This window comes from Halichoerus grypus, chromosome 5, assembly GCF_964656455.1.
Source record: "Halichoerus grypus chromosome 5, mHalGry1.hap1.1, whole genome shotgun sequence".
NCBI classification, from domain to species: domain Eukaryota; kingdom Metazoa; phylum Chordata; class Mammalia; order Carnivora; family Phocidae; genus Halichoerus; species Halichoerus grypus.
Window position 1 is genome coordinate 160,567,294 of NC_135716.1, and position 61,886 is coordinate 160,629,179.

General features: G+C 42.6%; 1 protein-coding gene and 1 pseudogene across 1 annotated transcript; one reads left to right on the forward strand and one right to left on the reverse strand.

Annotated features, from left to right (window-relative positions):
- Positions 1 to 19,473: 19,473 nt before the first annotated feature.
- Positions 19,474 to 52,313, forward strand: CLSPN (claspin). Its single transcript, XM_078073422.1, has 25 exons — positions 19,474 to 19,612; positions 22,526 to 22,634; positions 23,142 to 23,590; positions 24,195 to 24,365; positions 25,868 to 25,945; positions 26,277 to 26,349; positions 27,837 to 27,945; positions 28,130 to 28,707; positions 33,233 to 33,424; positions 35,856 to 36,106; positions 37,297 to 37,475; positions 37,803 to 37,867; positions 38,462 to 38,661; positions 38,992 to 39,146; positions 40,008 to 40,234; positions 40,768 to 40,879; positions 45,667 to 45,742; positions 45,957 to 46,060; positions 48,333 to 48,497; positions 48,590 to 48,711; positions 48,957 to 49,084; positions 49,411 to 49,513; positions 50,092 to 50,174; positions 50,438 to 50,599; positions 50,905 to 52,313. The coding sequence occupies exons 1-25, from the start codon at positions 19,589 to 19,591 to the stop codon at positions 51,013 to 51,015; spliced, it is 4,026 nt and encodes a 1,341-aa protein (XP_077929548.1). The 5' UTR covers positions 19,474 to 19,588; the 3' UTR covers positions 51,016 to 52,313.
- On the reverse strand, positions 44,828 to 45,411 carry LOC118545720 (transcription factor BTF3 pseudogene; annotated as a pseudogene).
- Positions 52,314 to 61,886: the final 9,573 nt, after the last annotated feature.

A 61,886-nucleotide genomic window follows, 5' to 3' on the forward strand; every position in this document is an offset into this window, starting at 1 on the left:
AAAGGGAAGTCAGCTGCAGAATATCTTTCATGATGTCTTGCTGTCTGTTGAATGAAGCAACTCTAAGTCAACAATTTGTTTAGATAATGCATTCATGCTTCTGATAATTGAGAATCTACCCACCAAATTACCTGTTAAAATAAAAATGGCAAACCCCACTAAGTTAAAGTACAAGAAAAGCATGTCAATGATCATCTGTACTAGTCAACAATGCATTGGAGTACTTAACTACTGCTGAGAGACAAGAAAAGATAAGGTATAAATATTGGGAAAAAAGACACAATAAAAGCATTATTTGAAGAAGAAAGATAGTGCCTACAAAATCTAAGTGAACCAACTGAAAAATTATTAGAATGAATGTTAATAAAATAGTTATATATAAAAGTATCATATATAAATCAATAGCTTTCCTATAGACCAGCAATAACTTATTAGAATATGTCACAGAAAAGAATCAATTCACAATTGCTGCAATGTCTATAAAGAACCAAGAAATAAACTTAGTGAGAAATGTGAATGTCCTATATGAATAAAATTATGAAGTTTTACTCTAAGATATAAAAGAATATCCAAATAAATAAAGACATATGGGAGACCACTTATTTTAAAGATGCTATTGCTACTCAAATTGATCTTTTTAAAAATGAAATTTGGCAGGTTGACAAAAAAATGTTAGAATAGCCAAAAATGTTGACCAAATGGGAGGAAGGACTTACCCTATCAGATATCAAAATGTGCTATGAGGCTATAATTATTCAAATATAATATTATTAGCGCAAGAATAGATGAACATAAAAAGAATAAAGTGTCCAAGACCAGATTTTCTTCCCCATCTATCTATCTATTGGAATTTGGTATGAAAAAGATGGCATTTCAAATTAGAGGGGAAAATATTGTCTGTAACAAATGTTGTTGGGACAACTGGCTATTCATTTGGGAAAAATAATATGCTCCAACCATTGCTCACACCATACACAAAAATAAATTCCAGGTTGATTAAAATAGATAAACTTCAAACACAAAGTAATACTAGAAACTATAGAATATTTCCAAATTTGGGGGCGCCTAGGCGTCAGACTCTTGGTTTCAGCTCGGATCATGATCTCAGGGTCTTGGGATCGAGCTCCACGTCAGGCTCCATGCTCGGCACAGAGTCTACTTCTCTTCCTCTCCCTCTGCCCCTTTCCCACTCTCTTTCTTTCTAAAATAAATAAATAAACCTTTAAAAGAAAAGTATTTCCAAATTTTGAGGGGGTAGGAAAGGCATTCTTAAACAAAATACAAAATTTGGAAAACATAAGGAAAAAGACCAACAGATTTAATAACATGAAAAATTAAAACTTCTCACAAAAAACACCCTAAAATTAACTATAAAGGTCTCCTACAAAACAGTCAGTTTAAGACTAACAATACAGGGCGCCTGGGTGGCTCAGTTGGTTAAGCAAATGCCTTCGGCTCAGGTCATGATCCTGGAGTCCCGGGATCGAGTCCCGCATCGGGCTCCCTGCTCAGCAGGGAGTCTGCTTCTCCCTCTGACCCTCCCCCCTCTCATGCTCTCTCTATCTCATTCTCTCTCTCAAATAAATAAATAAAATCTTTAAAAAAAAAAAAGACTAACAATACAGCAGAAAAATTAGCAACTCACAGAAGAAATACAAATGCTAACAAATATGAAAATGTGTGCAATCATTAGCAATCAGAAAAGCAAAGTACAAAAATGAGATATTCTAAAAATTCCTAGCTTCAGGCGTGCCTGGGTGGCTCAGTCAATTAAACGTCTGCCTTTGGCTCAGGTCATGATCTTGGAGTGCCGGGATCCAGCCCCGCATTGGGCTCCCTGCTCAGTGGGCAGTCTGCTTCTCCCTCTCCCTCTACTCCTTCCCCACTTGTGCTCTCTCTCTCGCTCACTCTCTTTCTCAAATAAATAAATAAGTTTTTTAATAAATAAAATAAAATAAATTCCTAGCTTGAAAAATATCTTAAAAATTTATTACAACCAGTTGGTAAGAGTGAGTGAAACTACTATTCTTGAACAATGTGGGTGGGGTTGTAAATTGGGACAGCATTTTTGGAAGGTAGTCAGTCAGTGTCTATTAAAAACTTAATTGTGCCTTCCCTCAAACACTTAATTCCATTCTTGGTCTTTGTTTTGAGAAACTTGAACTTTTGTACACACATACAAGGATGTTTGTTCATTACAGCATTGATTGCAATAGGAAAAAATAGAAACAACCTTAACATTCACCAAAGGGAATTGTTAAAAAGTGGGTTACATTTCTATTATAGAATAATAAGTAACAATTAAAATGTATGAGATACATCCATATGTATTGGCATGGAAGGATCTCTAAAATATATTCTTTTTTTAAAGATTTTATTTATTTATTTGATAGAGAGAGACAGCGAGAGAGGGAACACAAGCAAGGGGAGTGGGAGAGGGAGAAGTAGGCCTCCCACCTAGCAGGGAGCCCGATGCGGGGTTCGACCCCAGGACCCTTATCATGACCTGAGCCGAAGGCAGGTGCTTAACGACTGAGCCACCCAGGCGCCCCTAAAATATGTTCTTAAGGTGAAAAAATACAGTTGCAGGATAAGATATACAATACGATCTTGTTAATATAAAATATAATATGTACTTGTATATGCAAAACTACAAATGCACAGAAAAATGTCAGGGATTATATGTACACATAAAATATTAATAGTGGTTACCTCAATGAGGGAATTAGGAGGCAGCTAAAGAGGACTATACACTTTATTCTTTTTTTTAATTTTTAAAAAAGATTTCATTGATTTATTTGAGAGGAAGAGAGCACAAGCGAGAGAGAGCATGAGCAGGGGGAGGGGTGGAGGGAGAAGGAGAAGCAGACTCCCCACTGAGCAGGGAGCCCAACACAGGACTTGATCCCAGGACTCCATAACCATGACCTGAGCTGAAAGCAGACGCTTAACTGACTGAGCCACCCAGGCGCCCCTATACATTTTATTCTACTCATTTTCATAGAATGTTTAAAATAAAGGTAATGTATTCATATAGTATTTGCATAACACTAAAATAAAGAGTAATAAAATGAAAGATAATTATAGAAAGTTTGGAACATAAATAGAAACAGCCATCCCATCTAAAATCAGAATGGAAATTTTATTCATGTAGTACATGACCATTGTTTAGATTTCCATACCGCTACATCTCAAGAGTCTTGCTTCCCAAAGGCAACCATTTTCAATTCTTTTGGGTGTTTCTTTGGATATTTACTGCCATATTTCTAGGTAATGTGCTTATAATAGTGTTCAATTAATCACTAAAACTATCTAATGACTATTGTGGAAGATGTGAATTTAATACTGTTATTGACACCCCCTTCTCTCCTTCCATTTTCCCAATAGAGTTATATTACATTTTTTGTTTAAATTTTGCCTTATTTTTTACTACAGAATAAAGCATCCAAGACCATTCTCTCTCCCTCTCTCCTATCTATCTATGTATCTATCTATCTATCTATTGAAATTTAGTACATGAAAAAGATGGCATTTTAAACTAGACGGGCTGAGGGGTGAGGGAAATAAGGAGAGGTTGGTAAACGTCCAGCCATGAGATGAATAGGTCTAATGTACTAATATAAAACATGGTGATTAAAGTTGATAACACTGTTATATAATTAAAATTTTCTAATGGAGTGCCTGGGTGGCTCAGTAGGTTGAGCGTCTGACTCTTGATTTCAGCTCAGGTCATGATCTCAAGGTCGTGGGATCAAGCCCCAGGTTGGGCTCTGTGCTGGGCCTGGGCATGGAGCCTGCTTGGGATTCTCTCTCTCCCTCTGCCCCTCCCCACCCCCTCTAAAAAAATAAAATAAAATTTGCTAAGAGAGTAGATCTTAAATGTTCTCTCACACACATGCAAATAAATATGTGAAGTGATGTATCTGTTAATTAACTAGATGGTGGAAATCCTTTCACAGTGTATATGTATATCAAATTACCATGATGTATGCTTTAAATATCTTACAACTGGGATGCCTGGGTGGCTCAGTCAGTTAAGCGTCTGCCTTTGGCTCAGGTCATGATCCTGGGGTCCTGAGATCAAGTCCAGCCTCAGGCTCCTTGCTCAGCGGGGAGCCTGCTTCTCCCTCTGCCTGCCACTCCCCCTGCTTGTGCTCTCTTTCTCTCTGACAAATAAATAAATAAAATCTTTAAAAATAAATAAATATCTTACAATTGTGTCAATTATATTTCAAGAAAGCTAGAGGAGGGGAAGAGAATCACATTAAGAACTATTTAAAATGAAAAACAAGGCAATTATTAACTCTAACAAGAACAAAAAAGTTAAACAGGAAAGGAAGTATAATCATAGTGGGTGATAGCTGTGGATTCTGGATATGTTTTGAAGACAAAATTTACTGATCAACTGGATATAGGGTATAAAAGAAGGAGAAGCATTAAGTATAATTCCAAGGTTTCAGTGCTGTTAGTACCCCCAGATGTCTGCATCTCTGTGCCTGAGGCCTTTCCCAGAAGTGCAAAGGAAAAGCCAGTCTTAACAATTCCTACCTTAGATTGGAAGTGCTGAGAAATTAACCCTGACCATGGAAAGCTAGGTCAACCAGTGATTCTCAGGAATTGGTGTATAAATACCCCAGCTCCTTAGTCCGTCAGATGGGATAATTCTGACACATGTGTTTTATATCAGTTCCCACAAGATTAAGCTCCAGCCAATCAGTGGTAGCTGGCTGAACAACACATCTTCATTGGCCACCTTCTCTTCCATATATCACTTCCCCACTCTCCTCCTAGTGAATCCTGCTTCTGTAATATATAAACTATTTGTACTTGAATCCTTATCTCAGAGTCGGCTTTTGGGGAAACTCAAACTAACACACAAGGTTTTCAGCTTGAGCAGCTGGGAAAGACATTTATTAATGTTTATCTATTAATAAATTGACATTTATTAAGATGAGGAAGACTTTGGTGGGTGCAGATTCTTGGGGGGAAGACCAGTAGTACATTTTGAACACATTAGTTTTGAGGTGCCTATTAGAGCACCAAGTGGAGAGGTTTAGTAGACACAGAGATACACAATCTGGAGTCAGGGAAGAGATTGGTCTAAAGATATATATTTGGGAGTCAACAGTATTTGGATATTATTTAAAGCCAGGAGGCTGGATAATATCACTAAGGGAGTGAGTGTAGATGGAGAAGAAAAGAGATTCTGGGATTGATAGGGCCCTGGGCACTGTAACATTTAAAGATCAAAGAAATGAGGAAGATCCAGCAAAGGAGATTGAGAAGAAATGGCCAAAGAAGTAGGAGGAAAAGAAGGGTGTGTGAAATCCCAGAAATGAAGGGAGGCAAGTGTTATATTAGTCCCTTTTTAAAAATATTAGTCTCTTATTTTTTGTTTGTTTGGGTCTCCTTCATTTATTTGGGGGGCTTTCATCAAATGTTTGCTGATCTTTTTGTCCACTCACGTTGAAGAGTCAGGTATTAAAAGGTTGATTTGAATTCTGTATCTATGTGTGGAGTTTCAGTGGCTTTTATAATAGCAGCTACAACTTGTTCAGTCTCTCCAGAGAAAGTGTCCCCATTTTCATACCTAGGAAGGGATTAACCTAGCTACCAAATAAAGAGACTGCGGTGAGAGTGGACAGAGAAGTGTGTTTTCTCTTTTGCGGTATATAGACTTCCAATGAGTTTCCTTTTTTCTAGTGAGGCACCTCTCCGGTTCAATTGCTCTACAGACTAACCCTCGAGACTCCTGCCGGGCAGGGGCAGGCATCTCACAGGTGCAAGATTGTAGATGGACCTGAAGGGCTAATGGATCATAGAGACTTTCATCCAATCCTTTGTCTTTAATCCATTCTTCTCCCTGGGTCTTTCTTCCTGGGTTTCTGGGTCCTCTCTAGTACGTGAGCTTAGCTGGAGTTCTGTGGCAGGAAATGCCATGCTTCTCATTAGCACCACCTCTGCAGACACTTGGTATGCAGCTTTCTCAGCCCTGCTAATTTTTCCACTTGGCTTTCCATCTTCTTATCCTCTGATGCCTCCTCTCCCACTCTCTTTATCCTTGTGGGTTTATTCTGGTTTTATTCACTTGCTGTCATTTTTGTGGGGCTCCAAGAAGGAGAAGAGATAAACATATGTGTTCAAACTACCAGTTCTCCTTCTCAACAACAGTATTTTGAGATCATCAAATGTATAGCAATGTCCTAGGTTCTGGGACCAGAATTTTAGAAGAGATGGGAGTTCTTCCCTAGAGAAGCCACATTCCTTAGAGTTCTTGGTGCCTCTGGTCTTCCAGAGTATCTCTTGTTTTCTTTTTCCCAGAGGCTAGAACTGGACCAGAAGTATTTCTGCCTGGTCCATCCATCTATTTTCCAACTACCTGACTGTGGAGGCATTTCCTACTTGCCAAGGGGCCAACTCAGGTTGACTCCTCCATGTTGTCAAGCCTTCTATGTCCATAATAGCCACATGAGAGGAATATGCCCAACTGTATTAAATCCTAAAAGTGATGGTAGTCATAAAAAGGATTCTCCGAGTTATATAGGGAAAATATTTGGGAACTTTGGGCAGAGAGTATGTATATGGAGTAGGTAGGGGTGATTTGGACCACAAATTTATATTATTGCCCACATAATATGGGCTTAGGCTTAGACTAGTCTTTCTATATCCATTACATCATTCCATTTTGTTTAATGGTGGTGGAAGGAATTAGCATTTATTTAGTGCCTACTGCATACCAGCGAGTTAGGGGTCTGAGCACATACCACTTCATATAATCATTATTTCTTTTGGGGGAAATTGAATCTGAGAAAAGGGAAGTAACTTTCCTGCAGTCACACAGCTGATAAATGGGAGGGCCAGTACTGGAATGAGGATCTCTCTGATGCCAGGGCCCAGGCTTGTTTCCTCTGACTCTTGCCTCACCTGGACTATAGCAACAACCTCCTCATTGCTATTCCTATCTCCAGCATTTCTCTTCTCAGCCCATTCTCTAGGCTATAGCAAGCTGAACTTCCTGAAACACATGTCTACCTTGACTTAACATTGGCTGACTTCTCTTTGGTAATGTGGGTCCAAATTGTTTGGTATTTAATGGTGGTAAGAATCAGTTTGTTATGTGATTTTAGGCAAATCATCTTCTGTTGCATACTGACCCAAGCCAATTTGTTCATTTATTAATTATATTCTGTTAATAAACTATTAACTACTGAGTGGGGTTTTTTTGGGGGGGTTGTTTTTATTGCAAGGGTGAGGGGCAGCTATCAGTAGCCTTCAACAGGAAGAGATGGGTCACATGTTCCTTCCTCAAACCTTACCACCAAGTGGTGTGCTACAGTGAAAGCAATTCTCAGACTGAAATCTGCCACATGCTCAAATATTTATTAACAAGCAGGCAAAACCAGTCATACAACTTGTTAGCTCAATGAAGTCTTAGCTCCCGATCTTTTGAGACACTTTGCCAAGCCCTTGGCATGGAAGGTTTACTTTAGGTAAATAAGAAAATATTCTAGCAGCAGGATTTATCTGACATGCTAGTCAGAATCAGGTAACACAATCCTCCACTAAATGGGAAGAAAAAAACTGAATAGGTCCTAGCCCATAACATCTCTCTAAAGGAACCTTGTTGTTGGGCACACTAGATTCTTATATCTTGGTTAGGCAAGGGTGGGGATGCTTGTACAATATAATACTTCTACCCGAATCACATATCTTGACACCACTCATTTCACCCATGAGAAACTGTATCTAACATCTAACTGTATTTAACGGTTTCTAATGCTGATTGGAGACGGAGATAGTGGAAGTTCTTATAACTGCTACTGGAATGTAGATGATTGACTAGCATTCTCAGATACTAACTAACCACTCCTAAAGTATATTTCTTATTAGGGTACTTCAATGTTAACTAATAGCTTTACACTTTAATAGGTTTACACTAAAGCTAGTTAATATACATGTATATCAAACTTTCTAGTCTGAAATATTTTAACACTTATTAACATATAATATATCATATTCTATATTCTATATTATTGTATTTAATATAAGTAAATTACAACATAAAACCTCCTCTAGGGCTCATTTATTTACATGAGGAGATAGGATGAACTGACTTCTAAAGTTTCTTCCATGATTCTTTTTTTTTTTTTAAAGATTTTATTTATTTATTTGACAGAGAGAGAGATCACAAGTAGGCAGACAGGCAGGCGGAGGGAGAGGGAGAAGCAGGCTCTCTGCTGAGCATGGAGCCCAATGCAGGGCTCGATCCCAGGATGCTGGGATCATGACCTGAGCCGAAGGCAGACACCCAACCGACTGAGCCACCCAGGTGCCCTTTCCATGATTCTTTTTTTTTTTTTTAAAGATTTTATTTATTTATTTGAGAGAGAGAGAGCAGCGAGAGCGGGAACACAAGCAGGGGGAGTGGGAGAGGGAGAAGCAGGCTTCCCGCTGAGCAGGGAGCCTGATGTGGGGCTCAATCCCAGGACCCTGGGACCATGACCCGAGCCTAAGGCAGACGCTTAACGACTGAGCCACCCAGGTGTCCCCCCTTCCATGATTCTATAAATGGAATTTAATGCAGTTGTAAGGATCTGGGTTAGGATCATGAAAAGATTTTACTGATAGTTGGTAGAGGGTCATCAGCATGAAAACCTTTTCTAGAACACTCTCAGATTTTCTTCAAAGGATTTATTTTTCTGGGGTGCCTGGGTGGCTCAGTCGGTTAAGCACCTGACTCTTGATTTCAGCTCAGTTCATGATCTCAGGGTTGGGAGATCAAGCCCCGAATCATCCATGCCCAGTGTGGAGCCTGCTTAAGATTCTCTCTCTCCCTGTTCCTCTGTCCCTCTCCCTCCTTCACCCTCTCCCTCTTTCTCAAAAAAAAAAAAAAAGAGAGAGAGAGAAAGAAATAAAGAAAGAAAACAACCCCCCCCAAAAGAAAACAACCCCCCCAACCAAAAGATTTATTTTTCTAAAATAGCAGCTCTTCTCCTTATCCCCCAACCACACCTGTCATCCTTTAACCCTCCCTTTTTAATAAACTTTTAAAAACTGAGTTTTAACTGACATATAACATTATATTTGTTTCAGGTGTACAGTGTTATGATTTAATATTTGTATACAGTTGACCCTTGAACAACATGAGTTTAACTGTGTGGGCCCACCTATATGTGCATTTTTTACAGTAGAGTGCTGTAAATGTATTATCTCTTATGATTTTCTTAATAACATTTTCTTTTCTTTAGCTTTATTGTAAGAATAGAGTACCTACATAGGCTCTGCACTCAGCGCAGAGTCTGCTTGAGATTCTCTCCCTCTGCTCCTCCCCCTGCTTGAGCTCTCTCTCTCTCAAATAAATAAATAAATAAAATCTTAAAAAAAAGAATACAACACATTATACATACAACATACAAAATATGTGTTAATGTACTGTTTATGTTATTGGTAAGGCTTCTGGTCAACAGTTAAGTTTTTGGGGCGCCTGGGTAGCTCAGTCGTTAAGCATCTGCCTTCAGCTCAGGTCATGATTTCAGGGTCCTGGGATGGAGCCCTGCATTGGGCTCCCTGCTCCGCGAGAAGCCTACTTCTCCCTCTCCCACTCTCCCTGCTTGTATTTCTGCTCTCGCTATCTCTCTGTCAAATAAATAAATAAAATCTTAAAAAAAAACAGTTAAGTTTTTGGGGAGTCAGAAGTCATATGTGGATTTTCAAATGCATGGGGAGGTCAGCACCCCTAACCCCCCACATTATTCAGTGGGCAATTGTATATTTTGAACTGATCACCACAATCTGTCACCATGCATAGTTACAATTTTTTTTCTTGTGATGAGAGCTTTTAAGATCTACTCTCAGCAACTTTCAATTATGCAATATAGTATTATTAACTACACTCACTGTGATGCACGTTATATCCCCAAGACTTATTTATTTTATAACTGGAAGTTTGTACCTTTTTAAAAAAGATTTTATTTATTTATTTGTGAGAGAGAGAGAGCGCACGAGCAGGGGGAACAGCAGGCAGAGGGAGAAGCAGACTCCCAGCCGAGCAGGGAGCCCGAAGTGGGACTCAATCCCAGGACCCTGGGATCATGACCTGAGTTGAAGGCAAACGCTTAACTGACTGAGCCACCCAGGCATCCCATGAAGTTTCTACTTTTTGACTCCCTTCACCCATTTCACACACTCTCCACTCCCCCGCCCCCACCTTGGACAAACACCAATCTGTTCCCTGTATCCATGAGATCTATGAATTTGTTTTTTAGATGCCACATAAAAGTGAGATCATATGGTATTTGTTCTTCTCTGACTTTTTTCACTTAGCATAATGCCCCGAAGATCCACCCATGTTGTTGCAAATGGCAACATTTCATTCTTTTTTATGGCCAAATAATGTTCCTGTGTGTGTGTGTGTGTATCACATTTTTAAAAATCCATTCATCCATCAATGGAAAGTTAGTCTGTTTCTATGTCTTGGCTATTCTTTTTTTTTAAGATTTTTTTTTTTTATTTATTTGACAGAGAGAGACACACAACGAGAGAGGGAACACAAGCAGGGGGAGTGGGAAAGGGAGAAGCAGGCCTCCTGCGGAGCAGGGAGCCCGATGTGGGGCTCGATCCCAGGGTCCTGGGATCATGACCTGAGCCAAAGGCAGACGCTTAACGACTGAGCCACCCAGGCGCCCCTGTCTTGGCTATTCTAAATAATGCTACAATGAACATGGGGGTGCATATATCTTTTCAAGTTAGTGTTTTCATTTTCTTCAAATAAATACCCAGAAGTGGAATTGCTGGATCATATGCTAGTTCTATTTTTAATTTTTTGAGGAAGTGGCTGCACCAACAGTGTACAATTTCCCTTTCCTCCACATCCTCACAAACACTTGTTATTTCTTGTCTTTCTGGTGATAGCCATTTTAACAGGTGTGAGGTGATATCTCATCGTGGTTTTGATTTGCATTTCCCTGATGATGAGTGATGTTGAGCACCTTTTCATGGACCTGTTGGCCCTCTGTATGTCTTCTTCGGAAGAATGTCAACTCAGATTGTCTGCTCATTTTTTTAAATTTTAATTTATTTTTTAAGTAGTCTCTATACCCAGTGTGGGGCTCAAACTCACAACCCATAGATCAAAAGTCTAATGCTCCAATGACTGAGCCACCCAGGTGCCCCCTACTCATTTTTTAATTGGATTTTTTGTTCTGTTTTTATATCAAGTTGTATGAGTTATTTATACATTTTGGATAGTAACCCCTTCTAGATGTATGATTTGCAAATATTTTCTCCCATTCGGTAGGTTGCCTTTTCATTTTGTTGATGATTACCGTTGCTGTGTTTTTAGTTTGATATAGTCCCACTTCTTTATTTTTTCTTTCGTTTCCTTTGGTTTTGTGTCAGATCCAAAAAATAATCAAGAACAATGTCAAGGAGCTCACCACCTATGTTTTCTTTTAGGAGTTTTATGGTTTCTTACATTCTAGTCTTTGATCCATTTTGAGTTCATTTTTTTTGTGTACAATGTAAGAATGTGGTCTAGTTTCATTCTTTTGCATGTGGCTGTCCAGTTTCCCTAACACCATTTATTAAAGAGACTGTCCTTTCCTGTTGTTGTATTCCTGGCTCCTTTGTTGTAAATTAATTGGTCATATATTCACAGGTCTCTCTCTACCTCTCCATCCCCCCACCCCCTTTAATGTAAGCTCTACACCCAACACGGGGCTTGAACTTATGACCCCAAGATCAAGAGTCACATGTTCTACCAAGTGAGCTAGCCAGGCACCCCATTCATAGGTTTATTTCTGAGCTCTCTACTTTGTTCCATTCATCTATGTGTCTGTTTTTATGCTAATACCATGCTGTTTTGATTATAATAGTTTTGTAATACAGTTTTCTTTCTCAAGATTGCTTTGGCTACTTGGGGTCTACTCTCTAATCCTTTATCATCCTTTATTTTTCTTCAAAACATTTATGACTACCTGACATTATATTTGCTTATTTGTTTATTATCTATCTTCTGCTACAAGAATATAATCTCCATAAGAGCAGAAACATTGTTTAAATACATATCTTCTATGCCTGACCCATGGTAGGGGCTTGTTTCAATTATCTATTACTGCATAACAAACCATACTAAAATGTAGTGGCTCATTTATTTGCCCATGATTCTGTCATTTGGCTAGGCTTAGTTGATCAGTTCTGTTCTTGGTCTCATCTTTGGTAACTCACATGGCTGCATTCATCTAGAGGCTCAATAGGGCTGGATAGTCCAAGATGGTCAAGTCTAGCAGGTAGCTGTTGGCTGAAGTGCCTTTATTCTCCTCTATGAGGCCCATACAGTAAGATACCTGAGGTTTCTTAAATGGTAGCCACAGTGTTCTAAGATAATGAAAATAAAACCTGCAAAGTTCCTTAAAGCTTAGTCTCAGAAGCTCTATATACAATGATACTCTCCCTATATTTTGTTCATCACTGCAAGTAACAAGGACAGGCAGATTTAAGAGACTGAGAATTAGATGGGAGGCATAGCAAAATCACATTGAGGAAGGGAGAGGACACAAAGAGCTGTGATTATTCTAGCAATCCATCACAATGTTCAGTAAAGGTTTGTGGAGTGAATGAATGACTGTCTGAAGTTCCATGCTTCATATTCAAGTTCTGCTGTGATCACACTTCCCAGAGCACAGATTTCATATCTTTCCCATAACACTCATCACAATCTGCTCTGTGTTTTTTATCCTCAAAGGAAGTTACCTTGTCTCATTCTCTCCATATATTCTGTGTATCCAACAGATATTCAGTCTCCAAAAAGACACTCTATAGATCCTTAAGTTGAATTTAATTCAACAATCTTGACATCCTATCCCCTACCTTCCATTCCATCATCATGAAGTCACTGATTGAACAAGTCCCTGAAAATCTTATCATCATTCCTGTCTCGGTGCCCTTACCCGTTCCCATCTTCCCTGCCGAAAATACTCTCCTTTGGGGCCCCTGGCTGGCTCAGTTGGTAGAGCATGAGATTCTTGATCTCGGGGTTGTAAGTTTGAGCCCCATGTTGGGTGTAGAGATTATTTTAAAATAAAATCTTTAAAAAAAATACTCTTCCTCTATGCTTATTTCACTTAGCCACCTTCGCCCTACCCTCTAAATTCCAGGGGGGCATTATAACAACTGTGATAAATCCCCTGGTTGAATACCACTAATAAAACCATCCTTTGGGCTTATAGTGGGAAAAATGTTGTTTTGTCTGTCCAGTACCATCTCCTGTCTTAGGAAGTGTTTCTTCCCCAACTATACTGTGCTTGAAGGAGTTACTATATTACTATAAGATTCTGTCCTTCTAGGTACAGTCCAATTATCTGACATGTCTCAAGTAGGCATTAGCCTACCCAAAAGCAGGTGCTGAAATTTAATAGAAAGCAGGAGTGGAGCAGATCACCTTTGTCCTTCTGTGATGGAATCCCCTTCCCTAGACACACATATATGCGTAGAGTCTCCCTAGACTGGTTGAGAAATATGTGATTGAAGTATAATTGACCAAGTGCTGAGGATGCTGATGTCTAAATAAACACTCTTCGCACCACCAAGCAATTAAATGTCTCTAGGGCTTTAGGGGAGGGTTGGGTCATGAAAATACTTGGGTTTTTACAAAAACTGAAGCCAAAAGCCTGAGGAAAAAAAGACAATAAAGCAGGGCAGAGGAATTGTTCTTACACATTTCCCCCCCCTTGGGTACGTAGCCAGAAAGGAAAAGAAAATTAAGGAGAAATTATACTAACAGGAAACAAAAAGCTGCTGAGCAGAGGTTCCGGGTACTTCACAGAGAGCAGTTTGGAAATGGAATGGAGAGAGGAGCCTGTGCCAGGGGGGCACCTCTTCAGCCACCAGGAAAGCTAAGAGAGAGAGCTCCAATGTGGACAATGTGTGGACAGGGGGGAGCTAGGAAGCTCTTTGTTCCCAATCCATCTCCTTCTCTCCATTGCTACTATCACTGACCTAGTTTAGGTCCCTCTAATCTCCCACCTAGACAACTGGTCTTCCTGCCTCCAGTCTAATCCCCTTCCAATCCAGCCTTCATACCCTGTCAGAATAATCTTTCTCAAACACATATCGAACCACGTTGCTCTCCTTCTTTACAACCCCCACCCTCAACCCCAGATGGCCAGTTCATATTTGCCTAAAAACTAGACTGTAAGCATAGCATGCCAGACTTTTTTTTGTCCCCTGTTTAACTTTCAACCTTCTTTCTGGCCATTCTCCCCTCCCCCCGCAAACACATACCCTGGGCTCTAGTCATACTGACCTACTTTCAGCTCCCCAAACGGAACACGCTTTATCAAGCCCCTGTGCATACCTAAGCGCCTTCTCCTCCCTCTGCCAGCCCAGAGAGCTGCAATCCATCTTTAAAACTCAGCTCAGGAGTCATCTCCCCATGGCTCACCCCAGGCAAAGTCACTTGCCTTTCTCAGGGCCCCACAGCGACCTGTACACACTTCTACTATCACACATACGTATTTATTTGCCTGTCTCCAACCAACAATGGGAAGTTCTCCAAGAACAAGACTGTGTTTTATTTATCTTCATAGTCTCCGTGTTTAGGCTTAACATAGATGCTCAAGGTCTGTTAAATGAGCGGATGAATATTGGATAGATACTTGAGCTTGCCAAAAGTTGCAGTAAAAGAGCTTCTGCATACAAAATAGTGGAGAGCGTGTGTGCTGTCGTGCCTTGGAAAAGGCCCTGAGTTTTTGGTTTTGTTTTTTAGGCCACGGTATTTTAACCATTCATTCAACAATTATGTAGTAAGCACCCCTTATGTGTCAGGTCCTGTGCCATTTTTTAAAGGTCAGGGGGTACTTAAATTAAGCCAGAAAAACAGCCCTGGCCTTACAATGGGGCACTCTCCAGGAGAAGATTAAACTGTATGGAGTTACGGCATGAAATTATTTTATTTTTATTTTTTATTTTTTTTAAAGATTTATTTATTTATTTGAGAGAGCGAGAATGAGAGAGAGTACATGAGAGGGGGGAGGGTCAGAGGGAGAAGCAGGCTCCTCGCCGAGCAGGGAGCCCGATGCGGGACTCGATCCCAGGACTCCAGGATCATGACCTGAGCCGAAGGCAGTCACTTAACCAACTGAGCCACCCAGGCGCCCCGGCATGAAATTATTTTTGAAAGCAGATTCTGGGAGATGCAATTATTTCACCACACCAAAGGAAAATTTAGACAATTCTGAATAATTTTAAAATGAAAAAAAAAAAAAACAAAAAAATCCAACAATTTTTTTTAGGGTAGAGTGGCTACAGGCAATAGATGGAATGACATGACCAAGGACTGCCACATGGTGGCAGTGCTGCTCCAAGGATAAAGACTCGGCGGCCCAAGACTTGAGAAAAGCAAGCCACTCCTCACACTCAACTCCAGAAGAATCGTAGTACTAAAACTTTAACATGGGAGGCTTTCTCAATTTGCAGAAAAGGTGAAACAAAATATATAATTTAATCAACTTTCTCCTCCAAACTTTCATAAGCTTTTGGAATCTGCTTTTGTCTTCCAGCGAGCAAATATAAATATAACCGGAATGGGCTGACCATGTTAAATCCTGTGGCTTATTTTCTCATAGACGTGTAATCTCAGAATTCCTTTTTTATATTGATTTTGTGTGACATAAGGATAAATCCTAGTAGTGAAAATGTTTCCTAATTTCTATGACCAGATTAGGTGTGGTCAGTACTGCAAAATATTTCCTTTAGACTACCATACGTCCATACTGCCAAGTAAACCCATTTGAGAGTCCATCTGATCTGATTGGATTGAATCCAGTGTTTTCTACTTATAAATAATGAAAACAAGGCTCTGAGAAGCTAAACAACTTACCTAAGTTTACAAAGCCCTTTATTGGACAGGTTCAGGCTAATCTCTGCAAAGTGAACACTGCAGAGATTTCCCTTACTACCATCAACTTCATAAACAGAGCTTGTTGGATGATTAACCTTGAGAGTCAAGAGACAGAGAGGAGTCAAGGTGACTCCCAGGTTTCTAAATTGGTGAGTGATGGATTATCGTGCTAACCACCAAAATTGAGAATATAGATTGCTAATTCCAAATACAGACTTGCTTTATTTATTTATTTTTAATTTTTTAATTATCATGTAATGTATTATTTGTTTCAGGGGTACAGGTCTATGATTCATCAGACTTACACAATTCACAGCGCTCGCCATAGCACATACCCTCCCCATTGTCCATCACCCAGCCACCCCAACCCTCCCACCCCCCTCCACTGCAGCAACCCTCTGTTTGTTTCCTGAGATTAAGAGTCTCTTATGGTTTGTCTCCCTCTCTGGTTTCGTCTTGTTTCATTTTTCCCTCCCTTCCCCTGTGATCCTCTGTCTTGTTTCTCAAAATCCTCATATCAGTGAGATCATATGATACTTATTTTTCTCTGATTGACTTATTTCGCTTAGCATAATACCCTCTAGCTGCATCCACATAATTGCAAATGGCAAGGTTTCATTTTTTGATGGCTGCATAATATTCCATTGTATATATATACCACATCTTCTTTATCCATTCATCTGTCGATGGACATCTAGGTTCTTTCCATAGTTTGGCTATTGTGGACATTGCTGCTATACATTTGGGGTGCATTTGCCCCTTCGGATCTCTACATTTGTATCTTTGGGGTAAATACCCAGTAGTGCAATTGCTGGGTTGTAGGGTAGCTCTATTTTCAACTTTTTGAGGAACCTCCATACTGTTTTCCAGAGTGGCTGCACCAGCTTGCATTCCCACCAACAGTGTAGGAGGGTTCCCCTTTCTCCGCATCCTCGCCAACATCTGTCGTTTCCTGACTTGTTAATTTTAGCCATTCTGACTGGTGTGAGGTGGTATCTCATTGAGGTTTTGATTTGGATTTCCCTGGTGCCGAGTGAGGTTGAGCACTTTTCCATGTGTCTGTTGTCCATTTGGATGTCTTTGCAGAAATCAGACTCGCTTTAGATTAGCACAAGTTAATGTATAGAGTAAAATGTTTCCCCTTCCTAACTCACTCATTACGCTCATTGTCCAAATCAGAGCTCTCTTTCTTTGTTTTTCTGGTGACTAAATAGGTATTTTTCAAAGAAAGGAAAATGCCAATTACTTCTGAAAATGCTAATATCAGGAGTATTATCTCATTTATTCACTTCCAAAGGGAGTTCAAGAATAGTATAGTTGTCAAGTGTCAGGCTCCCTGCTCAGCTGGGAGCCTGCTTCTCCCTCTGCCCCTTCCCCCACTCCACTTGTGCTCTCTTGCTCTCTCTCTTAAATAAATAAATTTTTTAAAAATCTTAAAGAAAAAAAGGAAAATTATCTGGCCTCACATCAGACATACTGAATCAGAAACTCTGGGAGTGGGGTTCAACAACCTTTCTACCAGCTCTTCAGATCATTCCAATGCATGTCAAGTTGGAGAACAACTATTCTAGATAGTGAGGATATGGTGTTAAAGGAAACAAAGTGCTTGTCCTCTTGGAGCAACAATATCCAAATAGATAAAAATAAAATTTCAGGCAGAGATGTTATTGGGAAAAGCAGAACAGGGGATGGAGGGAGAATGGAGAAGGGGCTCAGGCAAAGTCTCCCTGAGGAGTATGAGCTCTGGAGTCAGATTGAGCAGGGTGTGAATATTGGCTCCACCAGTTACTACCTTTAAAGGTTTAGTCCCCTGCTAAAATGGAGATAATATATTACTTACCTTACAAATTTACTCTGAAGGCTAAATAAGATGTTTGCAAAATTCTTGCAACTGTGTCTGTCACAGGGTAAGCCCCTGATAAACGTTAGCCCTCCATATATGAAGGAGTGCTATAGATGTATATTTGGAAATCATCAATGTAGAAATAGTGAAGTGGGTAGAAATGTGGCTAGACGGATGGGAGAGAAGAAGATAGATAATGGGATCTTGGGGGGGGCAAAAGTGAGTTGAGAAGTGGTGAGGAGGTAAAGAAATAAAGATGAGGAAAGAGAACGTTTATCTGAACCCGCTAGAGCTGGAAACTTGGAAGAGGAGGCCAGTGGATAAGGGTAACTAACTATCCTGGTTTGCCTGGGACTGAGTATCTCAGGAGGTGGGATTTTCAATGCTAAAACTGGGAAAGTCCTGGGAAAATTGGGATAAGTTGGTCACCTACCAGGGGATAGGCTCATGAGAGTGAAGTAACTACTGTGGCCTTTCTTTCTTGGTGCTCTCTGATCTCCTCCTTACAGCAATATTGTAAAGTACCTTCCAGGAGCTTGACTCAACCAGAAGCCAGAGGTCAAGGGAGCTTGGGTAATGCAGTGGGGAGAAGTCAGCCTTGCCTGGACAGAGCAGGATAAGGAATGATAGAGAATGGACCCGCAGGGGGAAAAGATAGTAACCAGCATAATGACAAGGGATTAGAATTGTCTGGGATTAGTCTGACTCCAGACGTTTTATTCTTTTTTCTTGCCTTGTCTAAGGAGTCTAAGAATGGACTGGTAGGTGTTTTCCGTATCCTCAAATTAACCTTATTTTTAAAAAATATTTTATTTATTTATTTGAGAGAGAGAAAGAGAGAGAGCACAAGCAGGGGGAGGAGTAGAGGGAGAAGCAGACTTGGAGCCCAATGCAGGGCTCGATCCCAGGACCTAAGCCGAGGCAGACGCTTAACCCACTGAGCCACACCCAGACGTCCTCAAATTAACTTCCTTCCTTCCTTTCTTCCTTCCTTCCTTCCTTCCTCCCTCCCTTCCTTCCTTCCATTTATTTAATTTATTTGCCCGAGAGAGGGCGCGCGCGCGAGAGGGCAGAAGCAGTGGGAGCAGCAGGCAGAGGGAGAAGCAGGCTCCCTGCTGTGCAAGGAGCCAGACGTGGGACTCGATCCCAGGACCCTGGGACATGACCTGAGCCGAAGGCAGATGCTTAACCGACTGAGCCACTCAGGGGTCCCTTAGATTAACTTTAAATAAAATTATAAAGGCTATCCAAGGATATTCTTTGGTATCTGAGCAGCCCATAAAACTTTTCTTTGTCGATGTTCAGTGGAGTGAATGCTATGTACAAGAAGGAGCAGGTAGGGGGTTCTAGCTGTTCCAGGGATGGAGGTCCCGGAGAAAATCCTCATAGGTGCCTTCGGTTTCCCTGGGACCTTCTCCCAGCTCACTTCCCGCTTGGAGGGCTTACACCTCAAAATGCGCTGCGGCAAGGGCCAAAGGTCAAAGGCCACCACTCGCCTGGTACCGCCTTGCAAGGCCAGAGGGCCCCTCCGTCCCACAGACGGGACACCCCCAGCCTCCCTTAGTTTCAATTGACTGGAAGAGCCGGGACCCGCCAACCCAACCCAGATTATACTTGCGGGACTGGCCGAAGGCGCTTCGTGATTGGTAGGACAGGGTGGAGGGCGTGGCCTCATGTAGAAAGACTTCTCCGGATTGGTGTGAATCCTTAGGGCGGGGCCTCCACTCTGGCTGGGCGCGAAAGCTCGAACAGTGTTGCCTGACTGGAGACCGCGGGAGCAGCTGCACCCCGGCTAAGAGAACCGAAGACCTGCTCCGTTACAGCAAAGCGACGGGGAAGCCGGAGTCATGACCCGCGAATTGTTTTCTGAGGTGAGTTCGTACATAGGCCGCCATCCGCAGCTACAGAGGCCTGGCGCGGTGGGGCGAGGTTGGGTAGGGGTCTAGCCGGGAGGAACAGGTCGCGGAGGATGGGAGGACTACAGCTCCCGGCGTGCACCGTGGCGGCGCGCGGTCCGGTCTGGCGGGATGCCCCCGCGGCCCGGTGGGCTCGCGACTCTGTGGTCCAGTCCCGCGCTGGGCTTCCCGCCCCTCGGTGCGCGTGGCAGCGTCGCTTGTGGCCCCTGCGGCGCGCGCAGCTCGCTGCCCAGCGGTTCCTCAGCGGGCCCCGCCCGTCCGGCCTCCCCTTTGGCGCGTTTCCTGCCGCCGGGGCTCTTCCTTGTTCAGCTCCCCAAAACAGAGGAAGGCCCAGGCTGACCTGGGCCGCTGGGTTGCGGGGCGGGGTTCCCCGGAAATGGACGGCGGGAGTCTCTGGGAGTTCGGAATTGAGTGTGCAAGGGGACTTTGAGGTCATGCACGGGACCCCGGGAGAAGTAGCAGTCTCTGGGCTTCCCGGCTGGTGGCTCGCTGATCGCTGGCGGGATTGGGCATAGAAGCAGATGATTCCAGACCCGTGTTCTTTCCTGGGGCCGGGACTAGGGTGAGACACTAGCCTTGGGAGCATAATTTAAGAGAGCTCCCAAAAACTCAGTAATTAAGAAAATATTTTAATGCAGAATTTTTAAAAATAAAAATTAAAGCAAAACCCTGCGGTTGCACTACATGTCACCCTCCCCTAATCCTGGCCCTGGTTCCAATAAAACTTTATTTACAAAAGTAGTTGGGTGACTTCATGAGCCATAGTTTATCAATTTGATTTTTTTTAATATTGCACTAAGATATTATCTTGATTACTGAGGTTTTTAAGACTCGACTCTGTCCTCACCCTGTTCCTGACCCTGACTGTTGCTGATATTGGTACAAATTGCCTAGAATAAAGTGATTAAGAGCATCACCATGTATTGAGTTATGTGGTTACCTAAATTCAGTTTCTGCAGCCACAAAAAAAAAATCTTACTGCTTTGGATTGTTGGGAGAATCATCAGCACATGCATGATGATCCTTAGTGATTCCTCAGTACTTGTTACCTTTGGTTATTATTTAAATAATTGTACCAAACATTTAAATCAATTTAATAGTTGTTTGAGAAACCATTAAGGTGGGTAGTGCCCTACTACTTTACAGATGTTGATATTTACCCCCCTATTTAAGTCCATTCAGAGCCCTAAGGACAACAAGGATGTAGGAGATCTGGCCTCTAGGATCAGCCTGGTCACTACCTGGTCAAGTCACCTAATAACACACCTGTACTACTTATTATTTTTTACTTATGACTTTTAAAATGGTTTTATTTGGAAAATTTCAAACATATACAAACATAGAAAGGCTGGTATAATGAAACTGTCACCTAACTTCAACAGTTAATCAAATCATGCCAATTTTGTTTCATTTATAGTCCCACTCACTTTCCCCCTCACTGGATTATTTGGAAGCAAATTCCAGACTTCATTTCATCCACAAATATTTCATTATGCATCTCTAAGATAAGGGCTTTCCAAAACAGATAACCACAAATATTATTACCACACCTAAAAAATTTAGAATTGTTGCTTAATACTAAATATCTAGCTAGTGTTGAGATTTCATTGACTCATATGTATACTTTCAGTTTATTTGAATCAGGATCCAAAGTCTGCATATTGCAATTGTTGATAATGTGTGTGTATATATGTATCTTAACTCCTCCCTCCTCTTTTTTTCTTGCAGTTTACTATTAAGGAAACACATTGTTTGTTCTATAGAGTTTTTCACATCTCGATGCATCTCTGTGATGCTATTTAACATGTCATTTGGATACACTGAGAAGCAGTTCAAACAAAAAACATATAATACTTAATTCTTTTTGTTTAGGTACCATTACTCAAAATAAAGCATTGGTTCTATAGCATTCTTCAAAGGTGAACAATGACGGGGCGCCTGGGTGGCTCAGTTGGTTAAGCGACTGCCTTCGGCTCAGGTCATGATCCTGGAGTCCCTGGATCGAGTCCTGCATCGGGCTCCCTGCTCGGCAGGGAGTCTGCTTCTCCCTCTGACCCTCCCCCCTCTCATGTGCTCTCTCTCTCATTCTCTCTCTCAAATAAATAAATAAAATCTTTAAAAAAAAAAAAAAGGTGAACAATGAATTTTTGTGTTTTTTTGCCAAGTAATTCTTTTTTTTTTTTTTTTAAGACTTTATTTTTAAATAATCTCTACACCCATTGTGGGGCTCAAACCCACAACCCTGAGATCAAGAGTCACATGCTCCACTGAACCAAGACAGCCAGGCGCCCCTTGTCCAGTAATTCTTTTTTTTTTTTAAAGATTTTATTTATTTATTTGACAGAGAGAGAGACAGTGAGAGAGGGAACACAAGCAGGGGGAGTGGGAGAGGGAGAAGCAGGCTTCCCGCAGAGCAGGGAGCCCGATGCGGGGCTCGATCCCAGGACCCTGAGATCATGACCTGAGCCGAAGGCAGTCGCTTAACCAACTGAGCCACCCAGGCGCCCGTCTTTTTTTTTAAAATTAAATTAAATTAAATTTATTTATTTGACAGAGACACACAGCGAGAGAGGGAACACAAGCAGGGGGAGTGGGAGAGGGAGAAGCAGGCTTCATGCCAAGCAGGGAACCTGATGTGGGGCTCGATCCCAGGACCCTGGGATCATGACCTGAGCCGAAGGCAGACGCTTAACTAGTGAGCCAACCAGGTGCCCCTTATCCAATAATTCTTAATGTCATCCCTTCATTGAACCATTATATTGGTGTTTTCCTTACTTCAGCGTTACGATCCTATGATTTGTGTATCATTATGTACTTAGAGCTTTTTGTCACCAGCTGGTTAATGCCAAGTATGTTCTTATTTTCTAGGTTCACCTAGAAATCAGTGATCCAAAGCTCATTTCACAGGAAGAAGCCGATAGCCCTTCAGACAGTGGACAAGGCAGCTGCGAAACAATTGTGCCCTTGAGTGACGGAGGTTTGTAATAGTGATTTTATTTTTAGGAATAAAATAGATTGGATTAATTTCATTATTCTCTTGGTTCATTAAATTATTAATGTCTAACCTTATTGTTTGTCTTATTTATTATAAAAACAAAATAATAGTGCTTGTACCCTTTTGACATTAACCATTTCTATTATGTTATTGAATAAAATATATAAAATGTCTAGAAGCTACCACTGCCTTGTTGAATGCATTCATCCTTTAATAAAAGGATTTTTAACACCTGCCAGAAGAATTAGAACAACTTTACACTTTGTAAATATATATAATTATATTTCTCAGTAAGAGACATTTTTCCAGGGAAAATGTTTTTCAAAACCTATTTTTAGATTTGCTTTGCTACAATCAGTTCTTAGTGGTAGTTACATAATTTCACAAGGTGACATAGCACTTGGATAATTGGATGTTCTTGAGGAGCAGTGGGACTAGGAGGAGGACCAAATGACAGTAGACCTCTAAAAAAAATTATGTTTCCTCCAGATTCAGATGAAGAGATATTCGTGAGTAAGAAATTAAAAAGCAGGAAGGTGCTACAAGACAGTGAGTCTGAGAGAGAGGACACAAATGCCTCTCCAGAGAAAACTCCCTATGACAGTGTCGAGGAGGAAAATAAAGAGAATTTATATGCCGGAAAAAATGGAAAAGTCAGAAGGATTTACAAAACTCTGGCAGACAGTGCTGGAAGTGACATTGAGGAGTCTTTGTATCAGGAAAATCTTGAAACTCGGGTGATGCCTTGTTTAGAGTGGAGTCTCCAATCTGAAAACTCTGTGGACTTCACAGTTGACAGAAAGATTTCCAAAAAACCCAAATGTGATAAAGAAGGAATTGAAGGAAAAGCAAAAGTAAAATCAAAGAGAAGACTTGAGAAAGAGGAAAGAAAGATGGAAAAAATCAGGCGACTAAAAAAGAAGGAAACGAAAAATGAGGTATATTTAAAAGAATAAATTTGTTCTTTCTAAGGCAGATGAACTTAACATCTTAGAAAAAGTTGCTTTTAGTTCTTGAGGTTTCTGCACTCAGAATATAGCTTTGAGTAGACTCTTGCATTGCAAGTAATGAGATATGTAATTTAAAACTTGTTGGTCTCATTCTCCATTTTGGATAAACAGAGGACACTTCCAAATAAATAGGCTTCTGATTTTCTTTTTGAGCACATGGAGTAATTGCTGCCTCTGATTTGATGAAAATTAACTTTCAGAGGAGAATTTTTTAGGTATCCATAAGTCAAGTCTTGTTTGCTAACTAGAGAAACCCTCCTCAAGTTTTATGAAGTAGTTGCCTAATAAGTATTTAATTGACCTTTCAAAAAATATATATACTGTTATTAAGTTGGTTTGGAACAGTAAAATCACAGCATGGACCTCAAAGGATGACTGTGGGTAGGAACCAGGGAGAATGTTCTAGAATGCCATAAATGTGTCCACTGATGTAATATGGGCTTTTTATGGCCTGATCAAAATTACCTTATGATGTTGTGAAATACTGGAGTTTGGGTGATTGGATTTTGTTTTTCCTTTATGCATTGTCCAGGAAGATGATGTGGAACAGCCATTTAATGACAGTGGCTGTCTTCTTGTGGATAAAGACCTTTTTGAAACTGGGCTGGAGGAGGAGGAGGAGGAAAATAACTCTGCATTGGAAGATGAAGAGTCATTAGAATCGATAAGGGCAGCTGTGAAAAACAAAGTAAAAAAGCACAAGGCAAGTAGATGATTGCAAAAGAGCTAACCCACTGCTTCTAACCTTTGCTTTATTTTCTAATTTACTGTTGGAACCTTTTTTTTTAACTGAAAAAAAAATGTGGCAATTGATTTAAGTTTTTTGGCTGTTAATTTTGGAATCAAGCAGTACAGGTGATAGACATGCTAACTTGTGTGGAAGCTAGTATTTTTTTTTTTTAAAGATTTTATTTATTTATTAGAGAGAGATCACGAAAGAGAGAGCATGAGCATAGAGGGAGAAGCAGGCTCCCCGCCGAGCAGGGAGCCCGACATGGGGCTCGATCCCAGGACCCTGGGATCATGACCTGAGCCAAAGGCAGACGCTTAACCAACTGAGCCACCCAGGTACCCCAAGGAGCTAGTATTATGACTGCCTTCATAGGAATGTTAGGGGAAAAAACGTGAGATACTTTATATTGTATAAGAAGCAGGTAAGTAATGGGGCAGAGATACAAATTTTATAATCCTGTGGCCTCTATGAAATGAACCTAAAGTGTTTCTGGAAAGGTATCAAAGAGAAACAATAGTCAAACATCATTGTCCTGAGTGTTTGGAAGCACAGTTGTTCTGTTCTTGCTAAGATTATCTTTAGTTCCTTGGGAGTCATTGTCCCTCCTTAGGGAAAGATATAATAAAGAAGTGTAAGAAATGAGAGCCCAAGCTCCATTTGAGACAGCAAATTTTTTTCTAGGCTTTATATGGATGCTGTAGGTTTAAAACTTTCTATTTGATAATTATTGGCTTGTTATTAACAATGATGTGATGTTGGGATACAGAAGCAATCTTTTGAGTAAGCAATATCCTGTTATTTCAGTTTAATTTTTTTTTGCTTTTTTTTTTTTTTTTTTAAGATTTTATTTATTTATTTGACAGAGAGAGACACAGCGAGAGAGGGAACACAAGCAGGGGGAGTGGGAGAGGGAGAAGCAGGCTTCCTGCGGAGCAGGGAGCTCGATGCGGGTTCGATCCCAGGACACTGGGATCATGACCTGAGCCGAAGGCAGATGCTTAACCGACTGAGTCACCCAGGCCCCCCTTTTCTTAAGATTTTATTTATTTATTTGACAGACAGAGAGAGCACAAGTAGGCAGAGCGGCAGGCAGAGGGAGAGGGAGAAGTAGGCTCTCGCTGAGCAGGGAGACTGACATGGGGCTTGATCCCAGGACCCTGGGATCATGACCTGAGCCAAAGGCAGCTGCTTAACCGATTGAGCCACCCAGGCACCCCTAATTTTTTAATAAAATATTTATTTATTTCCTTTAGAGAGAGAGAGAGTGATCAAGCTCAAGTGGGGGGAGGGGCAGAGAGAGAATCCCAAGCAGACTCCCCGCTCAGCACGGAGCCCCACACAGGGCTGGATCCCATGACCCATGAGATCATGACCTGAAATCGTGAGTTGGTTGCTTAACTTACTGAGCCACCAAGGCACCCCTTCAATTTAATTTTTGTCCATATTTTTCACCTTGTAATCTTCTCTTTTAGAAAAAGGAACTGTCTTTGGAGGGTGGGGTATGTCCATTTGAAGAAGAAACTGAGTTATCGAAAGGCACCATAAGGAAGGTGAGATGGAGCTCTATATAACTGTCATGTTGATTTCTTTCCCCAGGAGATTATGAATTTCTGAGGCATAAATATTTTATCATGTCTATCATATTTTCCTGGTACCCAAGATATTGCTTTGTACATAGTAGGGACACAAATATGGATTTTGTTGAGTTAATTCTATATGATATGCAAAATAAATGATCTCCTTGAGTTTATATTGTACTGAACTTATTAGTGCTTACTTTTCTTTCTCCATCCTCTTTTCTTGGAGAGGGCAAACTCTTGAAGCATGAATATCTTTCTGGATAATAGCATTAATGCAGTCTCACTTTTTGTTTTCTTTAAGGAAAGGAAGGCAGCCAGATTAAGTAAGGAAGCATTAAAAAAACTGCATAGTGAAACTCAGCGCCTTATTCGAGGTAATGTAAACCACTATAGTAACTTTAAGGCAAATCACAATAGTTCTTCATAAGCTAACTTAGCTGTTGGGGATTTTTTTTTTTTTTTTTTAAGATTTTACTTATTTGAGAGAGAGGGAGCACCTGCATGAATAGGGGGTGGCGCAGGGGGAGAAGCAGACTCCCCACTGAATAGGGAGCCTGACACAGGGCTCGATCCAGGACCCTGAGATCACAACCTGAGCTGAAGGTAGACGCTTAACCAACTGAGCCACCCAAGCGCCCCTAGATTTTTTTTTTTTTAATTTCTACACCAAATGTGGGGCTTGAACTCAGGACCCCAAGATTAAGAGTCACATGCTCTTCCAACTGAATTAGCTGGGTTCCCCAAGAGGGATTTTTGTGTTTTTAACACTCCTAGTATGAATTATAATAATCAAGTTTAGAGTTGATCTTGGTGAATGGCCATTGTTCTAAAGTCCCTCGAACATTAGTATAAACTGAGAAAATTTCCAGAACTGTATTAGTGGTAAGGAGGGAGAGGTTTTTTTAATGGTTTTCTATGGACTGGCTGTATCAGGATCCCTTTGGGAACATTTCAAATGTGTAAGTTCTTAGGTCCACAGAAATTCTGATTCAATTGGCTCGAAGTGGGGTCCAAGAATCTGTATTTTTTTAAACTTTTTTTTTTTTTTTTTGAGAGGGAGAGAGAGCATGTGGCAGGTAGGGGTGGTGGGGGAGGGAGGGGCAGAGGGAGAGAGAGAAGCAGAATCTCTACTGAGGACACTGGGATCATGACTTGAGCCGACAGCAGATGCTTAACCCACTGAGCCACTCAGGCACCCCAAGAATCTGTATTTTTATTTTTATTTTTTTATTATTTTTTAAAGATTTTATTTATTTATTTGACAGAGAGAGACACAGTGAGAGAGGGAACACAAGCAGGGGGAGTGGGAGAGGGAGAAGCAGGCTTCCTGCTGAGCAGGGAGCCCGATGCAGGGCTCGATCCCAGGACCCTGGGATCATGACCTGAGCTGAAGGCAGATGCTTAATGACTGAGACACCCAGGTGCCCCAAGAATCTGTATTTTTAAAAAACTTCCTGGATTAGTTTGATTTCACAACTAGGTTTAAGAGCCACTGGTCGGGACACCTGGGTGGCTCAGTTGGTTAAGTGGCTGCCTTCGGCTCAGGTCATGATCCCAGGGTCCTGGGATCGAGTCCCACATCGGGCTCCTTGCTCAGTGCGGAGTCTGCTTCTCCCTCTGCCTGCCACCCCCTCTGTTTGTGCTCTCTCTCTCTCTGACAAACAAATAATTAAATCTAAAAAAAAAAAAAAAGCCACTGGTCTTCAGGGAGTTCTTTTGTACTTAGATCCTGTCTTTATTAAAGCCAGATTGCTTTCTGTTTCTGGTGATGTCTTTCACTGTACTGTTTAGTTAACTGAATATGAAGTGACGTTTCAGAATATACAGTATATGTATTTGCTTGTTTTGTTCCATTTTATAGAGTCTGCACTTAATCTTCCATATCATATGCCTGAAAATAAAACCATTCATGATTTCTTCAAACGTAAACCCCGACCCACTTGCCAGGGAAATGCCATGGCACTACTGAAGTAAGAACTCTCTTTCCTTGTGATTATAATTTTTGTAAATATTCAGTTTTGTAACAAACATCTGATGTAAAAAGTTCAGATTCCTCCCTCTCGTAAAACCGATTTAACTGATATCATTATGTGCTGAGATGAGAGTTTCACACTTAGGGTAATTTTCAACTTCAGCTCATTTTCCTTTTTCTAGGTCATCTAAGTATCAGTCAAGCCATCCCAAAGAAACCACAGACACTGCAAATACAAGTGGGAAGAATAATGACCACCATAGCAAAGATTCTGATCAGACAACAGGTGCAGGATATGAAATGGAAATTAATGCACTCCCTGCAGCTTTACAGGAACCCCAGATCACTACTGGATCAGATGAGTCTTGCAGTAAGGATTTGATGGGAAGTGAAGAACAAGAAATTCAGGAGAAACAGAAGCAGAGTGATGATAGACCTTCACCCGAGGACAGCTCCGTGGCACAACAGGAATCCAGCTTCCTTGGGAAGGAGGACAATGAGGAGTATCAGGCCGGAGGGCTTGTGGCACCTGAACTTCATGCTCTGGAGGGAGAAGAAGGCCTGAAGAAAACAGAAGAAGCAGATGAGAAGGTGGAGGAGCCCGGGCAGCAAACTAAATCAATAATTGTGCCCCCTGAAAAAGTGAGGAGGTTCACTCTGGATAGACTGAAGCAACTGGGGATAGATGTTTCCATTAAACCTCGACTGGGTGCTGATGAGGATTCCTTTGTGATACTTGAAGAACCTGAAACCAACAGAGGTAATCCTTTGAATTGTGGGACGCCTCCAGAGTAATTTATTCTGGCACCTTTCTATTATTTGCTACTGTGGAGGATAGGGGGGAACCCAGGAGGAACCCGTAACCACACATGATCCTATTTTGTAGATGTACCACATATGGGTAAAATTCTATTTAGATAAATTTGGCAGGGCATCAGAGTGTTCTCAAGCTTGTTTAAAATGGAAGCCTGTTGACAGGTTAGTATACAAAAAAGGTGCATCGCTGTTGTATTATGGTATGACATTCAAAAAAGCATTATTCATTTTTTCACATTTTCACATAACATTTTTCAAATGTTAAAGGGAAACATTTTGGTTCAGTAAATTGTCTGCAAAACTGAATTTCTTTTTTCCCCGACTCATTTAACAAATATTAAGCTATCCACGACATGCGAGGTTCTGTAGGGCATACCAAGAGCAATCTGACATTTATCGTACATTTAAGCTACTTACACTCTTGTAGGGGAGATAAGTATGCAAATAACAGTAATGCAAGAGAGAAGGTGGAAAGTGACATCTATAATGAACGTGTGTCACTGATGATTGGAAAAAATGAAGGAAAGGGAAAAGTAGTCTTTGCTGAAGGAAACATTTAGAATAAAGTGCTGTGGCAATTTTGAGGAAGAATTAATTTCTTCCAATAGGTGGTTAAAAGAAGGCTTGAAGAGTAGGTGGATGTAATTACTTGTTCATTGCCTTTCCCTTTATACTGTGAATAGGCATCTTCTGGCTTATTCCCTACTCTATCACCAGTGCTTCCACAGTGGATGACGTATTACAGGCGTTTATATTGGATGAGGGAATGAATGAATGATCCTTCAAGACAGAGTTCAAATATTACCATATTAGGTAGACTTCCTGACTAGTAGGTAGAATTGGGTGTTCCCTCCTCTGAATTGAGGCAGTATGGCATGATAATTAAGAGCTTAGGCTCCGTAGCAAGACCAAGGTTTGAATCTGGACTGTGCTTTCCTTGTGATTATAATTTTTGTAAATATTCAGTTTTGTAACAAACATCTGATGTAAAGGACCAGTTCCCCCCACTGACAAGAGAATTCCTTGCTCAACCATAGTTCTGTCACCAGCAAATACGAAGTTTAACTGTTTAACCTTGAGTGTGCTATTTGACCTCTCGAGCCATCTTTTTTTAAGGAAAAAAAAAAAGAATATCCAGTTCGCAGGGCTATAGTGAAGATGTGTTGAAATAAGGCATAGAAATAGATAGCATAAGGAAGCACTCAAATAGTGGCTCCTACTTCTATTATTAGTGAAATTACTTACATCATAACCATAATAACTTATGGTTGGCAGGTGCTCTTTTCATCCACAGTATCTAGTGTGTAAATTATGCCCAGTGAGTCTTTGCGGATTGAAGGGATGGGTTTTTGGAAGTGGAGAGGACATTCTTGGAAGGGACAGAGCAAGCTCTGCATGGTGCATATGGGGAGGATGGATAAGTCCGTTTGACCAGAGCAAGAACCAGCATAGCTCCATTAGCAAAGAAGCAGGGGAATAAGCTGTTGCTCAGAACACAGAGGGAAAGTTTCGTGATGTGGGACTAGAAGTTATCTAAACAGTCCCAGAGTAAGAGAGGGGAAAGAAACATCTCTTAAATACTTAAAATACTAGCTCCTGTGAGATTTTTTTTATTTGGGATTTGAAGCTCTCTAAATGGTTCTGGACTGAGACAGGAAAGGGAAGAAACCTTTTTTTTTTTTTTTGAGTACCTAGTACATCAGACACTGATAGATTCTCTATTATTGTTCTTAATTCTCACAGCCCCAGGTATTATTTTGCAGTGAGGAGACGGAGGCTTGGAGAGGTTGGGTCATTTTTCCAACATTACACTTGGCTTATATAGGGAACTAGCACAGTGCCTGGCACGTCGTAGCCTTTATTTTTAACTCAAAATATGTTTTCCTTCAGAAATAGTATTTGATGTGAAAGTTGGGTTTCCATGTCAGCCAGTTCCATGTGTATGAACTAGGATCGACTTTTATTTATCTGGGCAATAAACTTTTTTCTAGCATCGTGTCGGATGCTGTGTACGCAAGACATAGTCCCTGCTCTCAAGAAAGTTAAAGTCTAGTAAGAGTGACAGGCAGGCACACAGACCATTACAACACAACTGGATGGTAAGGGCTGGGTATACTCTGAACCTGGAGGAAGGTACCTTGGGATACCTCGTGGGGCGTCAGGGAGGCTTCTGAAAGGAACCGATACCAGAGCTGAGTCCTGAAAGCCGAGTAGGAGATACCAAGGCAGAGAGGTGAGGGAGGGCATTCTTGGTGGAGGGAACAGACCTGTAAACGACCCAATGGTGACAAGAGAGAACACTGGGTGTTCTGGCGAACTGGAGTGAAGACTGCAAAGGCATTGAGGATGGGTAACTAGAGGCCAGATCTCGCAGGGCTTTTAGGCCATGGGAGGAGCTTTACTTGCGCCTTTTGTTAGCAGAGGACCACTGACAGATTTTTAGCAAAGGAAATGACCCAATCGGATAGTCATTTTGGGAAGTTCAATCTGGTGGCTAGTAGGGTGGACAGGGGAAGGGGTTAAGAGTAAAAGCAGTAGGAACAGCTTAGTTTCCTTAACCTCACATAGAATAAAGTTTCCATGAGAAAAGGCATGTAGATCTCAACTTTGGGGTGCCAGAAATGTAGGACTCCTGCTTCCTGCAATAGTGTAGGTAGTAATCTCTGCCCTTAATTCCTCTACTTTCTGGACTAAGAACAATGGGAATGAGAACAGTTTTAGATTCAAGCTGCTGCTGGTGGAGACCTGAGCTGGAGCAGACATGAATGGAGCTGGACAAAGATTGATGCAGGGAGAGGAGCTTGAACAGGGATTCTAGGGTGAGGGGGGAGGTGGTTGAGTCATGTAGTAAAAGGCAAGGAAAGTAGGTGCCCAGGTGCGTTGGAGATGAAGAGCTTTAAGGAGCCTGACTTTCTCCAGAAGAATGAAGGCAACTCCTCTGCCTCACTATTATTTTAGGTCCCAAGCAAATCTTCCTCCACATCCATTTGTTTTATTCTGTTGGTGCCAATAATGACCTGCTCATTTCTTACCTTTCCACTTCCATTTCCCCATTGCTTCCTGCCTTACTGAACTGCTATAAAAGCGGGTGCAAACTTAACATCTTCTCTCCCTACACGTCTGTTTGTCTGTAAACATACTATCCTTTGGAGCTGGGTTTTTGCTACTAATAATGCTAGGGACTCAGAATGAAAAGGTTTCCTTCCGGTTCTTCTGTTCCCTTCTAGGGAAGGAAAAACCACATCTAGATGCTAACCCCAAAACTACTAAAATACAATTCGAGTGCATTTTAGAAAAAGAACCAAACTTGGAGTGTTCTGGACATTTTATGTGGAAGAGAAGGCACGTGAAGATATCTAGATCCCTCAACCTCAAAGGAATCTTTTGTCTTTATAACTGTCAGCTCTCTTAAAACAACCCACTATGGTATGATGTCTTAAACAGAGGCATTAGGTGATGGTGCCAGGGAGCAGCTAGCTAAGGGGGGAAGAAATTCTGAACTACTGTAGCAATGGGGAAGTGGGGAGAGGCCCTACTGCCATTGGACCACTGAACTTACTGCTCCCAATACGTGTATTCCCCTTTGCATACAAGTTGGGTGTGTGGTATAGAGGCCACCTGTAAGTAGGATTTCCTTTCTGATGATACTCATTATACTAGTATAACAGTTTCACCAACAGACTTTTCCAGTCCTGCTGCTGAGTTACATCACTGACTGGATGGATTGTAATTTTTTTTTCCTTTTTTTAAATTGACCTTGCCCATATTTAGTGAGATTGCTAATTAATAGTGGAATGTTCAAAATAGGGAAATTTTAAAAAAGAGGCTGGAATCAATGAAAAATTAAGCCATTGAATGACTGATAATTATGGTGTTGGTTCTATCAGTTTAATACTTTTTTTTAAGAATTGCATACATTTATCTGAAACTAATAATACATTATATGTTAATTGAATTTGAATTTTAAAAATGAAAAAAAAGAATTGCATACATTTAGAAACTTCAATTATAAATTTCTACCCTAAAATGATTTTTTTAAAAGATTTTATTTATTTATTTGACAGAGAGATAGAGCGCACAAGAAGGCAGAGTGGCAGGGAGAGGGAGAAGCAGGCTCTCCGCTGAGCAGGGAGCCCAATGCGGAACTCGATCCCAGGACCCTGGGATCATGACCTGAGCTGAAGGCAGACGTTTAACCAACTGAGCCATCTAGGTGCCCCTACCCTAAAATGATTTTTGAAGTATATTGAGGAAGAACAATTGCAACATTTCATTAGTTTGGTTAAGTTATATGAATATGAATTTGACATAGGTGTTAGTAGCAAAGGAGTTTTTGGTGTCTTTGGGTGTTCTTTTTCCCGCTGCAACTTTGTTGAGCTTAAAAACTTAGCTTATGATTCTTAACTGGAATCTTAAAGGAAAGAGTTTAAGCATGGCAAACTGACATACTGGTTGGTCTTTGGATCTAGAACTGGAAGCCTTGAAACAGCGTTTCTGGAAGCACGCTAACCCAGCGGTCAAGCCCAGGGCTGGTCAGAAGGTGAATGTGAACATCATAGTGAAAGACGTGGACACTGATGGCAGGGAAGAGCTGAAGGCAGATGTGGTACCTGTGACTTTGGCAGCTGAGAAGCTGGATGGAGCAAGCCACACAAAGCCAGGTATTTGAGTTCATGTTTTTGTTTGTTTGATTCCTTACACTTTGCACTCTGGCAGGTCTTTATGGCTACTGAAGACCCTGTAGTGAAAAATTCTAGAATCTCTTTCCTTGGACACTTTGGAGATTAGATAGCAGTACCTGTGGCATGATTCACATGAGCATTGCTTCGATGTGTGGGGTGGGTAAGATGACTTTATTTCCAATTGTCTTTGTCTTATTATAAAAAACAATAAATAAAGGTGCCTGTCTGGCTCAGTCGGAAGAGTGTGCAACTCTTGATCTTGGGGTTGTGAGTTTGAGTCCCCCATGGGGTATAGAGATTACTTAAATACATAAAAAACTTCAAAAATCAATACATTAATTAAAAAATAAAAAACTATAAATATCCATTGTAGGAAATACAAAGAAAGAATAAAGAAAAAGCTTCTACGATCCTCCATCAGAGACACCTATAACTATATTGTGTATCCTTTATTTAAAAAAGATTTTATTTATTTGTTTATTTTAGAGAGAGAGCATGGGCACGAGCTGGGAGAGGGGCAGAGAGAGGGAGAGAGAATCTCAAGCAGACATCCTGCTGAGCACAGAGCCCCACACGGGGCTTGATCTCACAACCCTGAGATCATGACCTGAGCCGAAATCAAGAGTCCATCACTTAACCGTCTGAGTCACCCAGGCATCCCTACTGTGTATCCTTTTAATCTCTCTTCGCATGCTTGTATGTATATGTTTTTAGAAACAAACAATAATGTGATCATACCATGCATTCTGATTTATAATCTACTTTTTTGTTTTAACAATGTCTGTTGTCCCCACTTCCACTTTGAAAGTACAATTAATATATCACATAGAAAAAAATTAAGACACTGTGGAAAATGTATGAAATGGAAAATTAGTCTTCCTAAAGGCAGCTCTTGACAATTTCTTGTGTATCCTAGGAAGAAAATTCATATACATACACCAGAGTGTATGTATGTGTGAGAGAGAGAGACGGACAGACAGACATTGGATACTCACTCTCTGCCAGGCACTGCTCTAGGTACTTTACTATAAATAACATCAGTATCCTTATTTTATATATGAGGAAACTGATATACAAAGCATTTAAACAACTTGCTCAAGTTTACACAGCCTGTGAGTAGTAGAACCAGCAGCCTAATCCAGACCTCCTAACTTCAGAGCTCAGATACACATTATATTGTTCTTGAGATTTTTTTACCAGCTGCATAATATTCCATTGTGTGACTGTAACATGATTTGTTTAACCATACTCCTGTTAATGGACATCTTGTTTATTCCAGTTTTTGGCATTTCAGTGTTGCACCCCCGTATCAGGTATATGTTGGTGTATCTGGATGTAGAATTCCTTTTTTTTTTTCCTTTAAACATTTTATTTATTTATTTGACAGAGAGGGAGAGAAAGAGCACACAAGCAGGGGAACAGCAGAGGGAGAGGGAGAAGCAGGCTCTCCGCTGAGCTGGGAGCCTGATGTGCGGCTTGATCCCAGGACTCTGGGATCATGACCTGAGCTGAAGGCAGTCAGTTAACTGACTGAGCCACCCAGGAGCCCCTGGATGCAGAATTCCTTACAGTGGAATCATTGAGTCAAATTTTGATATATATCATCCCATTGTCCTTTAAAATAGTTGTACAAATTTACACGTTGAATCACAGTTTGTAAGAGTTCCTGTTTCTTCTTGTTCATAAGAGATACTATCAAACCTTCTAATTTTTGCCAATATGTCAAAAATGGTATCTCTTATTTTGATTTGTATCTCTTTAATTACAAATGAGGTGAGGGGTGCCTGACTGGCTCAGTCAGTGGAGCATGTGACTCTTAATCTTGGGGTTATGAGTTCGAGCCCCATGTAGGGTGTAAGATTACTTAAAAATAAAATCTTAAAAAAAGAGAGAAATGAGGTTAATAAGCATTACTTTTGTTTATTAACCACATATGTTCATTTTTTCTTTGAACATACCCTTTGCCCATTTTACTCTTGCGTTGTTTCTTTTATTCTTTAATATTATCAATGTTGGAGCACCTGGGTGGCTCAGTCGTTGAACGTCTGCCTTCGGCTCAGGTCATGATCTAAGGGTCCTGGGATCGAGCCCTGCGTCGGGCTCCCTGCTCAGAGGGAAACCTACTTCTCACTCTCCCACTCCCCCTGCTTGTGTTTCCTCTCTCGCTGTCCCTCTCTGTCAAATAAATAAATAAATCTTCAAAAAAAAAAAAAAGACTATGTAATCTATGAGTAGATGTAGTTTTGCTCCTTATTTGTTAAGATAACAAAAGCCTGGAGTACTAAGGTCTCTGATTTTCCTTCGGGGATGTGACTAGAACATTTCTGGAGTTGCCTGAAGTGCACGCTTCCATGATTGCAGTAGGTAGTCGGTCATTGTGTCTACAGCATTTCTTCATATTTCTGTTCAGGTGAAAAGCTTCAGGTGCTGAAAGCCAAACTACAGGAAGCGATGAAACTCCGTAGGCTTGAGGAGCGCCAAAAGCGCCAAGCATTATTTAAGTTAGATAATGAAGATGGATTTGAAGAAGAGGAAGAGGAGGAAGAAATGACGGATGAGTCGGAGGAAGATGGAGAAGAGGAGGAAGAGGGAGAGTTAGAGCAAGAAGAGGAGGAAGAGAGAGATTTAGAGCAAGAAGAGGAGGAAGAAGGCAATCAGGAGGTTCTGACAACTATTTAATTTTGTTACCCGGTCAGGATGGGTAAGGGAAAGAGAAAATCAGATGTGAATAAGAGTAGAGTAAGCATGTTCAATCGTATAAGAGATTTTAGGGGCAGAGATGATGTAAGTAGCTCAGAGGTACCGTAGTCCTAGTGCATTCAGTTCCGTCAGTGACTTTGGCTACTGGCCGTTCGTGGGGCCCTAGGCTTGGCCTCTACCTGTTAATCTACTTATTGAAATATATGACTAAAATGGAAACAGCTTTGTATTCATAGATGCTTTTTTTTTTTTTTTAAAGATTTTATTTATTTATTTGACACAGAGAGACACAGCGAGAGAGGGAACACAAGCAGGCGGAGTGAGAGAGGGAGAAGCAGGCTTCCCGCCGAGCAGGGAGCCCGATGCGGGGCTCGATCCCAGGACCCTGGGATCATGACCCGAGCCGAAGGCAGATGCTTAACCAGCTGAGCCACCCAGGCGCCCCCTTAGATGCTTTTATCTTTGTTGTGTATGTAGTTTTCTCTATTCAGAATGAACAGTAGTCTTAACCTTGATCAGGTGGAAGTCTGGAATAAGTTCTCAGGCAGGCTGAGATCTTCCTGAGTTTCTTTCTTTGCTGAGGAGGGTAATTGTAAAAGGGCCTCTTACCCTTGTTCCACAGTATTGTTTTCTGCCTAGGTAAGATAGATGATGATAGGGTTTTGGGTATTTTGAAAAAGAAAAAAGCCACCAAAATAATAAATAATAGAAAAGAAAAAGAAAAGCCCCCGTGTTGGAACTCTGAAGTCACTGCGAGAGTTGGCTCATATTTATCCCTGGGTCAAGAAAGAAGGGAGTCTGAATGTCTGAACTGGGCTGCCTGTCACAGTCTGTTTTTGGTCTGAGGCTGCTAGTTGTCCCTCAGTCTCAGGCTAATTATTTAACCCTTCATTGCCTCAATAAAATGATAATCCAGTCTTTCACAATCTTGTAGCAAGTTGGGGAGGGTAAAAGGTAAAATAAGTATAAAAGAGCTCTAGAAGTGTCAGGGAAAGTTATGTTGCTGCTAACGGTTAGACCAAGCTTCCTTTAGGTTTACCTTTTCAGATCTAAGATGTGACCTGTAACCAAGCAGCCATATATCAGGCTAACAGCATATTTGCTTTTAAATTTTTGGACTTTTTTGTTCTGGGGCGGCGTGATTGGTGAAGATTGCAGAATTCCTTCTCAGTAGTGAAGAAACGGAAACCAAAGACGAGAAAGAAATGGAGAAAGACAACAGTGACGGCAGTAGTAACATTGGCAAGTCAGTTGGCCTTCTCTCTGTCCCCAAACCTCTGTCATCCGATTCTACCTTACTTCTGTTTAAGGACAACTCTTCCAAGATGGGGTAAGTAATTCTCTCTAGGGAAAGATAAGATTCCCTTGCGTTTGCCCCTCTCAGAAGCAGCAGAAACATGGGCTCCTGGGTGGCTCGGTCTGTTAAGCGTTCGACTTTTGATTTCTGCTCAGGTCGTGATCTCGTGGGTCATGGGATGGAGCCCCGTGTCTGGCTCCAGGCTCAGCGGGGAGTCTGCTTGGGATTCTTTCCCTCTTCTTCTCCCTCTGCCCCTCCCCTCACTCGTGTGTGTTCACACTCTCTCTCTCTCAAAAAAATAAGTCTTAAAGAAAAAAAAAAGCAGAACCAGATAAAACAACTTACCTTCTTGTTTTGTAGTTACTTTCCTAGTGAAGAAAAATCAGAAACAGATGAAATCTCAGGCAAAAGGTCTAGCAAATTGGGTAAGTAGTAACTCCTACACAGAACTTTTCTTAGCTCCTCTAACTTTGGTACTTTAGGACTACAATTCCGTAAGATTCCATTTTTTTGAACTCTAGTAGACTTTTCTCAGTCTCCCCTGTGGCAATGAAAGGAATTTATGAGTTAGAAAATTCTTCTGAAAGGAATTTACGAATTAGAAGATTTTTCTTGGTTCTGTTTTTGAAAACTTACATTCAGTTTCCTTACAGTTGACCATGGACATATAATAGGTCCTTAGTAGTGTGTGTTGATTAAGTGAACCGTGAAACATTTCTGTCATATGTAGTTGAAAGGAAGATGTATACGTGAGTGGATAATGGGGAGAGTGATCATAGGCGTTAGGCAGGGTGAGAGAAAGATGGGAACTTTCAGGTGTCACTTAGCTCAGTGATAAACCTCGATGGTATAATGCTAGTTAGTACTATAATTTACCTTCGACTTCATGTTTTAGAACATATAACTTGAGAGGTTTGCCTATGAATGTTACCTGACAGTTTCATTCTCAATTCTTTGTCCTAAACAGATCCACCTTATTTCTGGAATCATGTACTTAGAAGTTATTTCTCTTTCCTTAGATGAAGATGATTCATGCTCATTGCTAACAAAGGAGAGCAGCCACAATAGCAGCTTTGAGCTGATTGGCTCCACGATTCCATCCTATCAGCCTTGCAATAGACAGACAGGCCGTGGGACCAGTTTTTTCCCTACAGCAGGAGGATTCAGATCTCCTTCCCCTGGGCTATTTCGAGCCAGTTTGGTCAGCTCAGCTTCTAAGGTAAGATGGTAATTGTTTTCTAATCTCCTCCCCCTTTTACTTCCCACACTGCTAAATTAAGTGTGTCCAAGCCAACCAACTCCCACCACATTATGTGTGTTCACTTTAAAGAAACCACCCCCTTTGTGTATTAAAAACAAGCCTCATCCAGTGTTCTTACTTTCATGAAGATGTTTTTCTTTATTCCTCTCTTGGCTATGCATTGTCCTCCTCAATTGCAATTGCCTGAGAGTAGATAAAATCCTGCAAATAGCAACTTCTGTTGTTGTCATGACAGTGAATGACAATTATAAAATGTTTTGTTTTTGTTTGGTTTTGTTTTGGTGCCAGAGTTCAGGAAAGCTGTCTGAGCCTTCACTTCCCATCGAGGATTCCCAGGATCTGTATAACGCCTCCCCAGAGCCTAAGACACTTTTCCTAGGAGCCGGAGACTTCCAGTTTTGTTTAGAAGATGACACTCAGAGCCAACTGTTGGATGCAGATGGGTAGGTAGTTTTATGTTTCTGTGGGTGGGATGGTGCTGGGTACTGCTTAATTTGTTTAAAAATAAAGTGAGCTTCTGTCGCTCCATCTGTGCTTTCTCTTCTGAGAAAGAGAAGGTGTACAGACCATTAGTATTACATTCTGCAAGTTTGAACAAAGGCCCTCCAGAAAATAAAACGTAAATAGTCCTTGCTGGCATTCTGATCCTTCGATCTCTGCTTTACAGATCCGTGGCACATTACGTGGACATAACACCAAGTTCTACTCTGGCACTGGAACCAAAAATTATCCTTTACCCCTTTACCTTTCAAATAGCATTTATTCTTTTATTAAACTCCCTCCCTCTTTAGATTATCACAAGGCTACAGTCTTTTGGTTTGGAATTCAGCATTTTTTTTTTTTAAGATTTTATTTATTTATTTGAGAGAGAGAACATGAGCAATGGGGAGGGGCATAGAGAGGGGGAGAAGCATAGAGAGCCCTACATGCGGCTCGATCCCAGGACCCCGAGATCATAACCTGAGCCGAAGGCAGATGCTTAACCAACTGAGCCACCCAGGCACCCCTGGGATTCAGCTTTTAAGTTAGGTTTTAGAAACATCCAATTTTTTTTCCCCATGGGGCGCCTGGGTGGCTCAGTCGGTTAAACGTCCTGCTCTTGATTTCGGCTCAGGTCATGATCTCAGGGTCGTGAGATCAAGCCCTGCCTTGGGCTCCAGGCTGGGCATGGAGCCTGCCTAAGACTCTTTCTCTCTCCCTCTGCCCCTCCCCCCTTCTTAAAAAAAAATCCTCTTTAGATTTTTTTACCTACTACTTTGTTTTTTCCCCTAGAGAATTTCTTATATTCTTCATTGTGTTTGTAGGTTCTTAAACGTTAGAAACCACAGGAATCAGTACCAGGCTTTGCAGCCTGGCTTGCCGTTGGCCAGTATGGATGAGAATGCCATGGACGCTAACATGGATGAGCTATTGGATCTGTGTACCGGAAAGTTCACATCTCAAACTGAAAAAACTCAGCCCAGGAAGAATGACAAGAAAGAGAACCTCGAGGAACTTCTGAATCTTTGTTCAGGAAAATTCACTTCTCAAGGTAAATAGCCAACAGAGAAAATCAAGCTCACCACAGCCAAATATCTTAAGTCAGTGTCTTTGAAAAGAAGCCTGTTACCCTTGGGTGAAAAGTTCACAGAAAACAGGGCTGTGCTGGATTCTTGTGTATAGGTTGAATTCTTAGCTTCCTGACATTTGGAGCCCTTACTTTCTTAAGGTGTTAAAATGTCAACTTAAGCTTCAGCTTTTGCCATGCGATTTCTCATTTATGGTTAATATGCGTGCAAAGCTTAGAAGAGTGTTGAAGTATAGTTAATTTCATATAAATGCCTACTTGTTTCCACTTGCATGTTCCATTCTCCCCGATGCTAGAATGTCAGCTCTATGTGAGCTGGGATTTTTGTTTTGTTCACTACCGTATCCCTTGTGCCTGGCACATAGTAAGCACCAAATAAGGATTTGTTGAATGAATGGATCTTTTTGGCAAGCTTACCTTAGAACTGTATCGAGCTGGGGAAAGAGGACAAAGCTGTTACTTCTTGGTGACAAATCTTTTTCTTTGTTGTAATATAGATGCCTCTACTCTGACTCCATCAGAGTTAAATAAGCAGGAGAAGGAGAGCAGCTTGGGGGATCCGATGGAAGAAGCACTTGCTCTTTGCTCAGGTTCTTTCCCCACAGACAGGTGAGTCTCAGTGATGGGAGGGAATGTAGGAAGGCCCAGTCTTCTGATAAAATCCTGAGGTCAGCAATAAGGAACCATCTTAGGGGCTTCCTATCCTGTCTGAGAGTCTTGCAGTACGTTTGAGTCTCGTTTGCAAAGTAAGGAAATTACAGTGCTTTCCTTTGGTTGGTGGAGAACAGGGTTAAAGAAAGCAAGCAAGAATATGGAGCGCCTGGGTGACTCGGTTAAACGTCTGACTTGGGCTCAGGTCATGATCTCAGGGTCCTGGGATTGAGCCCCATGTCAGGCCCCGAGTTGGGCTCCATGCTCAGCATGGAGTCTGCTTCTTTCTCTCCCTTTGCCCCTCCCGCCATTCGTGCTTTTTCTCTCTCTCTTAAATAAATAAATAAAATCTTTAAAACAAAACAAAACAAAAACGGCAAGAATAGAGACCTAGAGCTAAAGCTGGGAGGCAGACAGTGTAGAGCACCAGGCACTGCTCATTCCTCTGGCTCTGATCCGCTGTTGTACCAAGGCTCCAGTCAGGCCTGTGTCTGCCTCCTTGAGTAGGCCAGGATCCCATCTAAGCAGCCCTCCTACAGCAGCTCCCTGCTCCAGGGGGCCTGACGGAGTTCCAGACCAGTGTTCTCTCCTGGGATGTTGCTGCGGCAGCCATGTTTGTTTGTTTGTTTAAAGGATTTTTATTTATTTATTTGAAAGAGAGAGAATAAGCGGGGAGGTGGGGGAGAGGGAGAAGCAGGCTCCCCGATGAGCAGGGAACCCGATGCGCGGCTCCATCACAGGACTCTGAGATCATGACCTGAGCCAAAGGCAGACGCTTAACTGACCAAGCCACCCAGGCGCCCCAGCAGCCACGATTATTGCAATGCGCTGGGGCTACCACAGTTAGTGTGGCTGGTTCAGGGGCTGGCTCTGGAACAGTGTTTGCAGCTTGATCATTGGCCGTGCCAGGAACCCGTCTGTCAAGCAGCAGCTCTTCTCCTGTGCCATTCTGGGCTTTCCCCTGTCTGAGGACAGAGGGCTCTTCTGTGGGATGGTCGCCTTCCTCATTCTCTTCCCCATGTGAGACTCCGCGGGGGTCGCCTACCTGTCCCTGCTGCTTCGACTTCAGGCCATGGCTGGTGTTAAAAGTGTGCTAAGCTTTACCATTAAACACAACATTTCTCTTTAAAAAAAAAAAAGGCAAATTAAAATATTTGTATGCATGTATTTTTTTTAAAGTTTGTGCATGCACTTTACAGAGTAAATTAAATTCTATTTCATTTTTCAGATAACTTATAACCAATTACTATGTAGTGTTCTTTTAGAGAACACTAAAAATTCAAAGAATTATCAGTGATTGAAAATAATCAGTATAGGGACACCTGGGTGGCTCAGTTGGTTAAGCATCTGCCTTCAGCTCAGGTCATGATCCCAGGGTCCTGGGATCGAGTTCCGCATCAGGCTCCCTGCTCCACGGGGAGTCCGCTTCTCCCTCTGCCTGCCGCTCCCCCTGCTTGTGCTCTTGCTCTCTCTCTCTCTCTCTCTCTCTGACCCAAATAAATAAATAAAATCTTTTAAATAAAAAAAAGAAAATAATCAATATATAGTTTAAGACTATATGTACTCAGATGTTTAAAACAGTCTTTGCATTTGACAGTAAGAATCAAAATCCCTTCAGTGTGCCTTTGTCAGCTAATACGTGACCAGCAAGGAAAACTTTGGAAGTATTTATTAAATACTATACTATGGATATAGGCAAAATAGTACAGGCTTTGCAATTTGGGATCTTGATGCTAAACTGTCAAATCCCCCTACACCAGAAATAAGGGACAGAAAAGCAACTATTTACCCATATTCTTAATCACTTTGAAGATGCATGAACTGAGCTCAGCTGCTTTGTTTACATATCTTACATACCCAGGCCTCCCCTGCAGCCAGATGCGCACTCCTGTCTTTTCTCACTCCTCTTTTAAAATAGGAATTAATATTTCCTGGAAGTTCAATTTGGTAACCCTCTACAACTTTAGGATATTTTGTCTAGATACAGTACTTTCTTCCCTGCTAGGGGTGTCACTGGAGCCCTTACCTGTGGGAAAGGAGGAGGAAGTCGAAAAGTTGCAAGTGGAATAGAAGATAGGCTTGATTGAGTTCATGATATTTTTCATGGGGTTTTCCCTAGCTGTGGAAAGACTCAGGCTAGTAAGCATTTCTCTGTTTAAAGTCCGACAAGGCAATTTGAAATAATTCATTGTTCTTACCCAATTTCTAAGTGCTCTTTTTCTTACCAAGCCTACTGTAATTGGGGGAAATGTCTGGGTACAAGTAAAACATTCTTTGGATCATGTTCAAAGCCTATTAACATTGTACCTAAAATGATAGGCCATTTTGCCTCATTTACTTGCCAAAATAGCCACTTTCTAAGTTAAGGAAATTTTGAGGTAGGCTTACAGCATTCTTGTTGTATTTCATTTTAGATTGTAAACTCAATGGCAGGGACACTATGTTGTTAATTGTGTTTTTACATAGCAACCATTGCAGTATACTCTTGGTGCTTAATAAATGTTCATAATTATTAAGAATAAAAAGGCAAGGGGCGCCTGGGTGGCTCAGTCGTTAGGCATCTGCCTTCAGCTCAGGTCATGGTCCCGGGGTCCCAGGATCGAGCCCTGCATCGGGCTCCCTGCTCCGCGGGAAGCCTGCTTCTTCCTCTCCCTCTACCTGCTGCTTCCCCTGCTTGTACACTCTCTCTCTGTCTGTCAAAAATAAATAAAATCTTAAAAAAAAAAAAAGAATAAAAAGGCAAGAATAAGCACATGAAAGTGTTCAACACTAATGATTAGAAAAATGCAAATCAAAACCACAATAAGATACTACCTCACACCCATTAGGATGGCTACTATTTAAAAAAAAAAAAAAAAAACCCACAAAATAACAAGTGTTTGTGAGGATATGGAGAAATTGGAACCCTTATCCACTGCTGGTGGGAATGTAAACTGTTGAAGCTTCTGTGGGAATCAAAATGGCAGTGTCTCAAAAAATTAAAAATAGAATATGATCCAGCAATTCCACTTTCAAGTATATTCACAAAAGAAGTGAAAACAGGGTCTCAGATATTCGTATACCCATGTTCATTGTAGCATTATTCATAATGATCAAAAAGTGGAAGCATCCCGGGGCGCCTGGGTGGCTCAGTCGTTAAGCGTCTGCCTTCGGCTCAGGTCATGGTCCCAGGGTCCTGGGATCGAGCCCCGCATCCGGCTCCCTGCTCGGCGGGAAGCCTGCTTCTCCCTCTCCCACTCCCCCTGCTTGTGTTCCCTCTCGCTGTGCCTCTCTGTGAAATAAAGAAATAAAATCTTTTTAAAAAAAAATGGAAGCATCCCAAGTGGAGAAACAAAATGTGGTAGACACACACACACACACACACACACACACAAAATGGATCAGTCATCCTTAAAAAGGAAGGAAATCCTGACACATGCGACAACATGAATGAACCTTGAGGACATTATGCTAGGTGAAATAAGCCAGTCCCAAAATACAAATACTGTAGGATTCCACTTAGATGAGGTACTGAGAGTGGTCAGATTCATAGAGACAGAAAGTAGAAGGGTAGTTGCCAGGAGCTGAGGGGAGGGAAGAGTGGGGAACTGTTGTTTAAAGGATACAGAGTTTTGGGGCACTTGGGTGGCTCAGTCAGTTAAGCGTCTGACTCTTGATTTCGGCTCAGGTCATGGTCTTAGGGTCTTGAGATCAAATCCCGCTTCGGGCTCTGCGCTGGGCATTGTGCTTATGTTATGTGTATTTTGTTTGTTTGTTTCCTAGGCAAAGAACTTTATTACCTTGTTTCAAACTTTATTCCCAGGCTTCTTCAGCTTAATTAGCTGCAAAGAATGAATTGTGTATAAGCAAAACCTGAAAAGAGCTGCAGTGTCCAAGGGGCTTGGGCTTAAAAATATTAGAGCTCTAGATTTTATCAGATCCATGAACAAAATTTTAAAAAGCAGTCATATAAAATAGCAGCTCCCAGTAACTTCAACTTCTTTAGAAGTTGACTCCATTCAGTTTGCTTCATTCTTGGAAGCTTCATCAAAATTCTCCACAAGATCTGGAACTTCATCATCATCATCCTCCTCTCCGGTAGCAAGTGGTGCTTTTCCATCCACAGATTGTGTGGGCAGAGCTTCCGCCAGTCTTCTTCAACTAGTCAGACTGTCTGCACCAAGTTGGTTTAAGATCCTGGGTAGCATTTCTGTCAGCTGCTTTGTCTCAGCCTGGCCTGTGATGGTGAAAGTTCGCTGCTAGCGACGCCTGAACTTTGGGGTTGTTAGAGTGCATCACTGTTCCTTGGTTTGTGAACATAGTCACTTCTTCAATACCAGAGATACTGTTTACCCCTAACTTCTTTAAGGAGAACTGAAGTTTTTTATCATCTGCTGTAGCCGTTCTATGAACCACCTTCTTTGGACGAGCAGTTCCTTTCCCACCAATGCGCACTTGTGCTTGCAGTTTGGCGAGTTTCTCCTGGTTCATGATAGTTTCTTTCATCTTGTTGGATCGGAAATGGGACCGCGAGGGGGAATAGGGTTGGCGCTCAGGGTGTCTTGGGCGGGCCAGCTGAGATGTGGTGCCTTATGTTATGTGTATTTTATCAAAAACAAATTTTTTTTTTAAAGGCAAGATATCTTGTTTCCTGTTTCTTAAAGAGATTGTTGGTGCCAATAAAATATTTTCAATTCCTAAGTTGGCTGAATCCTTGTAGTTTGCTTTCAACAACCTATTTATTGGTTTCTTGATTTGCACTTTAGGGAAGAAGAAGGTGAAGAGGAGGAATTTGGAGACTTTCGGCTTATCCCAAATGATAATGAGTTTGATAGTGATGAGGTGAGTTGGAAGGGAACAGAGTAATCCTAACTGAACTCCAGGTGTTGCTGCTGCTGCTGTCTTTTTCCTAGTCTGAGTTGTTGAGAATTCTGTTTGGCATGTCATCCGAAGCCATTTCCTAGAATGAGATGTTTGGGCAGAAGTTTATTCCTGTTTTAGTTGAGGACACGTTCTGTTCTGCTTGACTCTTGTGTGTGATACTCTGATTTTTCAGGATGAACACAGTAACTCTGCTAATGAAGATCTGGCCCTGGAAGACCATGAAGATGATGATGAGGAAGAGGTCCTGAAGCAGTCTGAGAGGTTGAAAAGGCAAATGTAGGTGTTATGTCCATTCCTTCCATTGCTAGAGAAAGTTCTCCTAACGGTTGAGTTGTAGCTTCCTACCGTTTTACCTAAGTCTGCGGGGTTAACACAGATTAAATAAACCCCATTCGCATGATATCTCTTGAGTCTTCAAAGATGGTTATGTACTCCCTTAAGTGAGTTCTATACTAAATATCTCTAGTTCCTTCAGCTGTTTCTCACATGACGTTGCTTCCCGACTCCTCACGTCCTGGATATTCTCTTTATCCTCAGGTGTGGTCCGACTCCCGCTGTGGGTAGCGGTACAACCATGATCTGGACGCACACTACTTGTAAAGTAACCAAAGATCATAAGAGCTGAGTCACTATAGATCCTGAGGATTTAGTAGACAACAAAAATTCCTTGTCTAGGAGTAGGGTCTTTTTTCCTATGAATTACTGTCATTTCAGGTTTTCCTCATCCTAGTGTTGGGCGTATGACCTCCCGTTCATTTTTTTTTTTTAATGTTTTGTTTTTCTGCTCATGAAAGTAAACCATTTATTTTAGAATATTTAAAAGAAGACAGAAAGCTACAAATAAAAATCATCTGTGTTCACCATCCAAGTATTTAATGAATGTGTGGATGGTAGATTGCTCCATAACCATTTTTATGCATATATTTTCATATAGTTGAGATCTGTGCAGGTTTGTTTGTTTGTTTTTTTTTGCATGTACACTTTTGCATCTTGCTTTTTTCTCACTTAGGATATCCATAAGCATTTTCCTGTGATGTTAAAAGTTTTATAAATACCATTTTAATAGGTATTCAATATTATATTTTACGTGGATGACTTTCGAAATTAACATATAGGATATCATATTGATCCCTACTAGCTTTATATTATTGTCTCTAGCCCATCATTCCATTCTATTAAGATCAAGTTTAGGGTTCTAATTTGTCATTTTTCAGATTAACTATCTCCTACAGCTTTGGGTCATCTATAGATTTTTCTTTTTTTCTTTTTTTTTTTTTTTTTTAAAGATTTTATTTATTATTTGACAGAGAGAGACACAGCGAGAGAGGGAACACAAGCAGGGGGAGTGGGGGAGGGAGAAGCAGGCTTCCCGCTGAGCAGGGAGCCCGATGCGGGGCTCGATCCCAGGACCCTGGGACCATGACCTGAGCTGAAGGCAGACGCTTAACGACTGAGCCACCCAGGCGCCCCCATCTATAGATTTTTCTAAAGAAGTGGTTCTTAAACCTTATTTAACTGCAAAGTCTTTTGTCCAAATGAAATCTTAGAAAGAATGACAGCTAAAAGTTGAACTGCTCCAAAGGGGCTAATGGGACGATTAGAGAACTCAGTGGCTAGTAGCCCTCCGATGGAATTCCTCAGGAACCCTAGGATTTAGGGGAACTCAGCTTTAAAAGAATAACGTAAGTCTGGGGTGCTGAGGTGGCTCAGTCGGTTAAGTGTCTGCCTTCAGCTCAGGTCATGATCCCAGGGTCCTGGGATCGAGCCCCGCGTCTGTTTCCTGCTCAGCAGGGAGCCTGCTTCTCCGTCTCCGGCTCCCCCTGCTTGTGAGATCTCTCTCTCTCTCTGTCAAATAAATAAATAAAATCTTTAAAAAAAAATAACAAGTCTTTGATAAAAATCAGCCTTCAGATAGCCATCATACTTCTATCACCCATGACCAGAGATGACAGGATTTTGAGCCCAAAGTGACAGCAGATTTGTTCTCAGTAGGAACTGAGGTCACAAAAACTAACTAGTAGTGGTTTTACTTATCAGTAACTCTGAGCCTCAGTCATGCCTCTAACTTGGGGGTCGAGATCTGGTGGCTGTAAGGGATCCCAATCTATTATGTCTTTATACCATACCATCTCTAATCTGTCTCCCAACACTGGTGAGCTTAAGTACAGAACAGAATAATCTGAACCTGCCAGCAGGTATGTCCCAAATGTATAGAGGAGATTGGGATTCTGGCTTTAAAGAATCCAGGCTCTGCTACCTCCTAGTTGTGTGACTTTGGGTAATTTATTTATTCTCTCATCTCTGTTTACTCTTACTCATTTCATTCAACTGTAAATTGAAGGGAATAATAGTCTTCCCCCCTGAGATAATGCCACAATGCCTGGAAAGTTATTGGCATACAGTGTGTATTAAATGATAGACTTTAAGTATCTTCAAAATATATTATTAAAATTTAAGTGGCTCTATGTTCTGCTTTTCTCACTGCATCCATAGTCTGTGTATGTTTATATTCATTGTTGCATTTCTAATCTTTACAATTCTTTTCTAGGAGATTGAAGAAGTACCTGGAGGATGAGGCAGAGGTGTCGGGGAGTGATGTGGGAAGTGAAGATGAGTATGATGGGGAAGAGCTTGACGAATATGAACAGGACGAAATTGACGAAGTACTTCCTTCTGAGGAGGAGCTGCAGAATCAAATCAAGAAAATACACATGTCAGTATCCCAACAGGCCCCTTCTGCGTAATGGGGTGTTTCTACGACCAACCAGAGTGGTCCCGGTTTTGAATGCTGTACTTTCCCTGCAGGAAAACGATGTTGGATGATGATAAGCGAGAGCTACGTTTGTACCAAGAGAGGTACCTCGCTGATGGGGATCTGCACAGTGACGGTCCTGGCCGAATGAGGAAATTCCGTTGGAAAAACATAGGTATCTTGGTCATTGCTTTCGGAAACAAAATGGTACGGCATCCGTGTTTGTCCAGTTTAAGACAGCAAGTGGAAATCAAAACCGCAGCAGGCTGTTGAGGAGGACCTGGCCGTAACCGTGACTTTGTGTTAGTGAGTGGGGAAAGCTTGTGTCGGTGTATGGTGAGCGATGAGTTCTGTGTGTCTGCCTGGGCCCCTTCTCCCAGGAGACTGCGGAATGCTGATAGCCTTGACTCTTTGCTTTAGATGACGCTTCCCAGATGGACTTGTTCCACAGAGACTCTGATGATGATCAGATCGAAGAGCAGCTTGATGAGACAGAAGCCCGTTGGAGGAAGGAGCGAATTGAACGAGAGCAGTGGCTTCGGGACCAGGTAGGAAGTCTGTAAGAACGTCCTCTGTTCTGTCCCTAGTTTGTGAGGAGGAGAGGACCCACTCACCTCACTGGTCAGGCTAGTTTCAAAATCTTGGGCAACTTATTGCTGTCCCTTTTAATCCTTGAATTTTCTTTTGTGCTTTGAGAAGATGATCATGAGCAGTTCAGTGCGTATTTGTTTGTCCAATATCAGTTTTTTTGTCTGTAGCAAGAAAGGTTGCAAAAAAGAAAGCAAATGGTATCCCAGGTGCCTCAGCTTCACGATCCAGGCTGCGCCGTTTGGGGACGCGGTAGGCTTCCGTTAATGTTGATTCTTATTTTCAGGCACAGCAGGGGAACATTGCAGCTGAAGAAGACGACATTGGGGAAGACAGTCAGTTTATGATGCTAGCCAAGAAAGTTACAGCCAAAGCACTACAGAAAAATGGTGAGCTCTTGGCCCTCCTTCGGGTGCAGCCCCCTGGACTGTTCGTGCTGGAGCCTTGGAAGCGACTGCAGCCTTAGGGACTGTTGCGGCTGAGGCATGGTCCTGTGTCTAGCATTGTCTTAAAGAGGGTCCTCCAAGGTGGGAAATGACAGTGTTTTTGGATCTTAGACTATCAGGCAGTGGACATCGTACTTGTGAGTATAGGTAGCTGGTTTGACTTTATCTTCTCAGGCAGCTCGGAGCAGGAATTCTGGCTTCTTTATTTAGTTGCCCAGGACTGTGTCAGAGCTAGACTTTGAACCTAGATATATCTAATTCCAGAATGAGGCTCTTAAACACTATTCTGTACTCTTACCATGCTTGTTTTTGCTTATTACTGTTAACTATTTGTCAACGTTCAAGTTGGTTGTCTTTCTTCCTGCCGCTCCTTACTATAGTTTCAAGTCACCATTATAAAATAATCCGAGTTTTTAAGCTTTAGTTTACTCGTTTAGTTACAGGCTTCTTAGCTTGTTTAGATTTAAAGGTAATTCTACCCAGCTTTGCCCAGAATAAGCCTTTCCATCTTGTCTTTTCAGCCAATCATGCTGTGGTTATTCAAGAACCAAAGTCTTTACTCAGAAATCCTTTTGAAGCCATCAGGCCGGAAAGTGCCCACCAGGTTGGTTGGGGACTTGGTTAGGCTGATGATCATGATCTGCAAGGTTCTATAGGCCCAGGTCAGGCTAAGGGAGTGCTCTGTCATTAGCAGAGGGAGGTGGCTGCAGGAAATGAAAGTAGATGTCAAAAGATTCTGCTCTTTCTTTTTTACTTGAGTGGGGTAGGAATATGTCCCCTCAAGACCTGGGGAGGCAGGGCGGGACTGACTTCTCATTCTTCCCTTGGCACTTGGGATCTGATGCCAACCGACTCTTCTCTCTTCAGCTGAAGACAGGCTCACTGCTAAACCAGCCCAAAGCTGTGCTTCAGAAACTGGCTGCCCTCTCTGACCTGAACCCCAGTGCACCCCGAAATTTAAGAAACTTTGTCTTCCATACACTTTCTCCTGTTAAGGCTGAGGCAGCGAAGGAATCATCTAAGCCTCAGGTAGGGAATTTGAGAACTGATTTGGTGGCTCTCCAGGGCAAGATTGATTGATTGATTTTTAAATAAAAAATATAGATATTTCTGGCTTAAAGGCTTATGCTGGGGTGTTAATCTTGCACTCCCCAATGAAGTACAAGAGGACTGCTACCTCCAATAGGTAATCAGCTTTGAAACTTTCCTGGAAAGATTATATTTCTCTTTTTCCTAAATATCCATGATTTAACTATGTGTTCTTAAGAGCTAATTGAAGGTAAGTACTTGTATGAGGGTCTTGAGCTGGTCCTGACTCGTTCTCTGCTCTCTAGGTAAGGAGAAGGGCTCCATCTTTAATGACATCCCCTTCACCCAAGCGCCTCAAAACAGATGATAGCACTTCAGGATTGAAGCAAAGCATCTTCAGATACTTGGAAAGCTAATATCATCAAGGGTGCTGGCACCTGTGTTGAGACTTGAGAAGTTTCTGGCGTTGAAGATTGGAACTGATGCTCACATGGATGACCTCCCCTCTGCTCCCCTTTATAATCAGTGCATTAAGATTACAGACAGAGATTCCAGTTCTTTCCACTGCATCGCTCTGGACGTCTTTTTCCTTTCCTAGTATTATTTCCTGGGTTGGCCACTAATCTTAATTCTGCAATGTTTACATTAATTCATGGATGCTTGGGTGAAGGCTCACTTCCTCCATTATACATTTGACATTTTATCCTAGCAGCCTCCTGGGTTGATAGCTCTTTGTGAAAGGGGTGGTTGGAGGAGGAGGATGAAAAAGTATGGCATTACGGAAAATTCCAGAAAACAGGGAATGCCGATGTCGATACCAGTAGGAATCCTTCACACCCTAAGATGTGCCCCACAGTGACCTGGACTCAGTGAAAGAGAGCCTTCTTGGAGGACCTCGGAACCAACAGATGGGCCGTTATATTTGTCTCGCCCCTTCCATTTTCCTGTATTCCTCTTCCTGAGGCAGCCTCAACTTGCCGATTAACATTTGCTTCCCCTATAGTAAGGACTCAAATCAGTACCCAAGTCAGAAAGATGTTTGCCCTAATTTTCTGGACTACGAGGATGAAGATTAAGGGTTATACACACCCGGTGTCTTCCACATTATATATCCGATGGGGCAGAGAGAGCTCTCTCCTGGGATTAAATTCTCAATGTGAAACAAAGTTGCTCAAGGACCTCCCTTGTCATCCTGACAAAAAGACATATAACCATTATTTATTGCATTCAACTGGATTTATTACATTGCCCTGACCAGTCAGAGGACAACAGTTCATTGCTTATTTAGAGAGAAGACCACTATCGAGTTTATAATCAAAATATTGTTGAAGAGAATTGCCCCCCACTCCCAATTTTCCCTGAACAATCATGAGGCTCTCAGAATTCTAGACAGATCCTCCCCCCCACCCCCCAGAACTGAGTGTCACTGCTGCTTTGGAAAAACATACCATGTGAATACTGTGGTTTCACTGTCAGGAACTGGACTTGACAAATTGGATGAATTGTGCCAGTTTGTGATGGGCAGACGGGGAACACCAATTTAATTGCTGGAGTTAGGGTGTAGGTTTTCTACAGTTGTTTCTAATACATAAGATGCTGACTTTGAATTTGTATATTTGTAATCTTGTAATGGGGAAAATGTATATAAAGATGTTTTAATATGTATGTAGTGTTTCAATAAATCTCAGTGCCTGAAGGCAGGGTTTGCCGTCCAGATTGGGTCCTCATTCTTAGGTCAGTGCCTGTCTAATGTTCAGGAGCATTGTTTTCAGGCGACCTGTCTCCTAAGGAAGCCCCCCTGGGTCTAGAGAGAAAGGCTGCTACAGTTGTCCCTCCCTGGGCTCTCCACTCCGGTGAATCACATTAACTCCCCATGTGGTTTGGGTTCAGTGCAGGTGAGGAGAGTTTACATAAATGGTGTCTGTGGTTATAGCTTTTGATTTGCAGCCTTGGGTCCACGGTGAGGGCTAATGCCCCTCCCTCTGAGCCCTCTAAACAGGGCCCTAGACAGGCAGCCTCTGCCATGCAGAAGAGAACTGGGAAGGAGGGCGAGATATTTCTCTTCTTTTGCTTTCCCAGACCCTTTTTGGGGGGACAGAAGAAGAGGGTTGGCATTGACCACTGAGGATAAGAAAAGCAGTGTGAAAGATATCCAGGGAGCCAATGGTTTCTGTCCTAGGCTCTGGAAAGAAAGCACTCTGGAGAAAGTGAAGTTGGGTCTTCAGCTCTGGGTCACTTTTTCCCCATGTGGGCATAGCTGTCACAGGGCAAGCTAAGCCTCGACCTGCCTAACAGGATTGCAGTGGAGAGTTGCCTCCTGACCCAGATGCCTCTGCCCCAAACATTGAGCCATGAGCTTCAGCGATGTTTTAATGAAACAGGCCCCAGGGCCGGCTGCTACAGCTCGTGCCGGGACTCTGCTCCGCCAGCTTGGAACTCCTCCCTGGAGGGGTAAGAGCCTGTGCATCTGTGAGAGAGATATGCTCAGTGTCAGCCCTGTCACCTGGTTCCACACCGTGGGGTAGGGACACATGGTTTTACTTCATGCGAACAGGTCTCTGATCTCGTTAATTCAGTCCACAGTTGTACAAACTACAGACTGTTCTAGGGCCTCTTGCATAAAGCGCCAGGTTCTGGTCACTAAAGCGCCATGGGGACAAGCTGCTCAGCTCCCTTGCAATCCCTCATCTCAACTGCTTCTCCACAAACTGTGCCCTTCGAGAATTTCTAATGGTTCAGACTGGACGTTTTTGGTCTTTATGTCCTCTACTTGTTTAATGACTCATAGGGCTTCCTGTCTTGACTTGTTCACCTAACGATAGGGAGGAGTGTCATGGTATCTGATCATATCATACTTGAGACAGTATTCTATCTTCTACCTTGTATTCTTCTCTTTTTTTCTTTTATTCATAGGGATTTTATTTTTAAGTAATCTCTACACCCACCGTGGGGCTCGAACTCACAACCCCGAGATCAGGCGTTGCTCGCTCTACGGACTGAGCCAGCCAAATGCCCTTCTCACTCCATGACATGCGGCCTGGAATGTAGTGTTGCCTAGTAAAGGTTGAATGAATAATACCACACCTTTCAGAGCCTCCATCGAGAGCTATAAAATGAGGATCGTCATTCATGCCTGTCTCAGAGTTGTGAGGCTTACGTTGGAAAACGAACGTGAATGCATTATGTCAAGTGCTACGCAGCAAGCCTGAGAAATCACTCCTGTCACGACTGTATCACGTTTTGTGGACAACTTAAAGGCCCCTTGTCTCATAAGCATCTCAAATGTGTGATCTTAAAAAGCATCTTTTTTTTTTTTTTAATTTATTTGTTTGACAGAGAGACACAGTGAGAGGGGGAACACAAGCAGGGGGAGTGGGAGAGGGAGAAGCAGGCTTCCCGCCGAGTGGAGAGCCCGATGTGGGGCTCGATCCCAGGACCCTGGGATCATGACCTGAGCCGAAGGCAGACGCTTAACAACAGCCACCCGGGTGCCCCTTAAAAAGCATCTTAAAAATGTGATATTCCCCGGGGAGCCTGGCTGGTGCAGTCAGTGGAGCGAGCGACTCTTGATTTTGGGGTTGTGAATTCAAGCCTCATGTTGGGCCCAGAGCTTACTCTAAAAAAAATAATACGATCTTCCTTCCTTCTAAAAACCTGCTCTTCCTCCAGTGTTTCTCATTTCAGTAAAAGTACCTCATATAGGGCGCCTGGGTGGCTCAGTCGGTTAAGCGACTGCCTTCGGCTCAGGTCATGATCCCAGAGTCCCGGGATCGAGTCCCGCGTCGGGCTCCCTGCTCAGCAGGGGGTCTGCTTCTCCCTCTGACCCTCTTCCCTCTCGTGCTCTCTGTCTCTCATTCTCTCTCTCTCAAATAAATAAATAAAACCTTAAAAAAAAAAAAATAAGTACCTCATATACCCAGTCGTTCAGGTGGGAAACCTGAAGGGCATAATTTTTTTTTTAAGTTATGAAGATTTTATTTCATTTTATCATTCCTTCAAATCCGAGTCGAAAGGATTTTCTTTTTTGTTGTAATTGTAACAAAAAATATATTAGTTTAAGGTGTACATTATAATGGGATTTGATATTTGTATATATTGTGAAATGATCACCTCAGTAAGTCTAGTTAATTAACATCTATGATCACACATGGTTACTTACGCATTTTTTTTCTTGTGATAAGAACTTTTATGATCTACTCTCTTGGCAACTTTGTAGTATGCGATACCATATTATTAACTACGGTCACCATGCTGTATATTACATCTCCATGACTTAATTTATATGACCATTCTCTCTTTTTAAAAATATTTTTCTTTCTATTTTCTTTTATTTTTTTAAATATTTCTTTTATATTTTAAGCCCAATGCGGGGCTTGAACTCACAACCCCGAGATCAAGAGTCACCCGCTACACTGACTGAGCCAGCCAGGCACCTCTGTAAGGGCATCCTTGACACCTCCTTCCTTACTTCCGTAATCAAACACTCTCTCAGACCTGTTATTTCAACTTCCACATTGCATCTTGACTCAGCGGTCTCCCAGCTCCATAGCCAGTGCCCTAATCCAAGCTTCCATAATTTCCTGCCAGCGGACTGTGACAGCCTCCTGATCTCTCCTCTCCTAAAATATTTTTGCTTGCTTTCCATCTAATCTATGCACAGCAGCCAGAGGGTGACCTTTGTATAAACATAAATTGGAGGATCCCACTCCCTCATATAACACCTTCCAGTGTCTTGGGCGCCTGGGTGGCTCAGTCGTTAAGCGTCTGCCTTCAGCTCAGGTCATGGTCCCAGGGTCCTGGGATGGTGTCCCAAGTCTGCTCACTGCTCGGTAGGGAGCCTGCTTCTCTCTCTCCCTCTGCCTCTCCCCCGTTTGTGCTTGCTCTCTCTCTGTCAAAGGAATAAAATCTTTAAAAAAAATTTTTTAAGGATTTTATTTATTTATTTGACAGAGAGAGACACAGCGAGAGAGGGAACACAAGCAGGGGGAGTGGGAGAGGGAGAAGCAGGCTTCCCGCTGAGCAGGGAGCCCGATGTGGGGCTTGATCCCAGGACCCTGGGATCATGACCTGAACCAATGGGAGACGCCTAACGACTGAGCCACCCAGGTGTCCCTCAAATGAATAAAATCTTAAAAAAAAAAAAAAAGTTTCTCTCCTTCGCCCTCTGCCCCTCCCCCCCTTCTAAAAATAAAAAATAAAACCTTATATTGTTTCCTTTGCACTCAAAATGAGCTTCAAACTCCTCATGGCCTACAAGGTCCTCCATTATATAGCTCTGCCTCCCAACCTCCTGTCCACTCTCCTTCCACATTACACTTAACCTCAGGGCCTTCCAAAGTGTTCTTCCCTTTTCCTGGCATGCCTCCTCTCTACCCTCCTTTTTTGTCTGGCTACTGTATAATTCTCCAGATGTTAGCTTAGATTGAACTTCCATTACCACCCCTTTCTTAATCAGCTTACCTCTGTTAGTTTCCTTTTCTTTTGCATCTTTTATCACAATTTTTTAAAAGATTTTATTTATTTACTTGAGAGAGAGAGAGAGCACAGAGGGAGAGGGAGAAGCAGACCCCCGCTGAGCAGGGAGCCCGATGCGGGGCTTGATCCCAGGATTCTGGGATCATGACCTGAGCCAAAAGCAGGCGCTTAACCGACTAAACCACCCAGGTGCCCCCTTTTATCACAATTTGCCACCTTAATGTTTGTGTAGGTCTGCCTTCCTCATTAGACTAAATTTTGTAAAAGCAGAGACCATATCTGTTTTGTTAAAAAATGTAAAGAAAGGGGCGGCTGGGTGGCTCAGTCATAGAGCGTGTGACTCTTGATTCGGGGTTGTGAGTTTGAGCCCAACACTAGGTATAGAAATCGCTTAAAAATAAAATCTTTTTAAAAATGTAAAAAAAAAGAAAGAAAAGCACAGGTAGCACAGTACCTGGCACATAGAATCATTCAATAAATACCTCCTGAGCAAGGACTGATTTGAAGCCTGGAAGAGCTAATGGGGAGAAGCTTGGAGCTGAACTGCTTGCAAAGAAGCTTTCTAGTGTGGGATAGTGTAGAGGTGGTAGCTAAAGCCTTAAGTCCTTGTTCTGCAACTGACAAGTGGCATGACCTTGAATAAGTCATTCTCTGACCTGCTTTCCTCATCTGGAAAATGAGGCCCGAGTGGAATGACTGGGTTTAGCTCACAGGGCTGTGGTTGGGATCAGAGGCACAAATTAATCTGAAATGATGGAGCACACGTAAGAGGCCGCACTGATGCCCACTAGCCCGCTGCTGAGGACGGGGTGGGGCTCAGGCTCACCGTGGTCTGGCTGAGTAGGGAGGAGAAGCCAAGCCTTGCCACAGCCAGCAGCCCATGGCCCATGGGCTGGCTCTGTGCTGGGACCTGTGGGAGTGGTTGGGATGGGCGCTGGCCGTGTACCTGGACTCTCGCAGCGAGCTCAGGAAATCAGCACGGCTTTGTGGACGGCTGGGGTCACCTCAGATTTTACCTTTGGAGACCCCGGTGCCAGATCTCTATCCCTAGTAGTTGTATCGTCTGTCTCTACTATCCCCGTCCTTCCCATCCCCTCTTTCTGTCCTCTCTTCTCTCACCTTAAAGGTTTTCATTTTCAGTGTATTGATCTAGTTGTTCCCTGTGGTGGGATACATAATGGGAAAAGGGGGTTTGAAGTAGCTACAGCCTCAGGGTGTTTGGAAGAAGCTCTGGGGCTGAACGCCTGGGTTCTTTCCCTTCATTTTAGAAAGCACTACAGTCTGGTATTCTTGATGGCTGATGGGCTAGGCCTGTGGGGGTGAAGGGGCCTGTGGGGGTGAAGGGGCCAGGCTGGGGAATCACAGGACCAAGTTTAAGGGGTGGAAAGTGCTAGGGCAGGGTTGGGAGTGAGTCATGGTGTACGTTTTTCAGCCCCTGTCTTTCTCTCAGGGGCTGATGGAAGGAAAAAAGCTGACTGCCCACCCCTTTCTTTGTTTGTCTTGTCTAATTTAACTTATGTTATTTATCAAAAAGACAGGTTATTTGGAAAACCAGATGGACCCAGGCAAAAATCATCTGGGTTTTCCAAATGTGAAAAATTAGGTTCTGGGCACCCAGGAGGAAAGGCGTGTGTGTGTGTGTGTATGTGTGTGTGTGTGGGGGGGGTGAGGAATATTGAGAGTACTTTATGTCTCTCTGCAGTCAGACCCAGAAATTGCTCCATGACATCCAAGCTTCCCCCCAACACACATACATGCCTCTTTTTCCTTCAAGTTCTTTATGATTGGAATCTAAATGAGAAAACGAAAATCTTTTTTTTTACAGTTTTTTTTAAATGTCTTTTTTTTTTTCCTGAAGATTTTATTTATTTATTTGACAGAGAGAGACACAGCGAGAGAGGGAACACAAGCAGGGGGAGAAGGAGAAGCAGGCTTCCCGCTGAGCAGAGAGCCCGATGCGAGGCTCGATCCCAGGACCCTGGGATCCTGACCTGAGCCGAAGACAGACGCTTAAAGACTGAGCCACTCAGGCGCCCCGAGAAAATTAAAATCTTTATGTTGGTGCCTAGGATGGCTGGGAGACTTAATTGGCCAAAGATGAGAACAGGTCAGGGCTATAATGGAACAGCTGCTGACAGCTTCCTCTATCACCTCCTACAAAGTTGGGTTAGCGAGAAGCATAGGATACAGAGAGGTTTTTGGAGCAGAAACCTCCACCTCTTGCCCTTCAGGGTTCTCCCCAAATGATCATGCAGATAGGGAAGTTAGACATTAGAGATAGAACTCACTCTTTCATGATTTTCTAATGATCAGATGGCCAAAGAGCACCAGGGATGAAGAATGGTTTCCCCTTTAAATATCCAGGGAAGGAGCTAGCTCTGTAGCTTCAACCAGGAATTTTTATTTATTTATTTTTAAAGATTTTTATTTGTCAGAGAGAGAGAGAGAGAGCCTGCACAAGCAGGGGGAGTGGCAGACAGAGGGAGAAGCAGACTTCCTGCTGAGCAGGGAGCCCCATGCGGGACTCGACCCCAGGACCCTAGGATCACAACCTGAGCCTAAGGCAGAAGCTCAACGACTGAGCCACCCAGGCGTCCCACAACCAGGACTTTTTAAAGCCGGTGCTTCTGTAGAAATGAATTAAAGCCAGAAGCCATGGAGGCACGACTCTCGGCTGTGATCGAGGAAATATTCTGGCTAAAAGCAGAGAGGGAGAGCCCTGTCTCTACATACATGCATGCACACACACAGAACAGAGCCGACACCCCTTTGTGGCCCAAAGGACCTCTGACAGCAGCAATAGCACTTGTCCCATTGTGTCATTTTTTTATAAGTGTCATTGCACGGCGAAAGCCACATGATAACTTGATCTCATGTGAATAATCTAAGTTAATACCGGCCACACAGTTGTGAGGATTAAATAAGAAAAACATTGGTGAAGTGTCTCCCTCCGGGCCTGGCACACAGTAAAGCCCAGTGAGTGTTTGTTGAATGAATGGATCTGTGAGTTCGAGCATTAAGGCTCCCTTGACCATTTCCCAAGATCAGTGGCTTGAATAACAGACTTGCAGGCTGTCCCCATTGAGCTTGGAGCCTGAGGCATGATCTAACCCGGCCGCTCACGTAACACATGTTTAATGAGTATCTGTGGGGCTGTGTGGGGTAGGCGGGAATGCACTGCCCTGTCCTGGAAGACTGGGTTGGCCCAGTTTCTGGGAGCATTGTCTGCAGATAGCTTTCAGTGGTCAGCCCCTTGGGGGACTGCCTTTGCAGCAGAGAACCCCTTGCCTGCGGTCATGCCCCTTTCCAGCATGGCCCGCATCCAGTGAAGGAGTATAAAGGGCTGGCCATCTCAGCTCATTTGGGGACAATTCTGAAGGGCCATCCAACCTTCAGAGTTCCCTGAGGGGCTGGCTGACACTATCAGGGGTCTGAATGGCAGTTCGGCTCCTGTCCCCTCCCTTCCACAGATGATTTTATTTATTTATTTGACAGAGAGAGAAACACAGCGAGAGAGGGAAAACGAGCAGGGGGAGTGGGAGAGGGAGAAGCAGGCTTCCCGCCAAGCAGGGAGCCCGATGCGGGGCTCGATCCCAGGACCCTGGGATCAGGAACTGAGCCGAAGGCAGACGCTTAACGACTGAGCCACCCAGGCGCCCCCCCCCCAAGGGCACTTCTTAATGAGTGTCCTACATGCTAAACTGTCTCAGCATCTGCTTCCTGGGATGTGCAGGTCTTGGTGGCCAAGGCTTTAGAACAAAAAAGGAGACAGACTTCTTTGCGGTTTCCAGCACTGGAGGTGTTGATACTCTTTTTTTGGCCACCAGAGGGCAGCAGCAGCATAGCAACCCGCCCTCCTGGGCTCAGCGAAGTGGGCTGGGGGACTTCTCCCTCCGACTTCCCACCGTTACTGTTCAGTATTAGGCAGGATCACCTCCCTTCATGCGTCTACCCTCCTGTCTCATGGAAGAAAACTTTCTGAAACTTTCAAGGCTTTAATTTTTGTCAGTCTCAAACCACCCCCCTCCACCCACCTCCTGCCCCAGCACCAAAGGCCAATCTGTCTTCCTACTACAACTCCCTTCCCCCTTCTGAGCTGGGCAACCTCTTTGCCCAGGATCTCCCACCTCTCCACATTTAACACCCACAACAGATTTGTTTTCTGTGTGACAGGGTAATTATGATCTTGAGGCCAGGAGGCCCAGGGGCCAGTCTGAGGATGGTCACTTCAATCTGGTTCTCCTTGTTCTGCTAACATTATTGATTTTTAGTTTTATTTATTATGATGATTTTTTTTTTTTTTTTTGATCTGGCTCTGGTAACGTGAGGTGTGGACGCTAGAAGGCAAAAACAAATTTATTCTTGTCACAATTTATTGCTTCTCGAAACCACCTACCCACCCAACATTTTTTTAAAGATTTTTTTTTTAATTTTAAGTACAATCTACCTCCCAACGTGGGGCTCGAACCCATGACCCCAAGATCAAGAGCTGCATGCTCTACCTTCAATCAGGCGCCCCCACCCAAACATTTTTTTTAAAATCTACTGGTTTTAGCATCTCTACTTATCTGTCTTCCTTCTCTCCCCTAATCCCCAATGTTCTCCCTAAGATTGTTCCAGGAATCAGAGCCAGATGTGGCTGGAGGATGGGGGCTAGGGAAAAGAGTGTGGACAACAAATAGGATACCTTTTGTTAGCAGCCATTAATTCACCCAGCAAGCCTTTATTGCATGCCCTTTATCTGTAGGCTATTTCCAGGCTGAACCCCCAAACCCTGCTTCTTTTTCAGTCTTTCCCCTGGGTCAGTCCTGAGATGGGTCAAGCGATGCGCCTTTTTTTTTTTTTTCTGCATCAGTTTCTCTGGCTGTGAAATGGGTTTGAGAAAAACCTGACCAGGAAGATTTCAGAGAGAGTGAGGTTGAGATTGGGTGGAGACAATTCAAAGAGCAAGCCTGCCTGACCTGCAGGCTACTAAAGGCCTCCCTGACCATCATCTTGCACTCTACTTGCTGGCCAGGAAGAGGAAGGGCGGGCTGGAGGCAATACATTAGGAGTAGGAGGGGGCGCTCTGAGCTGCAGGGATTGCCATGGGAATCAGCTGAGGCCAAGGGTGATTTGTGGGGCCACGTTCCCTCGGGCCTGTTTTCTCTGTGTGTGCCTGGAGAATGAATAAATCATTGTTCAGGGGTGGGATGCAGCTGCCGGGCTCCTCCCCTCGGCACATGCCCCGACTCCAGCTCCTCCATTGAGGGCTGCTGGAGCAGAGCGGTTTATACACCCAGCTCCCCAAATCCTATTGAGGCCTCCCCCTCTGCACGAGCCGCCAGCTCCAAGCCCATTCAGCCAGGCCCTTTGTGCCGGGGGTTAAGTGGTTACATGTGGGGGGCACCCAGAAAGGACCTGTCAGACCCTGAAAGGCTGTGCTGATACGCGCCCTCCTACTGATGAATGGGGTGGGTGGAGGAGAGGTGGGAGGCCAGAGGGTGCGGTGGCGGAGAGGGCATGGGGATTATGGAGCCCACAGAGGCAGCTGCTAGGAAGGGGGTAGAACAGGCACTCCCTTCTCTCAGTCCTCCTTCCCATCAGCTTCTCTAGCCCAGTCCCTCTGTTGTGGGTTCTAGGATTTCCCACAGCCTCCGGGACCTTGGATTTGGCTTTCTGGTCTCGTGGTGGAAGAGAGGTTTGGAAGAGGCCATTTACCACTTGGGCGCACTGAAGAGAAAGAGTCTATACTACCTTTCATTCTCCCAGCAGCTCCAAAACATCCCCTCAATTTCTCCTTGCCCCCTTCAGAAGGGGAGGCAGGGATGGT

Excerpts from the sequence above, each read along its gene's own strand:
- CLSPN (XM_078073422.1), top strand. The coding sequence starts at position 19,589 with ATGACCCGCGAATTGTTTTCTGAG. Across the intron at positions 24,366-25,867 it reads ACAAAGTAAAAAAGCACAAG|AAAAAGGAACTGTCTTTGGA; the intron begins GCAAGTAGATGA and ends CTTCTCTTTTAG. Across the intron at positions 27,946-28,129 it reads AATGCCATGGCACTACTGAA|GTCATCTAAGTATCAGTCAA; the intron begins GTAAGAACTCTC and ends TCCTTTTTCTAG.